Raw genomic sequence first — 58,891 nt, 5'->3', positions numbered from 1 at the left:
GTTCACCAGCCATTTTCTACACAGAACTGAGCCTGTATTTAGTCACACCTGGTAATAGGCTACATCACTATCTGGCACTGATGTCACCTTTAGCGATCACAACAAGACCTGTCGAGTGTTTGGTTACCGCTGACAACGCTCAGCAACATTTTTCCCAATGTGCAAAGTGAGAGTGAAGCCATGATGTTTGTCTCATGGTGTTAAGATCCTTAGCTTGTCTTTCATCCTCACTCTCATCCTCTGTCTCTTCCAGAGAAATACTGAATAATGTCTGAAGGTCTGAAGGTACTGTATCTATAGCAGAGCTCTTCAACCCTGGAGAGTTCCTGGAGAGCTACCCTGCTGTAGGATTTCTCACAGTTGTAACTAACCTGATTCAGTTTATTAACCAGCTATTTGTTAGAATCAGGTGCGCTAGATTAGGGTTGAAGTGAAAACCTACAGGACAGTAGCTCACCAAGAAAAAGTTTCAAGTTTTATTAGTCGCATGTATGCGATACATCGTCCAGCGAAATGCTTACTTACAGGCTCCTGAATGGTTGGACAGTCCTGATCTATAGGGACAGACACAGCAAGCAGAGGAGGAGTCTTGGTCTCTGTGTCCCGCCAGTAGGCTGTCAGAGCCTGTCCCCCCAGCACTCCTACTCCCCGCTCCCCAGCCCCCTATACCCCGCTCCCCAGCCCCCCTACAGCCCGCTCCCCCAGCCCCCTCCCTTGTTTGGGCCGCTGTGTTCAGAGAGGGCAGATGGCTCATTACCATAAATAGGACAGCTAGAGACAGAAAGAGTGTGAGGGAGAGGGGCCACCACCCCCACACCATCCAAGGGGACCATGATGCCTGCCGCCCAAAAACACAGGAAATAGGAGGCCGTTGCTAGGTGAGGTAGAAACACAATGCTGACTGCCTGACTCTATGACTCCCCCTACCCTCCCATTCGACCTCATCCCAGCTCACGCCCCCTCACCCCCTGCTTTGGGGACAGCGTATGTGTGTGTGTGTGTGTGTGTGTGTGTGTGTGTGTGTGTGTGTGTGTGTGTGTGTGTGTGTGTGTGTGTGTGTGTGTGTGTGTGTGTGTGTGTGTGTGTGTGTGTGTGTGTGTGTGCTCTCTGCTCCGGGGACAGTGGCTGCCTCTCTCTCTCTGCTGGTCAGGGACAGATGGCCGATGGGCCCTACCATTGCTACAACTGGAGCCAGGCTGAGGGCTGAGCCAGCACAGTGGGGCCTGGTTTGTGTGTGTGTGTGTGTGTGTGTGTGTGTGTGTGTGTGTGTGTGTGTGTGTGTGTGTGTGTGTGTGTGTGTGTGTGCGAGCGGGTGTGTGTGGCCAGCACAGTGGTACCTGGCAGAGGGAGCTCACACCTTCTCCTCTCCGGCCCTCTAGGAGCAGGGTGCCGGAAGAGAGAAGTGTTAGGGCCTGGGTTGCAGACTATGAATAGCACCACACTTGCTGACTCACACCATGTTGGTATATCAACCAAAAATCCATAAATGTTTAATTGTAGTGTGTTGTTGAACGGTTGATGACTCATCTACTCTGAAAGGTGCTCTGTCATACATCTTACAAATACATATGACATACAAACTCAAACTTATATAAAAGTTTATTCGCATAAATTTCACGTCTCCTTGGATCATTGACTCCTAACAGTAAACTAGGCACTGAATACATGCATTGATTTAGAAATGTTTTTAAATGTACAAATAGACATATCTTCTCTCACCCTAAAAGACAATCACTCAGGAGACTCACGTTTCAAGGCTCCTGGATCCCAGTGCAGATAAGATAGAAGACCAGACAGGGGTAATTTTCCCTGTCTGTGGAATGCCATTCAAGACAACACAACACTGGAGACGCAATATCACATCTGCTCAGGCTAGATCTCATAGGTCAATAGGGCAAAGGTAAAGAGGAAGAGAAGAGCAGAAGAACACAAGGAAGGAGAGAAAGAGGAATAGAGAACTCATGAAGAATTAATATAGCGGGGACAATGTGAACAAAAATTATTGAGTTAAAAAAGGATTTTCCTTCACTTTCATAAACTTTCATCACAAAAAAAACAGAATATGTACCTGCAGCTATTATATATGAACATGTAATAAGGCTTGTCTTTTGTTTGAGATGTAAATAGAGAGGTTTTTGATGAGTAATGAAAAGAGAGATGGCACGAGAAAAAACAAGAGCGAGGGACATGAGTGGACAGTTCATCTCGCTGAAGTCTGCACTCGTTCACTACTCCGCACAAATGTTGAAGTATTAGATTGGTGCAGGCATGGGCTAGAGGGAGTTCCCATATACCGGTCATTTTATTTTAAATCCATGAAAGGAAGTGTACAAGTGTACGCTTTGGGAGAAAGGAAAGATTATTGTGACGCAACCAAGAGTGTGGCAGGGCTGGCAGCAGTAGCATGACCGGAGAGCAGAACAGAGCCAGGCCGGCAGGCAGCCCCCTGCACAGTGATATGGTACTGGTACTCCCTGCATATAGCTTCAATCTTGTGTTATTTACTCCACTTGTGTTACTATTTTAATTGTTCCCAAAACAATTTTGCTCTGCATCGTTGGGAAGCATTTCAAGGAGAAGTCTAAGTCTTATTGATTTGATTTGATTTTGATTTGCTGTGCTGTCTCACCTCCCCAACATTGATCCTGGTTTTTGGCACCCTACCTACCCTGCAGCCACATTCTCCTCTCCTCCCCTCTCCCCTCTGCCCTCCTCCCCTACTCTCCTCCACTCCCCTCTCCCCCTCCCCTACTCTCCTCCCCTCCTCTCCTCTGCCATGCTTCATTACCCTGTGCTCAGTGAGGCAGAAAGAGGCAGCACACGCTTCTTTCTATCCACACACACACTGTCTGCAGCCGTGTTGCCCACAGCCACAGCCAGCCAGCCAGGCAGGCTCCCCATAGACCTAGAGTTCTTTATACAGCCCCACGCCCCTAGGCAACGGGTCACACTCACTCACAGCCCTACACCCCACTGTACACTCACGTCTACACAATAACAATGTCCACACCATTATAGTTCCACAATTAACATTTTAGCATGCTAACATTTTAGCATTTCTCTTTAGTGCTTTACATTTCCAACACTCTGTACACACTAACTCTATTCAAATTAATTAGGACATATACTTATGTAACACTAACAGACGCTAATAGACACTCAACCCCCATAGTGTATAGACTGTATCCCAAGTTTTTGTGATGCATATCCTTGACAGTCACTGCACAGTAATTGTACACACACACATGAACTTCATTAACAAAACACACACACATGCTGTTCAGGGAACAATAGCTAGCTCCACGGCAGCCTACTATGGAGCTGATGGTGCCAGACAACATTGGCAGGGCACAAACACCACAATTGTCCCCCCAACACAAAGTGTACTTGTGCCCCAGGCAGAATGGGGTGGATGGGATGCTGTGTAAATCAATGTGGTGGCAGTGGGACTGGTACACTCTTAGATAAAAAGGTTCCAAAAGGGTACTTCCACTGTCCCTATAGGAGAACCATTTTTGGCAGAATCCTTTTGAGTTCCATGTAGAACCCTTTATAGAAAAGTATCTACATGGAACCCAAAAGGGTTCTACCTGGAACCAAGAACGGTTCTTCAAATGGTTCTACTATGGGGTCAGCCAAAAAAGCCTTTAAGGTTCTATACAGCACAGTTTTTTCTAAGAGCATAGAGCCCAAAGTACTCAGTGTTGTTACCTCTGGCAAGCCTTCACTGGTTACACTGAAGATGTTGAGGAAGACTTACGCTGAACCCCCTTTCACTGTAAACAACAACAACAACAACAACAAACAACTGATGAGTGAGGATGAATACATTTACAATTTTGGATCATTTCAACATTGTAATGAACTATACTGAACATAAAACAACATGTCAGAGTGGCTTGTCTGTCTGTCTGTCTGTCTGTCTGTCTGTCTGTCTGCGTCTGTCTGTCTGCGTCTGTCTGTCTGTCTGTCTGTCTGTCTGTCTGCCTGTCTGGCTGTCTGTCTGTCTGTCTGTCTGTCTGTCTGTCTGTCTGTCTGTCTGCCACGCGTCTGTCTTTTCATCCTCTTTCCCTTGTCAGTTAATAGACTTGCCGAGGTGTTCATTTGCCAGCATGAGGCAGTCATTACCAGTAGAAAACATAATTTAGCAGGGTAATAGAACAGTCCAGGATCAATAGGCTAATTTAATTGCCCCTGCATGTGGTTGATTGTATTGCAGGGTTATTTGCAGGAGTTTTTATAGAGAGGAATTATCCTCCCATGCAGTTTTACTGGGGCTATAAACCGTGAACCACAATCACAACAAAGAATAGAAACTAGCCTGGTCTCAGATCTGTTTGTGCTGTCTAATCTACTTGTTGTTGTCATAGCGACAGTACAAACAGATCTGGGACCAGGCTTAAGAGAAATGGTTGTTATTGCCCAATAAGAAACTCTGTCCAACTGTAGTTACTACCAGCACTGAATTGGTTGCTACAATGACATAAAAGCAGGCAAAGTTCAGTGCTATGCTGTTATATTGCTAAACTGAACTTCAGGAGTTGCTGTTTCAATGGACATTGCAGGTTGTAAACGTGATAAAAACAGGGTAAGTCACATGCCATATATCTAAGCCTTCCTTGACAGCTTGGACAATGCCATTTCCCTGGCTGTCAGCACTCTATTGGCAGTCTAACTCATCGGGTTGGAGTTAAACTTTGCACCGCTATACTCTCTAGTTGTCCCTTTGGTCCTTCCAGGAGAAGTTGTGACCAATTGCGGTTGTAAATCCAGGTCCTGGATTACTTTAGTACCAGGCTTTACAACAAAGCCCAGGCCAAGCCAGGCCCAGGGACACTGCTTTGTGGGCGGTGATTGTATTTGTGTTGGTGCTACAGTATATCTCCATGCTCGGTAGTCAGGCAAAGTTGAGGATATGCCAAAACAAAATACAAAAAAGGAAGCCTGTATAATACAGAGAAGATACTTAATGTAGATACTGTGTAAACAGAGGTAGGAGCAGAATTACATAGCTGAGCAACATGTTTCGACCAACCAGTCTTCCTCAGACTGTGGATATGGAAATGGAGGCAGGAGTAGAGCTGTGGAATCCCACTCCTCTTGATCAATCCCAGGAACTGGAGTGGTTAGGTTTTCTCTAGGAAGTGGGTTGATCCCGTGATCAGAGAGAGGCATATTTTTCATGGTCAGTGCTCCAACCAGCAAATCCCAACTCCCTATTGTGATGTCATCCTCCTTTATGGAATGCCCAAACCCCCACTCAATCCAGGTCCCTTCTCACCCTCTAGCTGAATAGGCCTAGTCTAGGGTCTATTGATTTTGATCTGTGATGCCTTGGTGCCTCACACTATTGCAGCTCTCATCCTGACCTGTAAAAAGGATAGCCACTCAAGAGCAGAGAGGGATTCCTTTTCAACCACTGACTGCTCTATACAGATAAAGCCCCATGGCCAATGCTGTTTAGACTGTTGGGATTCATGTGAGATAATAATAATTTAATTCTGGCCACACTTCCTCTCCTAATCCCTGCCTTTCTTTCTTCCTGCTTCTCTTTCTGCTTAGTTATAATGGTGTACATTAAAACTTTCTTACTGATTTTTAAACTGTTTCAAAGAAGTTAAAGAAATACTTATTAAAGGCAGAAACTCTTTTTCCATGGTTCATTAAACACAAAATGTAGACGCTGTCATTCATCTATCAGTAAACTTAGCCCGCAGCAGGACTTGGTTTAAAAAACAGGATTTACTCAGCAGCTGCTTCAACATTCCTGCATAGAAGTCTGTTAAGTCCTTTTTTACCAGTTAAAACATTGCTGATTGTTGTTTGTTCGCGTTATAGTGTTTGTGTACCAAATGGCACCCTATTCCCTTTACAGTGCACTACTTTTGACCAGGACACATGCATTATATGAAGAATAGGGTGCCATTTGGGATATAGCCAGGGCCTGGGTGCTCATCCTGCCCTGAAGTGAATCAACAGTTCAACACCTCATCAAAAACAATGACTATTTACATTTCTAATCTGAATAAATAGGCTGAATCAATAGATAATTACTGGCTAATTGTTTGGCTTTAGTCTTTCTGAATGTGTGTTCCCTTTTTCTTTCTGGATAGCCACTCAAGAGCAGAGAGTGATTCCTTGACAGGCCGTCATTGCAAATAAGAATTTGTTCTTAACTGACTTGCCTAGTTAAATAAAGGTAAATAATAATAATAATACATTTTTTAAAAGAATGTTCCTACCTGCCTGTCTATTGAGTTATTTTATTGCCCCATCATTGAAGGAGGCCTTTATCAAGCTATAGATAAGAGACAGCCAGCGCCTGTTGACATAATTCATAAGGCCTGGTTAGCACAAAGGCCTGTCAAACACAGGGCTTCTGTAAACAAACAGTCTCCAGTACTGCATTTAGGATTATTACTGTAGGCTAGGGAAGATAGGACAAGGGAGGAGCGGGAGGACAGGAATGGGAGGAGAGGGAAAGACCTAGGGAACAAAACCTGAAGAACAGATAAGTTAAAAGAAACCTGTTAACCGCACCCGGTTCTTAGGCAGGTTTTCAGGTCTTCGGTCTAAGCCGCTGCCTCGCTGCCGGCATGGGTTTGAATCTGCTCTATCAGCGCCCTATCTTCTACCTTTCACCTCTATCTCTCTCCACCAATAAACATACAAAATACTTAATAAAAGGAATACTGTATATGTTATTATTATTTTGTATTCATTTATTTTTTATCTACAGGTGTAGCTCAGCAAAGGTAAAGGGGTTTTCCTTGAAAATCAGGATGTCCAAAGGTTTCTTGTGTTCTGTCAACCCATTTTGTTTTTGATTGCCTCCCCCACACTTTTATAGTGAACTTTGATCGTCATCTAATGGAGTAATAAGCTTGAGTTAGGGCTGGGCTCATTGACAGGGTAAACAAGCAGTATTTGCATTCGCCCAAGGGCAGGTACTGCCTGTCTGTCTGTGGAGCCGTCACTGCACACGTCACCTGGTGTAATGAAATGCAGTAAGTAACACGTACTTACTGCATTGGGGCGGCAGGGTATCCTAGTGGTTAGAACGTTGGACTAGTAACCGAAAGGTTTCAAGTTCAAATCCCCGAGCTGACATGGTACAAATCTGTCATTCTGCCCCTGAACAGGCAGTTAACCCAATAGGCTGTCATTGAAAATAAGAATTTGTTCTTAACTGACTTGCCTAGTCATTACTCAGGTGATGTGTGCAGTGAGGACTCCACAGACAGACAGGCAGTACCTGCCCTTGGGTGAATGCAAATACTGTATGTTTACCCTGTCCGCTGGCCTTGAGATCCTTATCTATGGAAATATAGCAGAGTAGTGTGTGTGTGCTCATGAGTTTTATACTGTTTAACAACTTCAGTTTCAACTAATTAGCACAAGTTGGCCTGAGCGTAGGGATCCCCTGGGAACTTCAGGTGATGGTGTGTGCATTTGAATGTTTTGCGCGAGTGGTGTGTCTCATATCACACTCATTCTGCAAAGGAAAACATTGCACAGGGAGTGGAGGCCGATGACTTAGGCTTTGGCCCATATGGTGATCCCAATCGGTGTGTCTATAGCATGATGATTCAGCCTCATTCTCACCAGTGCTGTCATCGGCCTCTACTCCCTGTAAGAATATGATTTGACGGTAGCCATAAAATAAAGAACAGGTGACAGAAGAAGGCAGTTCCACCGTATGACCCGTGTCCCCAATGGAACCCTCATCAGAGACCAGTCACACAAGACAAATATGGCCTCCCACCTTGCAATGCAACTACACATTCTCTTTCAGAAACACACCCTGGTGGAATCCCAATTAATTTAATTCAACAAAATAATTAGATCCATATCGCCACTGCTGAAGGCACAGAGTGATGAGAGCACCACTGACTGGCTTCCTGTTTCCTCCAGCGGGCCACAGGTTAAATACCTTTCATGTGTGTCTGATTGTGTGTGTGTGCATGCATGCCCCCCTGCATGCGTGCATATGCACGTGTTTGTGTGTGCAAGCCTGCCTACATAGATGTGTGTTCAGGCGTGCATGCATGCGTATGGGTGTGTGTAGTTCAACAAAATGTAAATCAAAACTAGACGTTAAACTGACGTCTGTGCCCAGTCGGGAGCATGTGGGTGCGTGCTTGCGTGTGTGCATGTGTATATTAAAATGACATTACCAGGCTTGTAGCAGCCATAACCTAATCTTCTGTAGAGATGCATTACAGACACGTCTATGTTAAGAGCTGCTTAAATTCAATAACAACTCCAGCACAGTGACTGAGAGTTGTTATTGAATTTTTGAATTTGCCACTTTAATAATGATGTTTACATATCTTGCATTACTCATCTCATATGGATATACTGTATTTTATACCGTCTATTGCATCTTGCCTATGCCGCTCAGTCATCACTCATCCATATATATATGTATATATTCTTATTCCATTCCTTCACTTAGATTTGTGTGTATTAGGTAGTTGTTGGGGAATTGTTAGATTACTTGTTAGATATTGCTGCATTTGCAGAATTAGAAGCACAAGAATTTCGCTACACTCGCAATAACATCTGCTAACCATGAGTATGTTACCAATAAAATTAGATTTGATTTGATGTTGAGTGTTACCACAATCACAGATCCTCATAAGCCAAAAGTGGAACAAATATGACTGTGTAGTGTGAGTGTGTGTGTGTGTGTGTGTGTGTGTGTGTGTGTGTGTGTGTGTGTGTGTGTGTGTGTGTGTGTGTGTGTGTGTGTGTGTGTGTGTGTGTGTGTGTGTGCGTGCGTGCGTGTGTGTGTTTGTGTGTGCGTGTGTGTGTGTGCGTGTGTGCATGTGTGCGCGTGTGTGTGTGTGTGTGTGGTTGCTCACCCTCTGGAAAGCTAACTACGGTGTGAAGAGAGTATCAGGGAGGAGAAATAGCAAGCCAGGGAAATCAGAAGAGAGTCAGAATGAAGAGGACTTGTCATTAATGGAGTGTTTTAGGAGCTCCAACAGGGTTGGAATGGAGTATTGCTGTGTATGTATGTGTGTGCGTGTGTGTGCGTGTGTGTGCGTGCATGTGCAGCCTCTCTTATCGGATAGCGGCCGGCAGGGGCGTGTCTGTGTTAGTCTGTTTATGTCTGTGTGTCTGTGCGTGCATGTGTGTGTGTGTGCAGCCTTTCTTATCGGCTAGCCGCCTGGCAGGGGAGTGTGTGTGTGTGTGTGTGTGTGTGTGTGTGTGTGTGTGTGTGTGTGTGTGTGTGTGTGTGTGTGTGTGTGTGTGTGTGTGTGTGTGTGTGTGTGTGTGTGTGTGCGTGCTTGTGTGTGTGCGTATGAGTGTGTGTGTGGGAGCTTGGACACTTGCGGTCCGTAAAAAGGGCTTGATTCATTTCCGCATGAGTGGGTCTCAGTGGGGCAGTGTCAGGCTAGCCAGGCCGCACAGATTTATAGACCATTAAAGCAGCAGGACTCCTGTTCCTCCTGACCACAACGCCACCACCACTACTAACACAATGCAGCCTGTTAATCTGACACACTACACACACACACACACACACACACACACACATTGAAATATACACACACATAGTCGCATGCATGCCCGAGAGCATGAACAAAATGCAAGCAGGCACACACACACACACACTCTTAGACACCAGTCCTGATATACTGCACACTCTCATGCACACACACACACACACACACACACATGATCTCTCTCTCTCTCTCACACACACACACACACACACACACACACACACACACACACACACACACACACACACACACACACACACACACACACACACACACACACATACACACACACACACACACACACACTCTCTGACACACTCTCACAATACACAGTATCTACAGATTGCATCCATCCTCATGTTTCATCCCTCCACTACCACCTCACATACATAGTTCATCTCACACACTCAGTTCAACGGCTAGGCAGGTAGACTAGCGTTTAGAGCGTTGTGCCAGTAACTGAAAGGTTGCTGGTTTGAATCTGTCGATGTGCCCTTGAGCAAGGCACCTAACACTAATTTACTCCAGGGGTGCTGTACTACTATGTCTGACCCTGTAAAACATCACATTTCACTGCACCTATCTGGTGTATGTATCCATAAAACATAAATTAGCTCCTCCTTCTCATAGGTACCTCTCCACATTTAATTTCTTCCTCCATCTCTCCTCAATCTTCTCACACTCTTCCTTCCATCTACTTTATGTATCCCCTTCCTTCAATTTAGCCACCATAACCCAACCATCAACACATAACTTCCTCTTACCTATGCATCCCATCTAACTACATTACCTAATGCTTTACTATTGCCTCTCTATTTTTCATAAATATCCTCCTAAATGAAATCCAAGGCAGACTGTTTGTCAGTGATCTGGTCTGTGCCATTCCCTCCTCCCTGAATCAGGTATCTGGACCCATCCCTGTCAATGGTCTCTTGGGCATAATGCTTTAGATTGTAGTAACAGATTTAAAATCAGATTAGCACAGTTCCAGGCGCACAGACTAATGGCTCTGTCTTTTCAAGGCATCCTCAATCAGCTCCGTTGCCCTGGTGATTGCTATATCTTGTTCTCCTCTCCCATTTGCTGTCTTTGCAACTTCATCATCCAGCTAGGGAAAGAGAGGAAGGAGTGATACAGGGAAGGGAGGAGAATAAAAATGAGGCAGAGTGATTCTGTGCTATAGGCTGTACGCTGCTGCTGGCTGTATGGCCCTATGAATAGCTCTTAGCATGTACAGTATGGAAATGATGACACGGCAACCTGAGCAAAAGCAACGTACAGACAGTACAGTAAGTGAAGGAAGAGGATGAACTCAAGGATTCTATTTTGACTTTGGTCATAAATCCTTTCGCTTTCCTTCTCATACACTCTCGTAGAGTATGGCTCATCTATCTGCTATATCTGAATAGCAGGGAGATTGGCTATGGAAGACACCATGAATACCATTCTAAATGTATTGGTATTCCTCTTTATCTCAGCTAGGTCTGTGTGGGAGTAGACAAACACCACGTACATACACTCACAAACCGAAACATACCTGTACATTCAGAGAGGATTACATGAACAATGTAACATGTGAATAATGAATGTAAATCATGACCGTCAGAGCTACGTCGGTGGCTACACAAGCTACATACACACAAAGGATTTATTCAAGAGAATTATAATGGTCCTTAGCTATCCAAATATATATCTAAACAGAATGTGGCATATAGGTCAAATATATGACCTTAAAGGGTTTGATTATTCAAAGGGGCATTTTTGGGGGATGATTCATTCCACTCCCACAAGGGACTTTTAACCAGTAAACCAGAAACAGACAGACGGCTTCCTTCATCATTTGTCCATCCTTTCCTCTTCTCCAAGCACGAGATAGGCCATGTGATCCAGTCACCAACAGTAGCCATGGTGAAATGTGCTGGGGGAAAAACAGAAACAGCAACTTCAGAAAGAAAACGAGTGAATGAGGACAACTCAAAACTGAGACTTCAAATCAAAGACTTGATAGAGCACCACATGTGGGATTATATTATTTCTTTCAAGCCTCAAAACCCAGAAAAGAAAAGAAACCATCAACATGAAAAGGAGTTATATGGGTTAGAACAACACTGCACCTGGGTAAACAAACACTACAGGTCCTGTTCAACCCTCTAATGGCTGGTTTACTTGAATCCAGTGTGGCTGTAGCATACCACCACCCTATGATTCACAGAAGATCCTGTTTGTCCAGTTGAACTAACTGAAGGGCATGAAGTGAAACAGGGTGTGTTTCTGTGTTTCCACTAGAAGGATGCAAAAGCATTGTAAATACTGCAACATCCCAAACAGAACAATGGCGTAGAAAGACATTTCAAAGTGAATAAAAAGGTAGGTCATTAATTACAAGGTAATAGAGAAATTATAAGCCTTGAACTCGACATATTGAAAGAAGAACTTTGGCAGGAAAATAAAATCTAATGGGGCAGGCTACTTTGGTAGCTTTCAGAGTTATCTCTCTGAGAGAGGTTCTAAAAACAGGATTGAAGTGGACAGAGGAGGAGGTAAAGCCCCGCCTTATCTCAGCTCATTGGTTACCATAGCAACACCCACCCGTAGCACACGCTCCAGAAGGTATATTTCACTGGTGATCCCCAAAGCCAACACCTCCTTTGGCCGTCTTTCCTTCCAGTTCTCTGCTGCCAATGACTGGAACGAATTGCAAAAATCACTGAAGCTGGAGACTTATATCTCCCTCTCTAACTTTAAGCATCAGCTGTCAGAGCAGCTTACCGATCACTGTACCTGTACACAGCCCATCTGTAAATAGCACACCCAACTACCTCATCCCCATAATGTTATTTTTTGTTGTTGAAGCTCTTTTGCACCCCAGTATCTCTACTTGCACATCATCATCTGCGCATCTATTAGTCCAGTGTTAATGCTACATTGTAATTATTTTGCCTCTATGGCCTATTTATTGCCTTACCTCCCTAATCTTACTACATATGCACACCCTGTACATATACTTTTTCTATTGTGTTATTGACTGTACGTTTGTTTATCCCATGTGTAACTAGATGTTGTTGTTTTTGTCGCACTGCTTTGCTTGATCTTGGCCAGGTCGCAGTTGTAAATGAAAACTTGTTCTCAACTGGCCTACCTGGTTAAATAAAGGTGAAATAAAAAATGAATAAAGGAGAACAGAGGGGCGGAAGGAGGAGCTCTAAAGGGGTTCAGGTATCACATTGATGTGAGAGTTACAGTTTGGTGTAAACTCACTGATACTAAGAGAGTTGCACAGTGGCCCATACCAAATGAGTAATAGGGTCGACTCCAGAATACAAATAATGCAGCCCTTTCCATTATACTGTAGGTCTACATGACTAATGCTGTGCCTATCAGTCACATATGTACTGAAATCAGGGGTCTCTTTAGTGTTGGCTGCATATTGAGGCATTACAAAGCTTAACATGTCCCTTTAATGATGACCCGTTTGCAGCGCTTAGGGATAGATATACTACAAATGAATCTGCTAGCGGAAGAGACTGCTTAGTCCAGATAAAGTAGGCTACATTGTACCATCATCATGACCGCTCACTGGCTGGAGTCCCCCGCCAAAATGACGTAGATGCCTTCCAGTCCCCCGCCAAAATGACGCAGGTGCCTTCTATTACTTTAATCCCCACTTTCATCACCACATGCTGTGTAGTTTATTCTAACCGCTGAAATAAACTGTGTTATTTGGAGACACCCCAAAAAATTTACTGTGCGTTTTTTTCTGTATTTTAATTAAGTTTACAATATGCCATATTCTATGTAGGCTACACAATGAACTCATAAGAAAAAAAGTAAAAAAGAAAATGGAGTGGCGTCCGCGTCGGCAGCGCCACAGAATAACCATGTGCTTCTGCGCTGCGGCAGTTGCCAGGGGATATGGAATGGGAGGGGTTATGATTGGTTGAAGTGGGTTTGTTGCCTTGGCGACGGCGAGGGGTTCGGTAGCGTTGCTGTGCGGCGTGATCTGCGCGTTGCGTGGATGGAGGAAGCAGCTGCCGATGTGATCTCTGACACTGAGACAGACATCTGAACACACAATTCCTGCCATACTGCTTCTTTGCAGGCAACGCTTGCATGAATGTAAGTACTTGAAAAGGCGTCTTTAATTTATTTACTGGTGTGATATTACGGAATGCTTTAATGTGTTTTTGTGAACGGTGAAAGGTAGCGCAAAATAAATGGGAGAAGTGACTGATAGCTCGAGCAGCCAGCATGGCAGTTCAATAGCGAACAACATGTACTGTACTTCCCCCATTTGTTCTCTGAGTTCTAGCGTTGCGTTATGGAATGGTAAGCTATAATAGAAACAATGCTATATCGAAACTATTCAATTCTTTAGACTTTGTTTAATTTTTTCCAGTTGTGCTAATACGTTGTTTTTGGCGTCTCTTGTCTTCCATGTGGCTCTTTAGCTATCGAGTTGGCTAGATGTAGCAAACTTATTTTACGGTCGAGTAGTAAGTAGTTAGCCAACAACGAGTAATTTGACCGTCCAATGTGTTTTCATTTGAACTTGCATGAAACACTTAACTTAAATATCAACTGCAACAATGTGTACCGACGATGGATATTTTGTATCCAGCTTGGATAGCTTCGCCGCTTTTCCACCAATTTGAATTGGTCAGATAATAAATGGCTCGTTTGCGCATGCAGTCATACGATGGAAATGTATCGTTCTAGATTCTGTAAGGTGTTGGCTTGCTGCCCGTTTTAGTTGACATTCGATTGCCATGTCACGAGTCTGGCAGTGAGTTCGACTATTTCTGTCAGACACCACCATATCGATAGCTGCTTGAACTTATTTCATATTGAGCACCGAGGTCGTGGCAATTTGGTGTAATTTGGAGCGTGGACCATTTTAACAGTTTGATATGAGTCATCTTGAATCAAATTTCAAACGTTTATCGGTGAGCCGTCCATACAAGGACTCTATATTTATTTGTATTGTTTAAAAAAATATATATACATCTGTGTGTGTGTGTGTGTGTGTGTGTGTGTGTAACTTTATTGGGCGAAAGTAGCAAGGGGGGAGGTTAACGTGTTTGTGATTATGTAGCCCATTTGCCGTGTGTCCTCTGTGATTAATTTCTTGGAAATGATATCAGTCATTGTGTTATTTTACTGTTATTGATTCCTCGTTTAGTGACATTGCCAGTGGAAAGTGTTCCAGGGGTTATCGAAGAGCTGAGCAAGCAAAATCTAGCTTGCTAGCAGCTTGCTAACATTTCTGTTCTTCCGCTTAAGCTCATCTGTCCCATGAGTTGGCCTGTACGCAATGCAATATGTCTGGATGGACGTTGAGTCAATTCCTCAAAAACACTCACAAGCCCAGATTGTCGCGGTGTTGCAATTTTGTCAGTTAAAATGTCCCACACACAGTTCCAAACCCATCCACGCGCATGTATGGCGCTAGTGAGGCAGAAGCGTGGCCTTTGTCATAATGCATTATTGGACAGCGACACAGCTCGCTGTTATAGAAGTCACAACAGCAACTCAGAAAGGCTTATTCACATATTGGAGCATGTCAGCACATCACTGGACATGCAATGAGTTTAGTGTCAAGTTGCCTTTGGTGTAGCTACAGGTAACTGCCAGAACTTAAGGAAACTCCAACAGTGTCTTAAAAGGGCTTTGGGCTACCACGTGCCGCCAGAATAGCTGCAATTCACCTTGGCATAGATTCTACAAGTTTCTGGAACATAATTGGAGGGATGCAACACCATTCCTCCACGAGAAATTCCATAATTTGGTGTGTTGATGGTGGATGAAAACGCTGTCTCAGGTGCCGCTCCAGAATTTCCCATAAGTTTTCAAGTTGGGTTAAGATCTGCTGACAGAGACATACCCTTTAAACCCCATGCTCATTTAAGACCCCTCTTTCAAAGTCACTGAGATCTCTTCTAGACAAAATAATTTACTTTGACATTTTTAGTCATTTAGCAGACGCTCTTATCCAGAGCGACTTACAGGAGCAATTTGGGTTAAGTGCCTTGCTCAAGGGCACATTCAACAGATTCGTCACCTAGTTGGCTCGGGGATTCAAACCGGCGACCTTTCAGTTACTTGGCCAATGCTCTTAACCACTAGGCTAATAATGGGCAACTGAGCATTTTTAGACATGACCCTAACCATTATGGGATGTTTATTGCTTATTTAACTAAAGAACTGCACCTGTGATTTTGGACATTGAAATTGGTACCAGAGGCTACTGCTAGGCTGCTACAGCTAGGCTGCTACGCTGTTCATTATGTAATGGATTGTCCCAGATACAAATTACTAGCTATCTCCAAACAGTGAGTGACTGTTGGCGGCCAATTAATTATTTTTCTCTAAAGAGGTATGTCAGTTGGTGTGATAAAATACAATGATAGTTTCCCCTCTCGTGTGTCTGTGTGACCATGTTACCCCTTTTCTCTTATCTTACAAAAGTTACAAATTTGGGATTTCTGGTGGTAAAAATAAAAAAATATCCTAAATTAATTATTTGGATTGAAAAGTGTTGCCTACTGTAGTTGTCTTGTTATGCAGGCAGCGGTTTGTATGTGGTGTGTGTGTATGACATGAGGGTGGAGAGGGGCAATGCTCCTTTTTTTGACAAATAGTTTGCTGACTAATAAACCTCAGATAAACAGTAAAACAAAGCAGGCCTGAGATAAAAGGAGAGGAACAGAAGTGATCAACCTGTCATTTGTTTACTGCCAGGAATTCATGCCAATAGTGTGTTTGTGTAGTGTGTGTGTGTGTGTGTGTGAACACAGTGTACATCATGATTGGTTTTCTTGGAACCATCTGCTGTTTTTTTTGCTCTTTTAATACCCTGTGTGTTTTTGTAAATATGTTTTTTTATACCATTGTCATTTGGTGTACAAGTATGTATACTTGCAGAGGAGGGCGGCAGTCAGACGGGTAAGTAGCTGCCTGAAATAGCCTGAGACCTGCTCTCTTTCATGGCATTCATGACTATAAATATGCCCTGCCCATAACCCTAATAACGCTGCTGCTAACCCCGCTGCTAACCTCCCTATGGAATGGCTATCTCCCTTCGCTCAGTGCAGCACAGGCACATGGAGCTGAACGATTGTCACAAGTGTGTGTGTGTGTGTGTGTGGAGGGGGTGGGGTGCTGTGCTGTGTGTCGGTCATAATAAGGTTATTTAGATTGCGGGCATGAGATTCTGGAATCTACATTTCCTCCCCGTTTTTATTTATTTATTTGCGCTCAACACTAGTTGAGAGACACACACACACAGACAGCCTATTCCACAGAGTGAAAGGAGCCATGCCATTTAATCAAGAAGTGGAATAGAAAGAGCAGCTGGTTCAATCTTAGTGAATATTCTGTCCTTGTCCTCTGGGACATGTTAAAGTGTACCAGACTGACTGACATTATACATCTCACTCTGGAGACAAAGGGAATGAAACACATGTTTCTGAAACATGTAGGAGTCTATTCAGTGCCTTTAGAAAGTATTCACACCCCTTGACAGCCTGAATTTAAATTGGATTAGATTGAGATTTTGTGTCACTGGCCTACACACACAACCCCAAAATGTCAAAGTGGAATTGTGTTTTTAGAAATGTTTACTAATTAACGAAAAGCTCAGTCAATACATATTTAACCCCTTTGTTATGGCAAGCCTAAATATGTTGAGTAATTTTTTTTTTAAACAAGTCGCATAAGTTGCATGAACTGTGTGCAATAATAGTGTTCAACATGATTTTTGAATCACTACCTCATCTCTGTAACCCACACATACAATTATCTATAAAGTCCCTCAGTGAATTTCAAACGGGGTCAACCACAAAGACCTGGGAGGTTTTCCAATGCCTAAAAAAAAGTAAATGTATTGGTAGATGGGTAAAAAAAACAGACATTGAATATCCCTTTGAGCATAGTGATGTTATTAATTATGCTTTGGATGGTGAGTCAATACATCCAGTCACTAGAAAGATATAGGTGTTCTTAACTCAGTTGCTAGAGAGGAAGAAAACTGCTCAGGGATTTCACCCTGAGGCCAATGGTGTAAAACAGAGTTTAGTGGCTGTGATAGGAGAAAACTGATGATGGATCAACATTGTATACTGAACAAAAATACAAACGCAACAAGCAACAATTTCAAAGATTTTACTGAGTTACAGTTCATAAAAGGAAGTCAGTCAATTAAAATGAATTAATTAGGCCCTAATCTATGGATTTCACATGACTGGACAGGGGTCCAATCAGATTAAGTTTTACCCCATAAAAGTGCTTTCTTACAGGCAGCAATACTCATCACCCCACAGATGATCCAGCAGGTGAAGAAGCCGGATGTGGAGGTCCGTGCTGGCATGGTTACACGTGGTCTGCAGTTTTGTGGCCAGTTGTAAGTACTGCCAAATTCTCTAAAATGATGTTGGAAGCAGCTTATGGTAGAGAAATAAACATTACATTATGTGGCAACAGCTCTTGTGGACATTCCTGCAGTCATGCCAATTACACGCTCCCTCAACTTGAGACATCTGTGGCGTTGTTGTGTGGCCTTTTATTGTCCCCAGCACAAGGTGCACCTGTGTAATGATCATACTGTTTAATCAGCGTATTCATATGCAACAGTTGTTGTGTAGATGGATTATATAAATAAAATAAGATTATGTGCTTGTGTGTATGGAATATTTCAGGGATTTGTTTTTTAGCTCCTGAAGCATGGGACCAACACTACATGTTGTGTTTATATTATTTTTCAGTGAAGTTACTCCACAATAATAATCTAAATGAAAGAGTGAAAAGAAGGAAGCTGTACAGAATAAAAATATTCCAGAACATGCATCCTGTAAGGCACTAAAGTAAAACTGCAGAAAATGTGGCAAAGAAATGAACCTTATGTCCTGAATACAAAGCACCAAATTCAACACATCAATTAGTACAACTCATCATATTTTCAAGCATGGTGGTGGCTGCATTATGTTATGGGTATGCTTGTCATTGACAAGGACTAGGGAGTAAAACATTTTAAAACATTTTTTTTAGGATCAAATAGTGGATTAGAGCTAAGCACAGGCAAAGTCCTAGAGGAAACCTGGTTGTCTGCTTTCCGACAGACTTTGGGAGACAAATTGACATTTCAGCAGGATAATAACCCAAAACACAAGGCCAAATATGCAGTGTCTTCAGAAAGTGTTCATACCCTTTGACTTATTCCACATTTTGTGCTACAACCTGAATTAAACATTTATTTGTTTTTTTTCCCTCACCCATCTGCACACACTACCCCATAATGACAAACTGAAAACATGTTTCTAGAAATGTTTGCAAATTTATTGAAAATAAAATGAAGAAATATCTCTTACATTACACACCCAATACTTTGTAGAAGCACCTTTGGCGGCAATTACAGCTGTGAGTCTTTCTGGGTAAGTCTCTTAAGTGCTTTCCACACCTGGATTGTGTAACATTTGCCCATTTTTATTATTTTCTAAATTCTTCAAGCTCTGTCTAATTGGTTGTTAATTCTTGCTAGACAAATATTTTCAGGTCTTGACATAGATTTTCAGTTAGATTTAGGTAAAAACTGTAACTCGACCACTCAAGAACATTCCCTGTCTTAGTAAGCCACTTCAATGTTGCTTCAACTTCAAATGTAGATTTGGCTTTGTGTTTTAGGTTATTGTCCTTCTGAAAGGTGAATTAATCTCCCAGTGTCTGGTGGAAAGCAGACTAAACCAGGTTTTCCTCTAGGATTGTGCCTGTGCTTAGCTTCATTACGTTTATTTTTTATACTGGGGAAAAACTCCAGAGTCCTTAATGATTACAAGCTTACCCATAACATGATGCAGCCACCTGAAAATAGGAGGAGTGGTACTCGGTGACGTGTTGGATTTGCCACAAACAAAGCGCTTTGAATTCAGGACATTAAGTTAATTTCCTAGGCAAATATTTTTGCAGTTTTGCTTTAGTGCCTTATTGCAAACAGGATGCATGTTTTGGAATATTTGTATTCTGTACAGGCTTCCTCCTTTTAACTCTGTCAATTAGGTTAGTATTGTGGCGTAACTACAATGTTCATCCATCCTCAGTTTTCTCCTATCACAGCCATTATATTCTAACTGTTTCAAAATTCCCATTGGCCTCATGGGAAAATCCCTGAGCAGTTTCCTTATTCTCCTGCAACTGAGTTAGGCAGGACACCTGTATCTTTGTAGTGACTAGGTGTATTGATACCACATCCAAATTTTATATTGATTCACCATACTCAAAAGGACATTCAAGGTCTGCTTTTTATTTTATTTTTACTATCTACCAATAGGTGCCCTTTGCGAGGTATTGGAAAATCTCCCTGGTCTTTGTGATTGAATCTGTGTTTGAAATTCACTGCTCGACTGAGTGACCTTACAGAATTTTGTGTGGGGTACAGAGAAGAGGTAGTCATTCAACTATCATGTTTAACACTTATGTGACTTGTTAAGCTACATTTGTTAAGCTAAGGCTTGCTATAACAAAGGGGTTAAATACTGACTCAAAACATTATAGCTTTTCATTTTATTTGGTATCCAATTGTTAGTAGTTACTATCTTGTCTCATCGCTACACCTCCCGTACGGGCTCGGGAGAGACGAAGGTCGATAGCCATGCATCCTCCGAAACACAACCCAACCAAGCCGCACTGCTTCTTAACACAGCGCACATCCAACCCGGAAGTCAGCCGCACCAATGTGTCGGAGGAAACACTGTGCACCTGGCCCGACACAGGAGTCGCTAGTGCGCAATGAGACAAGGATATCCCTTCCAGCCAAACCCTCCCTAACCCGGACGATGCTAGGCCAATTGTGCGACGCCCCACGGACCTCCCGGTTGTGGCCGGCTGCGACAGAGCCTGGGCGCGAACCCAGTGTCTCTGGTGGCACAGCCAGCACTGCGATGCGCCACCCGGGAGGCCCACAGCTTTTAATTTTTTATTAATTTGTAAAACATATTTTCACTTTGACATTGAGGTATTGTGTGTATTTCAGTGACTAAAAAATATAAATTTAATCTATTTTAAATTCAGGCTGTAACAAAACAAAATGTTGTGAATACTTTTTGATGGCACTGACGTTGAATGTTCCTGAGTGGCCTAGTTACAGTTTGAACTTAAATCAGCATGAAAATCTGTGCCAAGACTTGCTAATGGCTGTCCTAGCAATGATCAACAACCAACTTGACAGAGCTAGAATAATTTTTAAAAGAATAATGTGCGAATATTGTACAGTTGTGGCCAAAAGTTTTGAGAATGACACCAATATAAATTTTCATTCTGCTGCCTCAGTTTGTATGATGTTAATATGCATATACTCCAGAATGTTATGAAGAGTGATCAGATGAATTGCAATTTGCCATGCAAATTAACTGAATCCCCCAAAAACATTTCCACTGCATTTCAGCCCTGCCACAAAAGGACCAGCTGACATCATGTCAGTGATGCTCACGTTAACCTCTCTGGAATATGTGGGATAGTAGCGTCCCACCTGGCCAAAAGCCAGTGAAAATGCTGAGCGCCAAATTCAAATAAATTACTATAAAAATCAAATTGTCATGAAATCACACATGTAAGATACCAAATTAAAGCTACACTTGTCGTGAATCCAGCCAACATGTCAGATTTCAAAAAGGCTTTTCGGCGAAAGCAAACAATGCTATTATCTGAGGATAGCACTGAGGATCTGAGGATAGCAAATTCCGAATGCTGCCCCCTATCCTAGAGAAGTTAACACGGGTGTGAGTGTTGACGAGGACAAGGCCGGAGATCACTTTGTCATGCTGATTGAGTTCAAATAACATACATGGAAGCTTCAAGAGGAGGGTGGTGCTTAGAATCATTGTTCTTCCTCTGTCAACCATGGTCACCTGCAAGGAAACACGTGCTGTCATCATTGCTTTGCACAAAAAGGGCTTCACAGGCAAGGATATTGCTGCCAGTAAGATTGCACCGAAATCAACCATTTATCGGATAATCAAGAACTTAAAGGAGAGCGGTTCAATTGTTGTGAAGAAGGCTTCAGGGCGCCCAAGAAAGTCCAGCAAGCGCCAGAACCATCTCCTAAAGTTGATTCAGCTGCTGGATCGGGGGACAACCAGTAGAGAGCTTGCTCAGGAATGGCAGCAGGCAGGTGTGAGTGCATCTGCACACACAGTGAGGCGAAGACTTTTGTAGGATGGCCTGGTGTCAAGAAGGGCAACAGAGAAGCCACTTCTCTGCAGGAAAAACATCAGGCACAGACCGATATTCTGCAAAAGGTACATGGATTGGACTGCTGAGGACTGGGGTAAAGTTATTTTCTCTGATGATCCCCTTTCCGATTGTTTGGGCCATCCGTAAAAAAGCTTGTCCGGAGAAGACAAGGTGAGCGCTACCATCAGTCCTGTGTCATGCCAACAGTAAAGCATCCTGAGACCATTCATGTGTGGGGTTGCTTCTCAGCCAAGGGAGTGGGCTCACTCACAAATTTGCCTAAGAAGACAGCAATGAATAAAGAATGGTACCAACACATCCTCCGAGAGCAACTTCTCCCAACCATCAAGGAACAGTTTGGTGACGAACAATGCCTTTTCCAGCATGATGGAGCACCTTGCCATAAGGCAAAAGTGATAACTAAGTGGCTCGGGGAACAAAACATTGATATTTTGGGTCCATGGCCAGGAAACTCCCCAGACCTTAATCCCATTGAGAACTTGTGGTCAATCCTCAAGAGGCGGGTGGACAAACAAAACCCCACAAATTCTGACAAACGCCAAGCATTGATTATGCAAGAATGGGCTGCCATCAGTGGCCCAGAAGTTAATTGACAGCATGCCAGGGCGGATTGCAGAGGTCTTGAAAAAGAAGGGTCAACACTGCAAATATTGACTCTTTGCATCAACTTCATGTAATTGTCAATAAAAGCCTTTGACACTTATGAAATGCTTGTAATTATACTTCAGTATTCCATAGTAACATCTGACAAAAATATCTAAAGACACTGAAGCAGCAAACTTTGGAAATTAATATATGTGTCATTCTCAACTTTTGACCACGACTGTACAATCCAGGTGTGCAAAGCTCTTAGACTTACCTAGATAGACTCACAACTGTAATTGCTGCCAAGGGTGATTCTAACATGTATTGACTCAGGGGTGTGAATTTTTATGTAAATTATATTTAATTTCAATACATTTACAATACAATACATCATTATGTGGTATTGTGTGTCGATGGGTAAGAAAAAAAAATCTGTAACACAACAAAATGTGGAATAAGTCGATGGGTATGAGTCCTTTCTGAAGGCACTGTAGGTGAAACACTTAATACATTAATCATGCCTTATCTATAGGTGATACTTTTGTCATAAATGTATGTTTCACACAGTAATATGCTAATTAGTCTGCTTTCCAATGTTTTTCCAAAGTAAATACTGTTAGATTGCATGCTCTTTTTGTTTTCAATCATTTGATAACCAATCACAGGAGGGGGTTGTCACATGGAATTTCAATAATTTTATAGGATCTTTATAGTGTCACATTCATTAGTGTTATGAAGGCCTTCTAGGGTCTTACAAACCCTACTATGTGTGCTTTTTTTAAGGCCACACAAAGCATTCCCTATTACATTAAAGGGATACTTCCGGGTTTTGGCAATGAGGACCTTGATCTACTTCCCCAGTGTCAGATGAACTCATGGATACCTGGGCGCTAAATGACTGGAAGTCTATGGTATCTACTAGAGGTCATGGGCTCCTGAACGTTTTTGCAAAAATATTTAGTTAGATAAACTTGGAGTTTTTTCACAAGGACCTATAAAATATACTACCCTCTACAACACAACCTTCACTTTAAATCAACTCCAAACCTACAGCCTGAATTTTGGGCAACATTACTTGGAAGGATTCTTACTTCCAAGGACTCTGCAGTTAACTTTCTAGTAAACCAACAAACAGCAGAAACATCAAAATACCATCCAACCTGGACCTGAGTGAGTATTGTTCAGTCTGAAGCTGCTTCTAAAGCCAAGACGTAAAAGGTACAATCTCTAGATATTTTACTTTATAAACACTGATAAGTTAAGGCTACAGAGCTACCAAGCTTGCTAGGACTGAACAGACCCAGCTGCAACTTCAATTAGCGCTGAAGTATGAAAGCCCTTGAACCCAACAATGGCAACAGAGAATCACAACCTCACCAATCCCAAATGCAGAGGGCTCTGAAGCCCCCTGCTCCATGTCTTCGTTACACCCCTGTTCAGAGGCTATCATAGTACAGTTACCCTCAGAAATAAAAATGACACCAAACAGAAGCTCCTCTGGGACAATCCAAAGACACTATTTGCGGACTGTTTCAAGACTGGGAACATAGGACATTTAATTTTCCACACAGACAATCCCCTGGCACGGCACAGTGCTATAAGACCACACTATCCCTCTGTCAAGAGTGAGGGTATTGGCCCCGGGTGGAAACGAAGACCCTGAGACTGGGACAGCCTCTATACATGTTGTATCAAAAGGTTGGAACAGTGGTGGTGCATGCGATTTTCAAACACTTCCAACAGGTCTGAGGTCCTCTGCTTCTGACCCGAAGAGCAGGAACCCAGACTTCACCAAATAAATCAGAAATGCAGACATTGTCATCCTGCAAGAAACATGATATAGAGGAGATGGATCCACTGGTTGCTGCTAGACTCTAAAGGAAATTCTCTCTCAACAAATAAAAATACCTATATTCCCATAGTTTATCCAGTCTGGAGGGGGAGATCAACCATTTCCATACCCAGGGACACGTACTAGTTTGGTGAACTAAACGCCTGAACTGGACAAGAACCCAACATTCTCAGCACACGGAGACAAATGCCTACCTGGAGGTGAAGGCATTCCCTCCCAAATATGCTTCCCTAAACACATACCACAAAACAACCAACAAAAAATGGGTCACAACTCCCAGCATGCGACTGAGCTGCAAGGTCTGTACGTAGCCAAAGGTAGGCTTTGCGGGGAATCCGATGGTAGGTACACACCTACAGCTCATCCCTTGGCAATGGGTACTGCAGGCTAGATGTCGACCGATTTTTTTTATTTATTTTATTTTATTTATTTTTTTAAATTAGGGCCGATTTTCAAGTTTTCATAACAATCGGAAATCGGTATTTTTGGACACAGATTTTGCCGATACAAAAATACCAATTTCCGATTGTTATGAAAACTTGAAAATCGGCCCTAATTGAATCGGGCATTTCGATCGACATCTAAATATATATATATATTTTTTACACCTTTATTTAATCTTTATTTAACTAGGCAAGTCAGTTAATACATTCTTATTTTCATTGACGGCCTAGGAACGGTGGGTTAACTGCCTCGTTCAGGGACAGAACGATCAATTTTCACCTTGTCAGCTCGGGCGATTCAATCTTGCAACCTTACAGTTACTAGTCAAACCACCTGCCTCTCATTGCACTCCACGAGGAGACTGCCTGTTACGCGAATGCAGTAAGCCAAGGTAAGTTGCTAGCTAGCATTAAACTTATCTTATAAAAATCAATCAATCATAATCACTAATGTCAGTTGATGATATTACTAGTTTATCTAGCGTGTCCTGCATTGCATATAATTGATGCGGTGCGTATCGTTGCTCCAATATGTACCTAACCATGAACATCATTGCCTTTCTTAAAATCAATACACACGTATATATTTTTAAACCTGCATATTTGGCTAAAATAAATCCAGGTTAGCAGGCAATATTAACCAGGTGAAATTGTGTCACTTCTCTTGCGTTCATTGCACGCAGAGTTGGTGTATATGCAACAGCTTGGGCTGCCTAATTTGCCAGAATTTTACGTAATTATGACATAACATTGAAGGTTGTGCAATGTAAAAGGAATATTTAGACTAATGGATGCCACCCCTTAGATAAAATATGGAACGGTTCCGTATTTCACTGAAAGAATAAACGTCTTGTTTTCGAGATGATAGTTTCCGGATTCTACCATATGAATGACCTAAGGCTCGTATTTCTGTGTGTTGTTATGTTAGAATTACGTCTATGATTTGATAGAGCAGTCTGACTGAGCAGTGGTAGCAGCAGGCTCGTAAGCATTCATTCAAACAGCACTTTAGTGTGTTTTGCCAGCAGCTCTGCTGTTTGACTTCAAGCCTATCAACTCCAGAGATTAGGCTGATGTAACCGAAGTGAAATGGCTATCTAGTTAGCGGGGTGTGCACTAATAGCGTTTCAATCGTCACTCGCTCTGAGACTTAGTGGTTGTTCCCCTTGCTCTGCATGGGTAACGCTGCTTTGAGGGTGGCTGTTGTCGTTGTGTTCCTGGTTCGAGCCCAGGGAGGAGCGAGGAGAGGGACGGAAACTATACTGTTACACTGCCAATACTAAAGTGCCTATAAAGAACATCCTATAGTCAAAGATATATGAAATACAAATGGTATAGAGAGAAATAGTCCTATAATTCCTATAATAACTACAACCTAAAACGTCTTACCTGGGAATATTGAAGACTCATGTTAAAAGGAACCACCAGCTTTCATTTGTTCTCATGTTCTGAGCAAGGAACTTGAACGTTAGCTTTCTTACATGGCACATATTGCACTTTTACTTTCTTCTCAAACACTTTGTTTTTGCATTATTTAAACCAAATTGAACATGTTTCATTATTTATGAGGCTAAATTGATTTTATTGATGTATTATATTAAGTTAAAATAAGTGTTCTTTCAGTATTGTTGTAATTGTCATTACTACAAATAAATAATACAAATCGGCCGATTTAATCGGTATCGGCTTTTTTGATACTCCAATAATCGGTATCGGCGTTGAAAAATCATAATCGGTCGACCTCTACTGTAGACTACACACCTCAACCCAGAGTCTCTGAGCGTTCAGTCAGCCCACTGATATCGCTATCAGATCACAGCAAAATCAGTCTACTTGAACAGAGCAATGCTTGATCATTAGGTATTAAAGCCAAATAAACTGCATACTATTAAGAAACGCTATAGATGGGAGGAGAGTAGTTTTGAAATCTACCAAAAAACAAATTGAATCCCTTTTCGACAAGTTCCTGGAGGAAACATTTCCCTGAAAAGCCTAAACAGTATATTACACCATTTTCAGCTTCCTGTCAAATGTAAAAATGTCAAGCAGACAACCTAAAATTTACAATAATGACAAATGGTTTGATGAAGAATGTAAAACCCTACAAAATAAATTGAGAAACATGTCCAACCAAAAACAGAGACCCAGAACTTGAGCCTTCGCTATGGTGAAACAATACAGAAATACATTAAGAGAAAAGGAGGAACAGAATGACAGAAAACAGCGAATTCTCATTGAAGAATCCATAGAATCTAACCACGTGTGGGGAAAATTGGAACACAGTAAACAAACAACAACACGAAGAGCTACCTATCCAAAATGAGGATGTATGAATAAACCACGTCTCAAATCCTTTGGCTCTAGAACAAACATCAAAAACATATATACATGATAAACTACAAATCTTAGAATCATCTATTAAAGACTATCAGCACACACTGGATTCTCCAATTTACATTGAATGAACTACAGGATAAAATAAATCCCTCCAACCCAAAAAGGCTGGTGGTGTTGATGGTATCCTGAATACAGCTCACAAATTCCAAATGGCTATACTAAAACTCTTTAACAACATCCTCAGCTCTGGCATCTTCCCCAATATTTGGAATCAAGGCCCGATCACCCCAATCCACAAAAGTGGAGACAAATTTGACCCCAATAATTACAGTGGAATCTGCGTCAACAGACATTTTGGAAAAATCCTCTGCTGTATCAACAGCAGACTCTAACATTTTCTCAGTCAAAACAATGTCCTGAGCAAATGTCAAATGGACTTCTTACCAAAATACCGCACAAACAGACCACAAATACACCCTTATTGTCAGACAAATAAAACAAAAGCAAAGCCTTCTCATGCTTTGTTCAAGTCAAGTAAGCTTTTGGCTCAATTTGGCATTAGGGTTGGCTATACAAATTGATGGAAAGCGGTGTTGAGTGGGGGGGGACAACATTTTTTAAAAAATCAATGAACACAAACAATAAGTGTTCATCTAAAATTGGCTATCCGGCCTCCCGGGTGGCGCAGTGGTTAAGGGTGCTGGTCCGTGGGGTCCGTGGGGCGACGCACAATTGGCCTAGCGTCGCCCGGGTTAGGGAGGGCTTGGTCGGTAGGGGTGTCCTTGTCTCATCGCGCACCAGCGACTACTGTGGCGGGCTGGGCGCAGTGTACGCTAGCCAAGGTGGCCAGGTGCACAGTGTTTCCTCCGGCGCATTGGTGCGGCTGGCTTCCGGGTTGGATGTGCGCTGTGTTAAAGAAGCAGCGGCTTGGTTGGTTGTGTATCGGAGGACGCATGACTTTCAACCTTCGTCTCTCCCGAGCCCGTACGGGAGTTGTAGCGATGAGACAAGATAGTAGCTACTACAACAATTGGATACTACAAAATTGGGGAGAAAAAGGGGTAAAATTCATTAACAAAAATTTAAAAAATAAAATAAAATAAAATTGGCTATGAACAACCCTTTCCTCAGGGCCGTGGGGTGAGACAGGGATGCAGCTTGAGCCTCACGCTCTTCAACATATCAATGCATTGGAGAGGGCACTAGAACAGTCTGCAGCACCCGGCTTCATCCTACTATAAGCTGAAATCAAATGTCAACTAGTTGCAGATGACCTGGTGCTTCTGTCCCCAACCAAGGAGGGCCTACAGCAGCACGTAGATCTTCTGCACAGATTGTGTCTGACATGACCCTGACAGTGAATCTTAGCAAGACAAAAATAATGGTGTTCCAAAAAAAGTCCAGTAGCCAGACAACAAATATAAAATCTATCTAGACACTGTTGCCCTAGAGCACACAAAGAACTATACCTACCTCCGCCTAAACGTCAGCGCCACAGCTAACTTCCACAAGGCTGTGAACGATCTAAAAGACAAGGAAAGGGTCTTCTATGCCATCAAAAAGGAACATAAAACTCAACATCCCAATTAGGATCTGGCTAAAAATACTTAAATAATTTATAGAATCCATTCTATGGTGGTAAGGTTTGGGGTCCACTCACAAACCAATAATTCACAAAATGGGACAAACACCCAATTGAAAAAAATATACTTGGTGTACAACGCAAAACCCTAAACAATCCATGCAGAGCATAATTAGGATTATACCCGCTAGTTATCAAAATCCAGAAAAGATGTGTTAAAATCTACAACCACCTTAAAGGAAGCGATGCCCACACGTTCCACCATAATGCCCTCAGCTACAGAGAGATGAGTCGAGAAGTGTCCCCTCAGCCAGCTGGTTTTGGGGCTCTGTTCACAAATGCAAATAGACCCCACAGCCTCAGGACAGAAACACATTTGGACCAACCAAATTATAAGGAAGCAAAAACATAACTATTTGACACACTGGAAAGAATCAATCAAATAACAGAGCAAATGTGAATACTATCTGACCCTGAACAGAGTACACAGTGACAGAATACCTGACCAATGTGACTGACCCCAAATTTATGAAAATTCTTGACTATGTACAGACTGAGTGAGCATAGCCTTGCTTTTGAGGGAGGCCGCCAGAGGCAGAAGACTGGCTATGTGCCCACTGCCCACAAAATGAGGTGCAAACTTAGCTGCACTTGCTAAACTCCTGCCAAATTTATGACCACTTTAGAGAGATATATTTCCCACAGATCACACAGACCCACAAAGAATTTCAAAACAAATCAAACATTTGATTAACTCCCATATTTGTTAGGCGAAATACCGCAGTGTGCATTCACAGCCGCAAGATTTGTGACCTGTTGCCATGAGAAAAGGGCAACCAGTGGAGTACAAACATTGTAAATACCACCAATATTAGTTTATTTTCCTTCCCCTACTGTTCATACTACAAATTCACATTGCTAAAACACTGTACAAACCTTTTTGAGTGCAATATTTACTGTAAAATTCAAATATCTTTCTTGTTGATGTTTTGTCTTTTCACTCTTTATTGAGTATTTGTTTTAACTTGTTGTAAACACGTTTCCCATACCAATAATGCCCCATTGAATAAAGGGTTTCATTGTAAAAATCCTGAAGTATCCCTTTAACAAGAGTGCCATTGTATCACAGTGTGATGGACTTTGACCCATAATGAAGAAAGGTTAGGATATACATCTTCAGAACTGTGGTATTGGTGTGCATAGGGAATTGTCTCTTATCGGGTGCCGTCTAATTGAGGCCATTCGGATTAGCAGAAGTTGACATGTCTGTTATTAAGAGACGGGAATGGTTAACTAATATTGATATAATAATACGAAATGCCATTTATCCAAACTGACTTACAGTTGACGTCGGAAGTTTACATACACCTTAGCCAAATTCCTGACATTTAATCCTAGTAAATATTCCCTGTTTTAGGTCAATTAGGATCACCACTTTATTTTAAGAATGTGAAATGTCAGGATAATAGCAGAGAGAATGATTTTAGTTCAGCTTTTATTTATTTCATCACATTCCCAGTAGGTTAGAAGTTTACATACACCCAATTAGTATTTGGTAGCATTGCCTTTGAATTGTTTAACTTGGGTCAAATATTTCAGGTAGCCTTCCACAAGCTTCCCACAATAAGTTGGGTGACTGATGTCTTGAGATGTTGCTTCAATATATCCAGATAATTTTCCATCCTCATGATGCCATCCTCTTTTGTGAAGTGCACCTGTCCCTCCTGCAGCAAAGCACCCTCACAACATGATGCTACCACCCCCGTGCTTCACGGTTGGGATAGTGTTCTTCGGCTTGCAAGCATCCCTCTTTTTCCTCCAAACATAACGATGGTCATTATGGCCAAACAGTTCTATTTTTGTTTCATCAGACGAGGGGATATTTCTCCAAAAAGTACAATCTTTGTCCCCATGTGCAGTTGCAAACCGTAGTCTGGCTTTTTTAATGGTGGTTTTGGAGCAGTGGCTTCTTCCTTGCAGAGTGGCCTTTCAGGTTATGTCGATATAGGACTCGTTTTACTGTGGATATAGATACTTTTGTACCTGTTTCCTCCAGCATCTTCATAAGGTCCTTTGCTGTTGTTCTGGGATTGATTTGCACTTTTCGCACCAAGTACGTTCATCTCTAGGAGACAGAACGTGTCTCTTTCCTGAGCTGTATGACATCGTGTTTATACTTGTGTACTATTGTTTGTACAGGTGAACGTGGTACCTTCAGGCATTTGGAAATTGCTCCCAAGGATGAACCAGACTTGTGGAGGGCTACACATTTTTTTCTGAGATCTTGGCTGATTTCTTTTGCTTTTCCCATGATGTCAAGCAAAGAGGCACTGAATTTGAAGGTAGGCCTTGAAATACATCCACAGGTACACCCCCAATTGACTCCAATGATGTAAATTAGCCTATCAGAAGCTTCTAAAGCCATGACATCATTTTCTGGAATTTTCCAAGCTGTTTAAAGGCACAGTCTACTTAGTGTATGTAAACTTCTGACCCACTGGAATTATGATACAGTGAAATAATCCGTCGGTAAACAATTGTTGGAAGAATGACTTGTGTCATGCACAAAGTAGATGTCCTAACTGACTTGTGTCATGCACAAAGTAGATGTCCTAACTGACTTGCCAAAACTATATTTTGTTAACAAGAAATTTGTGGAGTGGTTGAAAAACGAGTTTTAATGACTCGTACATACGTACATTTTACAAATGGGTGGTCCTGAGAATCAAACCCACCACCCTGGCGCTACAAACGCCATGCTTTACCAACTGAGCTATAAAGGACCACGCTGTAAACTAACTTCTCTCACTCCTATTCTTCTATTGGCTCCAGTGTGCTGAGGTCAACACCCTTGGTGTTCCAACATTAACGATGTGTGCAGCAACTCGGCCCATCTGGAGAAGTGTGTGGGGATTGAGGTGGGGTTTTCCAATTGGAAGCCATTTGCCTGTAGGAACAAAAAGTACAGTACCAGTGACCTCTGGTTGCTGCCTGACATTAGTCAGTCTAGAAAAGGTGTGCGTGATTTAACAATGACTTTGAATGTGCTGTTGTCCTTCGTGTGGTTGGTTGGAAAGTTTCTTTTCCCATGTTGATAGCACAATGGAAGAGAAAGATGAGGAGGATTACGAAGACCATCACATTAAATCACAGATGTCTGCTTTTCATGGACAGACTGACAGGAGCAACACTTTGAACTATGCTAACGGTGTTGCATTAGAAAAGTTAAACCATGAATTCCTGTCATTCAACCCAGGCTGTATGATTTTAAAGGAAGTGAAATATGAGCAAAAACCGTGTGCCTTCTTGCTGTGGTTCTTTCTTTTTGACGTCGCCTTAATTCAGTTATATTCATCATGACCGTCTATCCTTCATCTTGTCCTCTCTGTGCATTGTCCCTGTGGGGTTAGTAAGTTGCGTCTCCTCTGTCCATCTCTGGTGGCTTCTGATTTCTCCAACTGAACCAGCCGCCTTGGCTGTTGCTGCTGCCCCCTATCAACCCATCAAAGCTCGTGTCTCTGCTGATATGATCTGGCCTTTGTTTGGAGGTGACTGCTTTTAATGACTGCAGCTGCACACATTTTTCATCTCCTGACAGACAGGAGGAGGTACACCCCCACCACCACACACACACCCTGAGCAACGCTTCCGTTGTCTTGGTTACATGACATCAGAGTGCAGTAATCAAATAAACGTGGCTGCTCTGAATTTGGGTTGCAAATGTATTCTCGCTCTCCTCTTCAGGCAGAAGTGTGCCCCTCCACTCTTTAGGCCCCCAATCACAAAACAACAGTTGGTGCCCCTATCCCAATGGGGAAGCACTTTTCTGAAAGCGTCACTGCCTGATCCGGTTTAATTAAGACACGTGTGACTTTACTGTGTGTTCATACTTTAGGAGTGTGTTTAATTAAGCATGTTTGTAGTTTTGCATGTCTGATTTCTGAGAGTGGAGAGGTCGGAGGGGGGAAGACGTGTAGGACTTTATGCCCCATAGAGAGAGCGAGTAATGGTGTCTTTTTGTAGACACTAACTCCGCCATGGTTCATTGGACTAATGCCTATGGGGAAAAGCGTTTTTGGACGAACACCGAAAATAAGGTCTGTGGTAAACACAGGCTTAAGAGATCAGCTAATGTCACTTTTTTTGTGAATTTTGAAGCATTTGTCATAATAAAGGTCATGTTTAACTGACTGCCATTATCTCATAGAACAACCTGTATCAGATCTCCTAAGCCTGTTAACCCCTGACCATATTTTTGGTGTTTATTCCAAAAACCCTGTTTTTCACCATACATTTTTTCCATGGGGATTGCTGAATGAGCCAGAGGTAACTTATTTCCGGATTTTAGGACTACAAGCTGGCGAGCTCTGTTGAAATGATGCTAAACTGTGACCGTTGGAGGGTGGGAGAGAGAGTGCTTGAATAAACAGGCTGGGTTTAAAGGAGATCGCAGTGTGACGACGCAGAACATAGAGCGGCTTGGCTGACATTGATCAGGGTTTGGGCGGAGGGGGGGTGACCACTGGGGCAGTGCTACTGTGGTTTTAAAGGCTTTTGTATGGTACAGTAAAACGGAATTCATAATGCTCTTAGTCCTATGTTCAAAGAATGCACAGCAACGCATTGGTGTCAAGTTATTACATTGTAATGTCAAGAAAAGCTGCGGCGATAGTTATTCGGGTATGAAAAAGTATTGTCATTGTCAATACTTGTCTATTCAAATCAATCATTGCTGACATTCTCCACACAAATGAAATACTTTTTTCCGTCTTCTCAAAAGAGCACAAGCATTTTAATTTGTTTCAATAGTTTCCTTGTTGCAGAATCATGTCAAAAAGAGCAGCACTATCTCTCCTCTGCCACGAATCGGTGTTAGCTGGCGGAACTCTAAACCACGTGGTCCCTAAGAGATAGATGGAAGGCATTCACACCTACCTCCCCTCACACACAGCACATGTTTTACTATCCTTGTGGGGACCTAACCCTGTATTTCCATTCAGAATTCCATCCCCTAACCCTTAATTTTAACCCTAATTATAACCTTCAACCTAACCCCTAATTATAACCTTCAACCTAACCCCTAATTATAACCTTCAACCTAACCCCTAATTATAACCTTCAACCCAACCCCTAATTATAACCTTCAATCCAACCCCTAATTAGAACCTTCAACCCAACCCCCAATTATAAACCTAACCCCCAATTATAAACCTAACCCCTATACCTAAAATAGCCTTTTTCCTTGTGGTGACTGACGAAATGTTCTCACTTGTCTGAATCTTCCTTCGTTATCTACTTTTTTACCTGTAATGCATTGGGCAGACCGCACCACCCTCTGGAGAGCCCTGCAGTTGTGAGCGGTCCAGTTGCCGTACCAGGTGGTGATACAGCCCGATAGGATGCTCTCAATTGTGCATCTGTAAAAATGTGTCAGGGTCTTAAGGGCCAAGCTGAATTTCAGCTATGTGTCTCTCTCTCTCTCTCTCTCTCTCTCTGTCTCTCTCTCTCTCTCTCTCTCTGTCTGTGTCTCTCTCTCTCTGTCTGTGTCTCTCTCTCTCTGTCTGTCTCTGTCTGTCTCTGTCTGTCTCTGTCTGTCTCTGTCTGTCTCTGTCTGTCTCTGTCTGTCTCTGTCTGTCTCTGTCTGTCTCTGTCTGTCTCTGTCTGTCTGTGTCTGTCTGTGTCTGTCTGTGTCTGTCTGTGTCTGTCTGTGTCTGTCTGTGTCTGTCTGTCTCTGTCTCTGTCTGTCTCTCTGTCTCTCTCTGTCTCTCTCTGTCTCTCTCTATCTATCTATCTCAATTAAATTCAATTCAATTTGACATTTATTATTACTTACATTGTCAAAGTATACATATCGAAAAATATATATAAATAAATGGTGGGACCAACAGCAATATTAATAGTAGTAGTGGACATGGGATTACCATTAACAACAACAATAATATTAATAAGAACAACAATACATTAAAGCAATGGTAGTGGACCAGTGTCAACGTGACTGAGAAGACAGTCTCTCTCTCTCTCTCATGACTGAGAAGACAGTCTCTCTCTCTCTCTCATGACTGAGAAGACAGTCTCTCTCTCTCTCTCATGACTGAGAAGACAGTCTCTCTCTCTCTCTCATGACTGAGAAGACAGTCTCTCTCTCTCTCTCATGACTGAGAAGACACATGACCTGGTATGAAAGATAAGTTTCAAATTCTTTGTATTGAATTATAATTTTGGGAAATAAATATTCTCTTAGGTCTGAGTATTTGTCACAGTGTTATAGGAAATGCAGCTCTGTCTCTACCTCTCCCCTGGAGCAGTGAGCACAGCCTGTCCTCTCTGGGCAGCCAGGTTTGTCTGTGACGACCGGTCTCTATAGCCAGACTGTCCTCTCTGGGCAGCCAGGTTTGTCTGTGACGACCGGTCTCTATAACCAGACTGTGCTCACTGAGTCTGTACCTAGTCAATGTTTTCCTCAGTTTTCTATCAGTCACATTGGTCAGATAGTCTACCACCATGTACTGTCTGTTTAGAGCCAAATAGCATTGAAGTTTTTTATTTATTATTATTTTTATTTTATTTTTATTTAATTTTTCCCCCTTCCTTTCCTGGTCTTCCTCTATATAGGCCTATGTTAGACTAGTGGAGGGAGTGACACAGATAGCCTAAGTCGGTGAGCTAAAGGACACTGTTAATCGTCACAACCTGATACTAGCTGTCTGACTCCTATGACTGGTAGTCAGGTGACTTGGCCTCTCGAGTGAGGCAGTGGTCTAAGGCACTGCATCTTAGTGCTAGAGTCATCACTAAAGACTCTGGTTCGATCCCGGGCTGTATTCCAACCGGCCTTGATCGGGAGTCCCATAGGGAGGCGCACAATTGGCCCAGAGTCGTCCCGGTTAGGGGAGGGTTTGGCTGGGGTAGGCCGTCATTGTAAATAAGAATTTGTTCTTACCTGACTTTCCTAGTTAAATGAAAACAAGAAACATTGCAGCTGCTATGTGGGTTTGTGTGTGTTGTGGTACTCATCGCTGTTCTTTAACAGCTTTATGTTTTCATCATCTCTGTTTGGGTTCAACGGTTTTGTATTTACCCATATGCCTGCTATTTGGGCATTGTTTTGTCTGACAGTGCATGTTGTGGCAATGAGTACATTCAGCTGACGCATGCAGCCACACACACAGCCAGATAACCCTTCTGTGAGAGGGCTAGTCTCCCTCAAGTAGGGAACTCCACTCCTTACACTGGTCAAGCACACAGTCCCATAGAGGTGTCTGTCTGTGAGTTGGTGTGTCTCTGTAAATCAACTTCCTCACCAGGCCTGAAGGGTTTCCTCCTTGCTCAGTTCTCTGTTTAGAATACTGTAGGGGTTACCAAACATCGCCAGAGCAAAAACAACTGCTCCTTTATGAGGAGAATGCCAAGCCGAATCTAACGTCTTTTGGTCAACTCTCCTTGTTTGCTTTGACCTCTAGCACAGATTAGACCCACGTGTATTTCTCAGTGTCAGAGGAGTTTAAAACCACATTGAAAGGTTTGTCAGAGACCTCTGAAAAAATAATTAACCTATTAGGTTAGTGTCTTTCTGTCCTTTCTAATCAGTGGAGATACCTGTGTTTACTGCAGGCAGGCAGGCAGAAAGGCAGGCAGAAAGGAAGGAAGGCAGGCAGGCAGACACAGACAAGGCACCCACACACACTTAATAAAAACACACATAAACCAGCTTCACCAATAAAGTAAGACGCCAACTTGTTGAAACATATCTTACTCAGACAGACCAGGTTGTTAAGTAACCCCCACTGTTACAATGATCAGTTGAAATCTAACCAACCTTAGTCGTTATATATGCGTAAGCATCGTGACACACCTTTGTGTACCTATTAGAGGTGTTACAGGTTTGAGTCAGAGGTTTCGGTGCAGGAGGGTGGGATGGTTGTGTGTGTGTGTGCCTTTATCCACCTCTTAACTTCAAAATGGCATGTTTAGATATCAATGCAATATTTGAATTGTGGTGTGGGGCCATTAAATTGTTGTTCGTAAGGTAGGGTCTCATGCTTTTACTGCACTCAAAGAATGACATCTGGGCTGATGTCTCTCTCCCAGTCAGTCACTGAAGCCTAGCCACCTCTTTGTGATGGAGGTTTGAGGAGAATGGGGCCAGACTGCTGGCCTCAGCACTTTAAGTGAAGCGTGTATTGATCCCTCCACATCAGCCTCTCTTCTCATGCCTCGCTCTGCCACCATCACCACCTAGAATACACTCAGTTCCCTTTACAGCTAGGCCCTGCTGCCACGGCAACCACACTGCAGATCAGGAGATAAGCATATTTGGTATGTGGCCTCTCTCCTCTTCTGTTCTTCATAACCTGCTCTGTTTTAATAAGGCATTGAAGTTGCACTGAAACAGTGACCGACTACATGGACTTGTCCAAGAAGAACTGTTTGTTTTTAGTTTTTTTTTCTTTGGGAAAAGTTTCAAACATTTTGCTACTGTCTGTCTGACCTAATGAACTTAACCCTGAGCTGGTGTAATCTGTCATCTCTACCCACTATTGCAATCCTTCTGTACACATCTATAGAGAACGGCCCGAAGAGACGTCATTAATTAAGTCACCACTAACCTAATGCCTCTATGTTGTTTTGTGTCTTGAAATCAGTGCATTGGAAGGATAAAAGAGATCAGTTTGCAAGGGAAAATAGCCTAAAATGTGCTCCGGCACCTGTCGTCTTTTGTCTGTCTGTTACCCCAATCATGTCGTGAATTTGAATGGAGGGCAGGGGCTGGCCCGACGGAGAGGCGGGTTGTTTTAACTTGCCGATGGGCCACCACCCGGGCTGGTGCTGCTCCGGTAGCGAGTTGCTTAGCATTGCGCTAACAGTCAACAGGCTAATCTCTCTCATTAGCTCTCTCTCCACTCCTCCACCCCTCCACTCACAAACACAAGTGGCCCATTAACCAGCTAGCACATCCCTCGCTCGCCTTGCCGCCTCTCGCTTTGATGCCTTTTTGATAAGAGCAAGGATAATGAGGATAATCATAACAGCGATGATAATTCACTATCCAGCGCAGCGGCAACGTGCTAATCGCCTAAAAGCACTTCCTGTGTGCTCCTCAGATGGATGCTCTTCTGCTTTTTTTTACACACTCACACTAACACACACACTCTGTTGATATTCAAATGTGCGTGGCTGGTGGAGGAGTGTGTGATCTAAAGGATACTGGGTCGGTGGTGCTGCAGAGAGGTGGAGGGAAGGAGAGACTTTGTGGGTGTCGGTTGGTGATAACCTCGACTAGCATGTTTGTTGCCCCAGACCTGCACATCATAAAACAGAGCAGAGCATGGTTTTAATGGTTAAATAGTAGCTGCAGATACAGTACATTCAGAAAGTATTCAGACCCCTTGACATCTTGTTACATTACAGACTTATTCTAAAATTGATTAAAAAAATAAAACCCATCATCAATCTACACAAAATACCCCATAGAGCACACCTGTATTTGGGGAGTTTCTCACATTATTCTCTGCAGATCCTCAAGCTCTGTCAGGTTGGATGGGGAGTGTCGCTGCACAGCTATTTTCAGGTCTCTCCAGAGATGTTTGATCGGGTTCAAATTCGGGCTCTGGCTGGGCCACTCAAGGACATTCAGACACTTGTCGCGAAGCCACTCCTGCATTGTCTTGGCTGTGTATTTAGGGTCGTTGTCCTATTGGAAGGTGAACCTTTGCCCCGTTTTCATCAAAGATCTCTCTGTACTTTGCTCTGTTCATCTTTCCCTCGATATTGACTAGTCTCCCCGTCCCTGCCGCTGGAAATATCCCCACAGCATGATGCTGCCACCACCATGCTTCACTGTAGGGATTGTGCCAAAGAGTACAATCTTGGTTTCATAAGACCAGATAATCTTGTTTCTCTTGGTCTGAGAGTCTTTGTTTCCTTTTGGCAAATCCAAGCAGGCTGTCCATGTGTGTTTTACTGAGGAGTGGTTTCCTTCTGGCCACTCTACCATAAAGGCCTGATTGGTAGAGTGCTGCAGAGATGGTTGTCCTTCTGGAAGGTTCTCCCATCTCCAGAGAGGAACTTTAGAGCTCTGTCAGAGTGACCATCGGGTTCGTGGTCACCTCCCTGAACAAGGCCCTTCTCCCCCAATTGCTCACTTTGGCAGGCAGCCAGCTCTAGGAAGAGTCTTGGTGGTTCCAAACTTCTTCCATTTAAGAATGATGGAGGCCACTGTGTTATTGGGGACCTTCAATGCTGCATAAATGTTTCGGTACCCTTCCCCAAATCTGTGCTTCGACACAATCCTGTCTTGGGGCTTTAAGGACAATGCCTTCGACCTCATGGCTTGGTTTTTGCTCTGACATGCACTGTCAACTGTGGGACCTTTATATAGACAGGCGTGTCTTTCCAAATCATGTCCAATCAATTGAATTTACCACAGCTGGACTCCAATCAAGTTGTAGAAACATCAAGGATGATCAGTGGAAACAGGATACACCTGAGCTCAATATCAGTCTCATAGCAAAGGGTCTCAATACTTATATAAATAAGGTATTTCTGTTTTATTTTTTATGTTAAAGAAATTATATATATATTTTTAAACTGTTTTTGCTTTGTTATTATGGGGTATTGTGTGTAGATTGAGGCAAAACAAATATTGAATCAATTTTAGAATAAGGCTGTATAATAACAAAATGTGAAAGTCAAGGGGTCTGAATAATTTCCGAATGCACCGTTTATGCCAGCTATAAGTGTACTGTAAGAAGTGCAATAGATAAGCTAAGTTTATTGGTCAGAGAGGGAAGGAAGGGAAGCTATCTGGTGTCCTGCACTAGGACACACCCACACTGTTTTTACACCAAACAATACCTCTCTGCCATACCTGTTTGAACACAAACTAACCTTCAAACAAAGCTTTCTTTGCTACACTTAGCGTGTGCTTTAAGAAGCTCATGTAGGGCAGAATGTAGCCTAGCGGTTAGGAGTTGGACCATTAGGGGGCGGCAGGGTATCCTAGTGGTTAGAGCGTTGGACTAGTAACCGAAAGGTTGCAAGTTCATATCACCTAGCTGACAAGGTACAAATCTGTCATTCTGCCCCTGAACAGGCAGTTAACCCACTGTTTCTAGGCCGTCATTGAAAATAAGAATTTGTTCTTAACTGCCTTGCCTTGTTAAATAAAGGTAAAATAAATAAAAAATGTAAGTGTGTGAAATAGGACAAATATAAGCACCCGCCACATTTGTAACATATTGTTCGTATTTGTCGGGGGAAGAAATTGGGGACCAAATTTTCAGGAACCCGTTTTGGCTCGTGAGCACGACTTTCAAAACTACTGTCTAAAATGTTACAAAAGCTTTGGAGCATCACGTTAAGAGGTGTGGCACCACTCCAGAGGCTACAGACCTGTCTGTCTGGTTTTATATATTCTTTCTCTCATTCAGACCAGACAGAGCAGGGGTTGCACCCAGCCTCCCATGTGGAAATACGGGGGATGTATTTGTGTTGTGGTTCTGTATGTGGAGCTCATTCTCTTTAAAACAAACGGGCAGTTCTCTCGCTGTCTGACATGTCTGATTGCTCTACTTTACTCTGAGTTATGATTCATCTTCATCCTCAGCTAGCCTGCTACTGGAGATCTGACTTATTTTTTTATTTACTGTTTCTATGGCTCTTTGCTGCTTGTTTTCCCCTCTTTTCTCCATCCCTCTCTCTCTTTTCTCCTTTCTCTCTTTTCTCCTTCCCTCTCTCTCTTTTCTCCTTCCCTCTCCTTCTCTCTTTTCTCTTCTCTCTCTCCTTCTCTCTCTCTCTCTCTCTCCTTCTCTCTCTCTCTTTTCTCTCTCTCTTTTCTTCTCTCTCTCTTCACCTTCTCTTTTCCTCCCTCTCTCTTTCCCTTCTCTCTCCTCTCTTTTCTCTCTCTCTCCTTCTCTTTTCTCTCTTTCTCTCCTTCTCTCTTTTCTCCTCTCTCTTTTCTCCTCTCTCTCTCCTTCTCTCTCTCCTCTCTCTCTCCTTCTCTCTCTCTCCTTCCCTCTCTCTCTTTTCTCCTTCCCCCTCTCTCTTTTCTCTTTTCTCCTTCCTTCCCTCTCTCTCCTTCCCTCTCTCTCCTTCCCCCTCTCTCTCCTTCCCCCTCTCTCTCCTTCCCCCTCTCTCTCCTTCCCCCTCTCTCTCCTTCCCCCTCTCTCTCCTTCCCCCTCTCTCTCCTTCCCCCTCTCTCTCCTTCCCCCTCTCTCTCCTTCCCCCTCTCTCTCCTTATCTCTCTTTTCTCCTTATCTCTCTCTTTTCTCCTTCCCCCTCTCTCTTTTCTCTTTTCTCCTTCCTTCCCTCTCTCTCCTTCCCTCTCTCCTTCCCTCTCTCTCCTTCCCTCTCTCTCCTTCCCTCTCTCTCCTTCCCTCTCTCTCCTTCTCTCTCTTTTCTCCTTCTCTCTCTTTTCTCCTTCTCTCTCTTTTCTCCTTCTCTCTCTTTCCCCCCTCTCTCCTTCTCTCTCTTTTCTCCTTCTCTCTCTTTTCTCCTTCTCTCTCTTTTCTCCTTCTCTTTCTTTTCTCCTTCTCTCTCTCTCCTTCCCTCTCTCTCTCCTTCCCTGTCTCTCTCCTTCCCTGTCTCTCTCCTTCCCTCTCTCTCTCCTTCCCTCTCTCTCTCCTTCCCTCTCTCTCTCCTTCCCTCTCTCTCTCCTTCCCTCTCTCTCTCCTTCCCCCTCTCTCTCCTTCCCCCTCTCTCTCCTTCCCCCTCTCTCTCCTTCCCCCTCTCTCTCCTTATCTCTCTCTTTTCTCCTTATCTCTCTCTTTTCTCCTTCCCCCTCTCTCTTTTCTCTTTTCTCCTTCCTTCCCTCTCTCCTTCCCTCTCTCTCCTTCCCTCTCTCTCCTTCTCTCTCTCTCCTTCCCTTCTCTCTCTTTCTCCTTCCTCTCTCTCTCCCTTCTCTCCTTCCCTCTCTCTCTCTTTCCCCCTCTCTCTCCTTCTCTCTCTTTTCTCCTTCTCTCTCTTTTTTCTCCTTCTCTCTCTTTTCTCTCCTTCTCTTTCTTTTCTCCTTCTCTCTCTCTCCTTCCCTGTCTCTCTCCTTCCCTGTCTCTCTCCTTCCCTGTCTCTCTCCTTCCCTGTCTCTCTCCTTCCCTCTCTCTCTCCTTCCCTCTCTCTCTCCTTCCCCCTCTCTCTCCTTCCCTCTCTCTCTCCTTCCCTCTCTCTCTCCTTCCCTCTCTCTCTCCTTCCCTCTCTTCTCCTTCCCTCTCTTCTCTCCCCCTCTCTCCTTCCCCCTCTCTCCTTCCCCCTCTCTCCTTCCCTTCTCTCTCCTTCCCCCTCTCTCCTTCCCTTCTCTCTCTTTTCTCCTTCTCTCTCTTTTCTCCTTCTCTTTCTTTTCTCCTTCTCTTTCTTTTCTCCCTCTCTCTCTTTTCTCCTCTCTCTCTCCTTCCCCCTCTCTCTCCTTCCCCCTCTCTCTCCTTCCCCCTCTCTCCTTCCCCCTCTCTCTCCTTCCCCCTCTCTCTCCTTCCCCCTCTCTCCTTCCCCCTCTCTCCTTCCCCCTCTCTCCTTCCCCCTCTCTCCTTCCCCCTCTCTCCTTCCCCCTCTCTCCTTCCCTCTCTCCTTCCCTCTCTTTTCTCCTTCCCTCTCTTTTCTCCTTCCCTCTCTCTCCTCTCTTTTTCTCCTCCTCCCCCTCTCTTTTCTCCTTCTCTCTCTCTCCTTCTCTCTCTCTCCTTCCCTCTCTTTTCTCCTTCTCTCTCTTTTCTCCTTCTCTCTCTTTTCTCCTTCCCCCGCTCTCTTTTCTCCTTCTCTCTCTTTCTCCTTCCCTCTCTTCTACTCCTCTTTTCTCCATCCCTCTCTCTCTCTTTTCTCCTTCCCCCTCTCTGCCTCTATCGTTGTAAAAAGTACCCTCTTAATGCTAGGTTATATACACTCTCTCTCCTTCTTTCTGCCCTGTCTGTCATTCTCTACTATCTGTTCTCGTAGATCCTTGCCCTCGCCACTCCTTCAGGTGTTGTGCGTTCTTTTTGAACATGGCAGTGGCCTTAGGCCCTTCTTCTCCTAGGGGTGGGTTACTCTACACCCTGACATTGACTACCCAACCCCAGACCTAGGGGTGGGATGAGTGGCAGGGGGTTTCTGGTGCACATCACATCCCTGACCTCTTTTCTGCTCTTATCATCCCTCCATCGCTACGCTCTGAGGCTGCTCCCTCCTCTCTTCTTTCACTCTCTGCCCTCCCTCTCCCGTCTCCCCCTCTTTCTCCTGCTTTCTCTCAGTCCAGAGCAGAGCTTGACCCAATTCCTCTTTAACAACAACAGTGAAAGGATGGGCCCCAGCCGCCCTCCACCCCTCTGTTTCTCAGTGTCCCTCAACAGCCCAGACATAACCCAGACCACTGAGCCCAGCACCAGTCTAGTCACAACCCACCCCATTCCCAGCCTCAGCCCCACCTCAAGCCCAAACAGCATCAGCTCCGCACAACCCAAGCCCCAACCTGCCTATACTGGGATATTTGGTGGTGCCCTACAGACTGTAAGGTTCCCACAAGCTGAATGCTGATTTGGTTGTTGGCTACAGTCAACAGACACGGCCAGCCTAGATGGATAACTTATTTTCCCATTTACTCTCTCGTTGGGAGGATTTCTGCTCTTAATTGAAGTGACAGCAGCAGGGTTGTCATGGTGACACTGGGGACATAGATTAAAGCTTGTTGTGAGCAGGGAGAGGATGAGCGGGGGAGGGGGGAGGAGAGGGGTGATGTCTCTTGCTGGCTGCCTGCTGTGCTCTTGGTTGGCCTCATTGACCATCATGCAATGCTCTACACACTAGCATATCTGTGTTAGTATTCACTGCAGCTGCATTGACATAATTGGACTATATAGCCTATATTTCTTCACTGGTTTTATGAAGTAGAAGTAGCTACTGAATGTGTGCCCAAAGGATGTGAGACTATTTCCTGTGGAGAGGGTCTTTCAGGCCTACTGAACATAATGTAGCCTAGCTTCACTTGTCTGTTTTCCGTAGACTTTAAGCTGTTTTTTGGGAGACCAGATGATCGCTATCCGGGCTAATCAATAATATTCATATTGACTTGGCTGAATTCCTCAGTGCTTTTGAATAGTGGAAGGAGGGCAGGCAGTATGTCAGTTGAATCCCTCTGGTATCAGGTGGGTTGAGTTAAGTAATGGTCTTGACTCCTAGATGATTGCAGGGCAGGTGGCTCTTTATTTGAGAGCTGTCCACTCAAGGCAGTGTAAGAAGGAAGGATGCCCTCCTCTCTCTCTCTCCCTCCTTTACCCGGGACAGGATTTTGCAGATGGTTTCATGCTCATTGGCGTCTAACAAGCAGGTGGTCTGGTCTGAGATGAGGTGGGCGGAGAGGAGAGCAGTCTGGAGAGACTGGAGTCGTCTCCCACACTTCAGAGGTCCTCCTCAAAGGCTCTCAGCTGGAGAGGGAGAGAGGAGGGGAGGATAGTCTCTCTACCATCAGCCTGTGTGAGAGAGGGGGCAGAAAGAAGGAGAGGGAATAGTCTCTCCCTCATCAGCCTGTGTGAGAGAGGGAATAGTCTCTCCCTCATCAGCCTGCGTGAGAGAGGGGATAGTCTCTCCCTCATCAGCCTGTGTGAGAGAGGGGATAGTCTCTCCCTCATCAGCCTGTGTGAGAGAGGGGATAGTCTCTCCCTCATCAGCCTGTGTGAGAGAGGGGATAGTCTCTCCCTCATCAGCCTGCATGGGAGAGGGGATAGTCTCTCCCTCATCAGCCTGTGTGAGAGAGGGGATAGTCTCTCTACCATCAGCCTGTGTGAGAGAGGGGATAGTCTCTCCCTCATCAGCCTGTGTGAGAGAGGGGATAGTCTCTCCCTCATCAGCCTGTGTGAGAGAGGGGATAGTCTCTCCCTCATCAGCCTGTGTGAGAGAGGGGATAGTCTCTCCCTCATCAGCCTGTGTGGGAGAGGGGATAGTCTCTCCCTCATCAGCCTGCGTGGGAGAGGGGATAGTCTCTCCCTCATCAGCCTGCGTGGGAGAGGGGATAGTCTCTCTACCATCAGCCTGCGTGGGAGAGGGGATAGTCTCTCTACCATCAGCCTGCGTGGGAGAGGGGATAGTCTCTCCCTCATCAGCCTGTGTGATCAGTCAGCCTGCGTGGGAGAGGGGATAGTCTCTCTGCCATCAGCCTGCGTGGGAGAGGGGATAGTCTCTCTGCCATCAGCCTGCGTGGGAGAGGGGATAGTCTCTCTGCCATCAGCCTGCGTGGGAGAGGGGATAGTCTCTCTGCCATCAGCCTGCGTGGGAGAGGGGATAGTCTCTCTGCCATCAGCCTGTGTGGGAGAGGGGATAGTCTCTCTGCCATCAGCCTAGGTGGGAGAGGGGATAGTCTCTCTGCCATCAGCCTGCGTGGGAGAGGGGGGAGAAAGGAGGAGGAGAGGGGATAGTCTCTCCATTTGGTGGGGTGAGAGCGGGACAGAGACGTGCAGGACAGACCGATGGGGGTGTACCCTGCCCATTCTTGCCCTCAGGCCAACCTTAGACAAACACGTTGAGTGCTTGGAAGAGCACATCATTTCAATGTGTCACATCAATTTATTTCACGTTTTCAGTGATGTTGGGAAAGCAGCTCCCTCATTCCCCAGCATAACTACTGTGTCGCTGTGTGAAGGAAAGTTCTATGTTTCCACCACAGTTTTTATGTAGCCACTTAAAGCCACTGGTTCTGGCCTGTGTAGCCACCGTCTCTGTGTAGCCACCGTCTCTGTGTAGCCACCGTCTCTGTGTAGCCACCGTCTCTGTGTAGCCACCGTCTCTGTGTAGCCACCGTCTCTGTACTGTAGCCCCCTCCACTAGTGTGTCCTATCCTGCAGTTGTTTTCTAACCATTTCTCTCCTCTCCAGACCTACCTGGTTTAATGGGTCCAATCATCGGGATGTCGCCGGATAAGAAAGCTGAAACGCCGGGGATGCAGGAGGAGAGGGCGGGGCTTAGGGGCGTATGCGGGGGGGCGGGGACTCTCCCAGAGGCGGAGTGCGGCGCAGCCAGCCCATTGGCCACCAGCCTGGACCGGGGATCCGGTGGCTCCGAGGATGAGGAGCTCACCAACCTCAACTGGCTCCATGAGAACCTGCTCCAGAACTTTACCCTAGGGGGGCCCGGTGTGGCCGGGGGGGCCCAACCCAGCGCCAGCCCCCTCTTTGACATCGAGGGTGACCCCGGGGCTCCTCAGAACCCATCGTCTTCATCCTCTTACTCCTCGTCGCAGAGGGACTTGTTGAAGTCCAAGCCTCCCTTCTCATTCTCTCTGTTGATCTACATGGCCATAGAGCAGAGCCCCAGTAAGAGGCTGCCGGTGAAGGACATCTATGGTTGGATCCTACAGCACTTCCCCTACTTCTCCTCCGCCCCCACTGGCTGGAAGAACAGCGTCAGACACAACCTGTCACTCAACAAGTGCTTCCGCAAGGTGGAGAGGAGCCTGGGAAAGGTGAGGGAACTATAAGGTCATATGCGCGCATGCACACACACACACACACACTTTTTGTTACCTTGCAAGGAGCTGGCAGTGCCTGGGTTTGATTCTCACAAGGGCCACACTAACACGTTATTTAACCATTTGAAAGTTGTCATGCTGACACTGCAGGGTGAGATTGATATGACATCATTGTGGGTTTGAAGTGGTCTTCTAATGGGGTTGAAATGAGCTCATAGTATCCTTCCCCATTGAGATGGTTTGTTGTGTAACTAATGGGGTTGAAATGAGCTCATAGTATCCTTCCCCATTGAGATGGTTTGTTGTGTAACTAATGGGGTTGAAATGAGCTCATAGTATCCTTCCCCATTGAGATGGTTTGTTGTGTAACTAATGGGGTTGAAATGAGCTCATAGTATCCTTCCCCATTGAGATGGTTTGTTGTGTAACTAATGGGGTTGAAATGAGCTCATAGTATCCTTCCCCATTGAGATGGTTTGTTGTGTAACTAATGGGGTTGAAATGAGCTCATAGTATCCTTCCCCATTGAGATGGTTTGTTGTGTAACTAATGGGGTTGAAATGAGCTCATAGTATCCTTCCCCATTGAGATGGTTTGTTGTGTAACTAATGGGGTTGAAATGAGCTCATAGTATCCTTCCCCATTGAGATGGTTTGTTGTGTAACTAATGGGGTTGAAATGAGCTCATAGTATCCTTCCCCATTGAGATGGTTTGTTGTGTAACTAATGGGGTTGAAATGAGCTCATAGTATCCTTCTAATGGGGTTGAAATGAGCCCATTTGAGATGGTTTGTTGTGTAAAGGTGCCACAAATAGTCATTAGAGTTCTTCACTGATATTCTGTAGTGGCAGTAGTGTGACATTGACAATGTGCTCAAAGTGTTTGACTAAATCAAAATCAAATCAAATGTATTTATATAGCCCTTCGTACATCAGCTAATATCTCAAAGTGCTGTACAGAAACCCAGCCTAAAACCCCAAACAGCAAGCAATGCAGGTGTAGAAGCACGGTGGCTAGGAAAAACTCCCTAGAAAGGCCAAAACCTAGGAAGAAACCTAGAGAGGAACCAGGCTATGTGGGGTGGCCAGTCCTCTTCTGGCTGTGCCGGGTGGAGATTATAACAGAACATGGCCAAGATGTTCAAATGTTCATAAATGACCAGCATGGTCGAATAATAATAAGGCAGAACAGTTGAAACTGGAGCAGCAGCACAGTCAGGTGGACTGGGGACAGCAAGGAGTCATCATGTCAGGTATTCCTGGGGCATGGTCCTAGGGCTCAGGTCCTCCGAGAGAGAGAAAGAAAGAGAGAAGGAGAGAATTAGAGAACGCACACTTAGATTCACACAGGACACCGAATAGGACAGGAGAAGTACTCCAGATATAACAAACTGACCCTAGCCCCCCGACACATAAACTACTGCAGCATAAATACTGGAGGCTGAGACAGGAGGGGTCAGGAGACACTGTGGCCCCATCCGAGGACACCCCCGGACAGGGCCAAACAGGAATGATATAACCCCACCCTCTTTGCCAAAGCACAGCCCCCACATCACTAGAGGGATGTCTTCAACCACCAACTTACCATCCTGAGACAAGGCTGAGTATAGCCCACAAAGATCTCTGCAACGGCACAACCCAAGTGGGGGGGGGGGGGGCAACCCAGACAGGATGACCACATCAGTGAATCAACCCACTCAGGTGATGCACCCCCTCCAGGGACGGCATGAGAGAGCCCCAGTAAGCCAGTGACTCAGCCCCTGAAATAGGGTTAGAGGCAGAGAATCCCAGTGGAAAGAGGGGAACCGGCCAGGCAGAGACAGCAAGGGTGGTTCGTTGCTCCAGAGCCTTTCCGTTCACCTTCCCACTCCTGGGCCAGACTACACTCAATCATATGACCCACTGAAGAGATGAGTCTTCAGTAGAGACTTAAAGGTTGAGACCGAGTTTGTGTCTCTGACATGGGTAGGCAGACCGTTCCATAAAAATGGAGCTCTATAGGAGAAAGCCCTGCCTCCAGCTGTTTGCTTAGAAATTCTAGGGACAATTAGGAGGCCTGCGTCTTGTGACCGTAGCGTACGTGTAGGTATGTACGGCAGGACCAAATCAGAGAGATAGGTAGGAGCAAGCCCATGTAAATCTTTGTAGGTTAGCAGTAAAACCTTGAAATCAGCCCTGACAGTGTTAACTGTACACCTCCACTCTGTGTACCTGTGCCTGTATAGGGATTTGCAGCTCTCTGTATGGCTGACGGGCAGGGCCAGGGTTTTAAACCACCCTGAGGCCCCCTGACGTGTGTGTCAGGGCCAGTGTAGTGCCGCACCCTGCCTGCGGCCCCCTGTGTGCCTCCCCTTGCTGTGATAAGGCTGGGAGAGCCGGTGTATACCAGTCAAGGTCATAGACCCTCCTCTCTCTCCTTCAGAGGAAATGCAAACGCAGCAGTAAGATGGGGGGCTATCTCCCAACGCACCCCACACACTGCAACTGTAGAGCCATGACCAGGCAGTGGACACACACACTGCAACTGTAGAGCCATGACCAGGCAGTGGACACACACACACACTGCAACTGTAGAGCCATGACCAGGCAGTGGACACACACACACACACTGCAACTGTAGAGCCACGACCAGGCAGTGGACACACACACACACACACACACACAACTGCAACTGTAGAGCCATGACCAGGCAGTGGACACACACACTGCAACTGTAGAGCCACGACCAGGCAGTGGAAACACACACACACTGCAACTGTAGAGCCATGACCAGGCAGTGGAAACACACACACACACACTGCAACTGTAGAGCCATGACCAGGCAGTGGAAACACACACACTGCAACTGTAGAGCTACGACTAGGCAGTAGACACACACACACACACACACACACACACACACACACACACACACACACTGCAACTGTAGAGCCATGACCAGGCAGTAGACACACACACACACACACACACTGCAACTGTAGAGCTATGACCAGGCAGTAGACACACACACTGCAACTGTAGAGCCACGACCAGGCAGTGGAAACACACACACTGCAACTGTAGAGCTACGACCAGGCAGTAGACACACACACTGCAACTGTAGAGCCATGACCAGGCAGTAGACACACACACACACACTGCAACTGTAGAGCTATGACCAGGCAGTAGACACACACACTGCAACTGTAGAGCCACGACCAGGCAGTGGAAACACACACACTGCAACTGTAGAGCTACGACCAGGCAGTAGACACACACACTGCAACTGTAGAGCCATGACCAGGCAGTAGACACACACACACACACACTGCAACTGTAGAGCCATGACCAGGCAGTAGACACACACACTGCAACTGTAGAGCCATGGCCAGGCAGTGGACATACACACACACACACACACACACTGCAACTGTAGAGCCACGACCAGGCAGTGGACACACACACACACACACTGCAACTGTAGAGCCATGACCAGGCAGTGGACACACACACTGCAACTGTAGCGCCACCACCAGGCAGTGGACACACACACACTGCAACTGTAGCGCCACGACCAGGCAGTGGACACACACACACACACACTGCAACTGTAGAGCCACGACCAGGCAGTGGACACACACACACACACTGCAACTGTAGCGCCACGACCAGGCAGTGGACACACACACACACTGCAACTGCAGAGCCACGACCAGGCAGTGGACACACACACACACACTGCAACTGTAGCGCCACGACCAGGCAGTGGACACACACACACACTGCAACTGTAGAGCCACGACCAGGCAGTGGACACACACACACACTGCAACTGTAGAGCCACGACCAGGCAGTGGACACACACACACACTGCAACTGTAGCGCCACGACCAGGCAGTGGACACACACACACACACTGCAACTGTAGAGCCACGACCAGGCAGTGGACACACACACACACTGCAACTGTAGCGCCACGACCAGGCAGTGGACACACACACACACTGCAACTGTAGAGCCACGACCAGGCAGTGGACACACACACACACTGCAACTGTAGAGCCACGACCAGGCAGTGGAAACACACACACACACTGCAACTGTAGAGCCACGACCAGGCAGTGGAAACACACACACACACTGCAACTGTAGAGCCACGACCAGGCAGTGGAAACACACACACACTGCAACTGTAGAGCCACGACCAGGCAGTGGACACACACACACAATGCAACTGTAGCGCCACGACCAGGCAGTGGACACACACACACACACACACACACACACACACACATGCACTGCAACTGTAGCGCCACGACCAGGCAGTGGACACACACACACTGCAACTGTAGCGCCAAGCAGAAGACAGGCCCAGGACTGAAGACCTGACCTGCACAAACACAGAGGGAGAGAGACGAGTGTCTGTGAAAGAAAGGGTAGAGAAGGGAAATGAAAGGACGAAGTGAGGGAGAAAGTAGAGCATATATAGGAAAGAGACATGGTTTCTGTAGTTGTGTTGGACACTGGTTCAAGCTCAGCTCGGGGACAAAGAGAATATAACTATACTGTTACAATGGGCTCAGTGGCTAGATAGCATGTAGTCTGCTAGGAGGGGCTGAAGACCAGTTAGAAGTAGAAATGAGCTCAGCGGCAGCAGGACTGGTGTCCAGTGCATCACAATGTAGACAGCCTCTCTGAGATCAGTGTGCTGGGGGCTCAGTGTGAGCCCACCCGTCTGCTGAGCTGAGAGAGCATGCAGCACTGGTTTCAGATGACACGCTGCCTGGTGGTTTGCGTTGCCATGGAGACATTTCCTCCTTCCTGCCTGCGAGCCGGCTGGTAATCTGAGTCAAGGTTATATCCCTCCTCCCTCGCTCCTTCCTCCTCCTCCTGGACAGAACCCAGAGATACATAATGAGAGAACCATTTATACACTCTCACCCCCCCACACCCACGTAAACATTTATGTTTTTCTTGTGAAAACACCATGGAGACGTGTTGTCTCAGTGGTAGTTCATGAACTTGCATACAGGATATGACAATGCCTTCACATGTCTTTGGCTACTGTAGTGAGAGGTTCTACAAAGGCAAGTTACATGGACAGCACTATAAAAAGCTAAACTCAGTCCAACCCTGTAATAAATCATTTAAGGATGGTGTGGATTGTTTATCGACTGTTTTCCTCCCATCATGCAGTTCACCCAGCAGGGTCTGGATGGTTTATCACATGCTCAGGTGACTGCATTATGAGTCATCAAAGTTTGTCCTAGTTTAGCAGAGTATAAAACAATCTGAATGGAGAAAGCCTGTTAAAACCACTTAGAATTCATGAGTTGATATCCTAGGGTCATGCAATACTCATAACATATTTAGAATGTTTTATTATTCAGAAACATAAAATACTGTCAGATACCGCCATACCGTCAAAAATGAGAATATCATGATATATTGTTTTGGCCATATCGCCCAGCACTAGTCAGACTGCAGGGAGACTGCCGTGAGAGTCAGCCAAGCAGGCAACAAAGTTCTAGGTGTTTACTGTGGAAAATCTAGTGAGCCTAGTCATGATAAGTACTTTACCAAAGTATCTCTTGATACTACCGTGAGATTCTATATGAATTTATCCAATAAGAAATGCTCGGTTTTGAAACATTTTGTTACGATGTGCCCCAATGAACACCTCTCAGGTCAGTCTTACTGCTTTGTGATGTAGTATGTGATGTTTTTTCAGGTGAATGGTAAGGGTTCTCTGTGGTGTGTGGACCCAGAGTACAGACCCAACCTGATCCAGGCCCTGAAGAAGCAGCACTTCCCTGCAGCACATACCTTCTGCACACCGCCCGCCTCCCCACCCAGCGCCTCCTCACCACCCAGACACCACTTCCTGCAGGGCTGCTCCCTCAAAGGTGATTCCTGACTTTTTTTTTGTTAATTTTGTACAATGCTACACATTTTGCCAAGAGGTGTAAAGAAAATGTTGCTGTTTTTATAGCAAGTTTGCTGCAATTCTACACATTTTGCCATTGGGCTGAGAGAAGATTTAGCAATTTTATAACTCATTTTGCAATTCTACAAAAAAAAAAATGGGAAGGGTGGGATTGATTTTGAGGGCCTTCAAAAGAGGGCCCGCCGCCTGTTGCCCATCCCTGATCTAGAAATAGGATTGGTATTAGATTTGATCCAGTGCATGTGATCTCAAATTCACATGGTTGTTGCCTCTACACATTTTTGTCATGCAACATTGGCCGGCAAAACATTCAGCATCCCCCTCCCCTCATCTCCAACTGTCATTTTACTCATCATTTCATTTCTAATCGTAGATGCCTCAAGGTAGATTCTTCTAATCTGTATCCTCCACTTCTCTCTCTCTCCCTCTCTCTCTGTGTGTGTGTGTCTCTGTCTCGGTGTCTCTCACTTTAACGCTCTCTCTCTCCCCTACCCTCTTGTTTGGTAACCTTGACTACAGAGGCCCTGGTGATGCTGATAGAGTGTAGAGCAGAGCACTCAGTCTCCACTCTAGTTGATTATAAATAATTTAGGGCCCCTGAAGTGAGGTATGGAGAGAGCTAGGAATCCTCTCTTCCTTTACCCCTCTACAGCCTCCTTCGCCAGTCGGCCACACACACGCACACGCTCAGGCTATTCCACTGACCACCATGCATGTTCTCTCCTCTTCCAGAGTCTGACATAGATGCTGCCACTGCCATGATGCTCTTAAACTCTGCCCCTGGTCATCACCACGCCAACCCATGTAAGAGACGCCACCCCACACCATGCCTCTTCCACTTCTCTGCTTCTCTCTGTCTCTACCTTTTCATTACTACTCTCCCCCCTTTCTCTCTGTCTCTACCTTTTCATTACTACTCTCCCCCTTTCTCTCTGTCTCTACCTTTTCATTACTACTCTCCCCCCTTTCTCTCTGTCTCTACCTTTTCATTACTACTCTCCCCCCTTTCTCTCTGTCTCTACCTTTTCATTACTACTCTCCCCCCTTTCTCTCTGTCTCTACCTTTTCATTACTACTCTCCCCCCTTTCTCTCTGTCTCTACCTTTTCATTACTACTCTCCCCCCTTTCTCTCTGTCTCTACCTTTTCATTACTACTCTCCCCCCTTTCTCTTCTCTCACTACCTTTTCATTACTACTCTCCCCCCTTTCTCTCTGTCACTACCTTTTCATACCTACTACTCTCCCCCCTTTCTCTCTGTCTCTACCTTTTCATTACTACTCTCCCCCTCTTTCTCTCTGTCACTACCTTTTCATTACTACTCTCCCCCCTTTCTCTCTGTCTCTACCTTTTCATTACTACTCTCCCCCCTTTCTCTCTGTCACTACCTTTTCATTACTACTCTCCCCCCTTTCTCTCTGTCTCTACCTTTTCATTACTACTCTCCCCCCTTTCTCTCTGTCTCTACCTTTTCATTACTACTCTCCCCCCTTTCTCTCTGTCTCTACCTTTTCATTACTACTCTCCCCCCTTTCTCTCTGTCTCTACCTTTTCATTACTACTCTCCCCCCTTTCTCTCTGTCTCTACCTTTTCATTACTACTCTCCCCCCTTTCTCTCTGTCTCTACCTTTTCATTACTACTCTCCCCCCTTTCTCTCTGTCTCTACCTTTTCATTACTACTCTCCCCCCTTTCTCTCTGTCTCTACCTTTTCATTACTACTCTCCCCCCTTTCTCTCTGTCTCTACCTTTTCATTACTACTCTCCCCCCTTTCTCTCTGTCTCTACCTTTTCATTACTACTCTCCCCCCTTTCTCTCTGTCTCTACCTTTTCATTACTACTCTCCCCCCTTTCTCTCTGTCTCTACCTTTTCATTACTACTCTCCCCCCTTTCTCTCTGTCACTACCTTTTCATTACTACTCTCCCCCTTTCTCTCTGTCTCTACCTTTTCATTACTACTCTCCCCCCTTTCTCTCTGTCTCTACCTTTTCATTACTACTCTCCCCCCTTTCTCTCTGTCTCTACCTTTTCATTACTACTCTCCCCCCTTTCTCTCTGTCACCTGCCCGTTTCACGCTTTCTTTTATTGCTTTTACATCACTCGCCCAGCATCACTCGCCCAGCATCACTCGCCCAGCATCTATACACCCCTTGTAAAACATCTTCCTGTGTCTCTCTATTGCTTACTATGTACACTCAACAGCACAGTTGAAGTCGTACATAGTCCCGTTCCAAGCCAGACAAGGTTGCATATAGAATTATCTTCCTGTGAATAAGTGGTGTTGTATTTCATGCCTCCCCCATGTGTTTTAAGTGTTCATTCCACAAGACACTTCTGCCTCTGCTGTTATGAATCTTACTTGCTGTTATCTGCTGAACACACGGACACTCCCTAGCCTGCTGGACACACGGACACTCCCTAGCCTGCTGGACACACGGACACTCCCTAGCCTGCTGGACACACGGACACTCCCTAGCCTGCTGGACACACGGACACTCCCTAGCCTGCTGGACACACGGACACTCCCTAGCCTGCTGGACACACGGACACTCCCTAGCCTGCTGGACACTCCCTAGCCTGCTGGACACTCCCTAGCCTGCTGGACACTCCCTAGCCTGCTGGACACTCCCTAGCCTGCTGGACACTCCCTAGCCTGCTGGACACTCCCTAGCCCGCCGCTTATTGGACACTCCCTAAAAACACTCCCTAGCCTGCTGGACTCTCTGCTGGACACTCACATCCCTAGCCTGCTGGACACTCCCTAGCCCGCCGCTTATTGGATTAAAAACACTTGACTCTCTTGATCACATAAGCCCTGTTTGCATTCAGAAACACGATTTCTTTAGTGTGAAGATGGTTTCTTCCTCAATCTCTCTTCCTCATCTCTCTCTTCTTTCCCTCCCTCTCCCAGGTGAACCAGACAGTCCCCTGGACCTGTCCCAGCCAGACTTGGTCCTGGTGAGCAGCGATCCTAAGCAGGACCACAACTACAGTAGCATGACTCTGCAGCGCTGCTCCTCCCGCTCCTCCTCCTCCTCCCTCTCCTCCCTGGATGAAGGAGGCCCAGGCCACGCCAGGCCGCGCCCACGCCGCGCCGGCAGCGAGGGTTTCCATAGTGAAGAGGAGGACTCCGACCTTGGGGACCGGGACGAGAGGGGCGGCCACTCCCGGCCTGCTCCTCATCGCCCATCCCCCTCTTCCTCCTCGGTGAAGTGCCCGGGAGGTAAGAGGGCACGTAGGGAGCTGACAGCCAAGCCGGAGCTGGATGAGGAGCTGAAGGAGGCGGCCGGGTCTCTGCTTCACCTGGCTGGGATCCGTACCTCCATGGAGCTCAACAAACGCAGTGCCAAGAGCAAAAAACTGAACAGGAAATGAGGTGGTCGTACTGCCTCGCCCTCAGACTCCCGCCCCTGTAACCTGATCTGATTGTGTGTCCTACTGATAGGTCCAGGTTGTGCAGCCTCCTGCTTTTCTGATTGCTGATTTTTGAGCCAGTTTTTTGGTTTGACCCATGATGGGATGGGAAATCCCTCCCTATCCCAACACAACAAATGGCAATAGTATCATTCACACACAGGAGAATAAAGCCATATTGAGACTTTTGTAACTTGGGCGTGTCAGGTGGGTGGGGTTAAGTGGGGTGCTTGGGGACTACTGTGAAGAACCATCACAATACCCATCTATCCAAAACGAACTGCCTGTTTCTGATGGCTTCGCCACAGATCCTCGCAATTCAAAGGATTTTTCTTCTGGATAAAAGACAAGACCAGAAAAAGCTTAAAGTTTGTAAAACTCAAAGCATTGCATGCTTCCTCCTCAACCTGTATCCTCTTCCAAGTGAACCTATTTATAAGAGAATGAGTGCATGTCTGTAACAAACAACTAACCTCTCATCTTCTCGTCAGTTTCTCCCTTCTCCGTGCAAAAATCTAATAAAAACATGCCACTGTTTTTTGATAGGCAACAACCTTGGCCTGGAAATAACAAAGAGAGATGCAATAATTGATCCGTAACCTTAAACTGCTCTTTATATTATTTAATTTGTTCAGTGTTGGTATTTTTCTTGGGTAAAAGCAGTACATTATTGGGTATGTATTGAAGTAGTGAGGTTCATGTCACTGGCTGTTTAGAGTGATCTGAACAATCTGATCCCAGAGCAGAACACTGGACTGGTTCCATGTCAGGATGTAATGGCCTGTTGGGGAAACGCAACAAAGGAAATGTTGGAACTCTGCTACTGTCATGTTAAGAAAAGGAATGACACAAAGATAACCGACTGTGTGAAGATTGGCATGGTGAGGAAGAGTCCACTCTGGTTTCCTACACTGAGAGGAAAAGGTCATTACATCGTCGTACCATCAGAACCCACTCGTCTTCATGGCTTTTCCTCTGTGGCCCCTCTTATTCTGTTATACATACATACATTATTTGTGTTTAGTGTGTAAACTGAGAAATGACACATTTGATACAGGACCCTGTATTTGTGATTCTTCTCTTGATCTATCCTGTTCTTGTCCTACCCTGTCCTATCCTATCCTATGCAAGGTGTATCTGGCTGAAACACAGCTAAGGTTGTAATCATCGTGATCCCAAGACGATGCGCTTGCATGAGAGCACTCACTGGCAGATGTGCTGCTCAGTTTTCAATCATGTAATATTAGTCACACCTACTGACTTTTAGTATTCAGGCCAAAGGGAAGTTAAGACAAGGATTTAGTTATAATAACGTTGTAGTGAGGTTAGATTGACAATATTGTACTATTTACTGCCTGTTGTTGGCTGTGGCAAAGTTCAGACTGTGTTGCCAGAAAGAGGCTTTGCTTTGTCTTGCTCCACAATAAGAAAACACAAAGGGAGGAGGGAGGGCAAAATCAGGAAGCACACCACCCTCTTCGCTCCGCTGTACAGTAATGTGTTTACTGCCAGTTGATTGCATAGAGTTCAGTGACGGGAAGTACAGGATGTTGCAACAGAACTTGTGAAGAGAAGAGGCCAGACTGGTTTTCTTTCGGCGCTTGCATGCATTAACCTGCATTAGTAAGCAAAATGCCAAAAGCCCACAGCATGCCCATATGATATAATTGCTTTTAGTTGGTTCACTGTATGACAGTATACTGCCCTCTGTCAGGAACCCACTTAACTTTCCACTTCTGTTGTATAATGTTAAATGAATTCACTTCCATAAATATAGATTGCATGCAGTGCCAAACATTAATTTGTACCATTGCGACCATGTTCCTCTTCTCACAGTTTTTGTGACTGACAGTAACATTGGTGTCCTAGAAGCCAACTAACAGGAAATGTAGGAGGACTCTGACCTTGTGGACTGACTTTAGTCTGACATGTAGTTTATTTTTTAGTTGTTCGGGAATGGGAAGCGCTTTGTTCCTAGAATGGAAATGTTGTTCTTAGAACTAAACCGCGGTTCTCCTAAATAAGATGGACATAGAATACACGGTCTGTGAATAGACGAAGAACAAATTAATGTTGTCCATTAAATCATCAATGTATTTATTATAATCATTTATAATGGGACGATTGAATGGAACTTCTATCAAATAATGGTCATTTGAAGCGAGTGGAAAGGTTACTTCCTCTCTCCCCTCTGGAAAATTATTTTGATGAATTTAGTTTTCTTAATTTTACTGCCATAGACCAATACTTTCACTATGTGATATAGTGATAAAGATATCTGTGTCTGAGAAAGTATTTTGCCAATGTATTTAGTCTTTCCACCAGGGATTTTTCAATTTAACCACGAATGCCAAGTGTACCGATTGTTTTGTTGTTGGATGGAAGAAAATTGCTGAGCAAATTGATCCTGAACCATTTTTTGCCAACAGTGTACAGAGAAAGCCAGCGGAGACGTTTCAGATGAATGGATATTCCCTAACTATTGAACTTCTCTGCCAATTTGATTTGAATCATCAAACTTCACAGCCTTCATCTGAATTAGTATTGTTTAAGTTTCTATAATATTCTGACTGCCAGAAGTAGTCGCACCATAGATATTAGTTGGCACTCCTTCTCCATGTTAGGATCCTGCCACCATAGAAGTCATCTACATGTTTCCAAGGGTTGCCCTGGTGTTAGTCTTGGTACCCCCGTGGACTTGTGTTTAAACTTAGATAGTTGAGGACAACTTCCAGTAACTTGTTCATGCTGTAGTGCTTGTAGCTAGAAGGAAGATGTTATCAGACTCAAAGTGAACTTTATCCTGAGTCTCTTAGTAAGTGAATGTTTTTGAGATGGATCTTTAGGACTACCTGCATGACATGGGGCTCTAAGACACACCGTGGGGTACCCCAGGGGTCTATATTTTCACTTTACACAGTGATACATTGTTAGACTCAAAGCTGCATACATAGGATTGCTTCATTGTTTGAAAACGTGTTATTGGATATTGATTATGTGATTATTTTTTCAAAAATGCAGTTGCAATTTATTGATTCTGATAAAGCGTTTTGTGTTGAACTAACTAAAGCTGCCAACCCAGTATCAGTCAGTCGTCTGCCACGTCTGTTAGACAGACAAACCTTTTGGTTTTTGTATGCTAACCTCTGTTAATAAAATGTTTATAAAGTTTATTTTCGCCAAAGATATGCAATTGCATTATATATGGTATTACAAAATAAAAAAAAATATTGTTTTATCATTTTTGTGTTTTTTCAAGTTATTGTTTACTTTGATGATTGAACTATTATAAAGAAACTTCTGTCTAATCAAAGGATATATCAGGATAAATGGTTTCATCTGAGGCACTGATCACAAATCCAAAATGACATTGACATCTAGTGCAGTTGTGAAAAAGAATTATGCATTCCATAAACTACACATTTGAACAACCAAGAATGTGTGACTCAGGCAGCCCTGTTTTTTTTTTTTTACAAATTTGATCAGTTCCCAAAAAGTTCTGATGTGAAAAGATCTGTGATTTGGTCAAAAGCCCAATTAGTGGGAAAAAATATCAGAATGGTCTGCCTGTGTAAACTC

At 44.6% G+C, this 58,891-nt stretch overlaps 1 protein-coding gene across 4 annotated transcripts; it reads left to right on the top strand.

Annotated features, from left to right (window-relative positions):
* Positions 1 to 13,465: 13,465 nt before the first annotated feature.
* On the top strand, positions 13,466 to 58,553 carry LOC139376877 (forkhead box protein N2-like). Of its 4 annotated transcripts, XM_071119852.1 has the most exons (7): positions 13,513 to 13,631; positions 30,754 to 30,896; positions 31,387 to 31,472; positions 45,378 to 45,964; positions 51,681 to 51,855; positions 52,629 to 52,700; positions 54,810 to 58,553. In XM_071119852.1, exons 4-7 carry the CDS (start codon positions 45,392 to 45,394, stop codon positions 55,271 to 55,273), a joined length of 1,284 nt encoding a protein of 427 aa, XP_070975953.1. In that variant the 5' UTR covers positions 13,513 to 13,631; positions 30,754 to 30,896; positions 31,387 to 31,472; positions 45,378 to 45,391; the 3' UTR covers positions 55,274 to 58,553. The 4 variants fall into 4 exon arrangements, with proteins under 4 accessions (XP_070975954.1, XP_070975952.1, XP_070975953.1 ...); XM_071119853.1 differs by lacking the exon at positions 31,387 to 31,472 and having other exon boundaries at positions 13,466 to 13,631; XM_071119851.1 differs by lacking the exons at positions 30,754 to 30,896; positions 31,387 to 31,472 and having other exon boundaries at positions 13,511 to 13,631.
* Positions 58,554 to 58,891: the final 338 nt, after the last annotated feature.

The sequence above is a fragment of the Oncorhynchus clarkii genome, chromosome 20, assembly GCF_045791955.1.
Source record: "Oncorhynchus clarkii lewisi isolate Uvic-CL-2024 chromosome 20, UVic_Ocla_1.0, whole genome shotgun sequence".
Lineage (NCBI taxonomy): Eukaryota > Metazoa > Chordata > Actinopteri > Salmoniformes > Salmonidae > Oncorhynchus > Oncorhynchus clarkii.
Note: the sequence above shows the minus strand (reverse complement) of the source record. Positions and strands in the feature narration are given on the sequence as shown.

What these genes read in the sequence shown, in the direction of transcription:
- LOC139376877 (XM_071119853.1), top strand. Translation starts at nt 45,392, where the DNA reads ATGGGTCCAATCATCGGGATGTCGCCGGATAAGAAAGCTGAAACGCCG. An exon ending in TGGAGAGGAGCCTGGGAAAG is followed by an intron (nt 45,965 to 51,680) that starts GTGAGGGAACTA and finishes ATGTTTTTTCAG; the next exon opens with GTGAATGGTAAGGGTTCTCT. An exon ending in GCAGGGCTGCTCCCTCAAAG is followed by an intron (nt 51,856 to 52,628) that starts GTGATTCCTGAC and finishes CTCCTCTTCCAG; the next exon opens with AGTCTGACATAGATGCTGCC.